Source organism: Metopolophium dirhodum, chromosome 2, assembly GCF_019925205.1.
Source record: "Metopolophium dirhodum isolate CAU chromosome 2, ASM1992520v1, whole genome shotgun sequence".
NCBI classification, from domain to species: domain Eukaryota; kingdom Metazoa; phylum Arthropoda; class Insecta; order Hemiptera; family Aphididae; genus Metopolophium; species Metopolophium dirhodum.
In genome coordinates this window covers 31,553,136-31,625,224 of record NC_083561.1, presented here as the reverse complement: position 1 = coordinate 31,625,224, position 72,089 = coordinate 31,553,136, and the positions used below count along the sequence as shown (strand labels likewise).

At 29.0% G+C, this 72,089-nt stretch overlaps 3 protein-coding genes across 3 annotated transcripts; 2 read left to right on the top strand and 1 right to left on the bottom strand.

Moving 5' to 3' along the window:
• Window positions 1-3,148: 3,148 nt before the first annotated feature.
• Window positions 3,149-6,792, top strand: LOC132938880 (uncharacterized). Its single transcript, XM_061005872.1, has 3 exons — window positions 3,149-3,467; window positions 3,538-3,912; window positions 6,650-6,792. The coding sequence occupies exons 1-3, from the start codon at window positions 3,149-3,151 to the stop codon at window positions 6,790-6,792; spliced, it is 837 nt and encodes a 278-aa protein (XP_060861855.1).
• Window positions 6,793-10,039: 3,247 nt separating this feature from the next.
• On the bottom strand, window positions 10,040-12,215 carry LOC132939717 (uncharacterized). The gene is made up of 2 exons (XM_061007046.1): window positions 11,927-12,215; window positions 10,040-11,487 (listed from the first exon to the last, which is right to left on the bottom strand). Exons 1-2 carry the CDS (start codon window positions 11,984-11,986, stop codon window positions 10,153-10,155), a joined length of 1,395 nt encoding a protein of 464 aa, XP_060863029.1. The 5' UTR covers window positions 11,987-12,215; the 3' UTR covers window positions 10,040-10,152.
• Window positions 12,216-34,741: 22,526 nt separating this feature from the next.
• On the top strand, window positions 34,742-66,143 carry LOC132939000 (uncharacterized). The gene is made up of 13 exons (XM_061005990.1): window positions 34,742-35,233; window positions 45,398-45,546; window positions 47,024-47,080; window positions 58,038-58,234; window positions 58,304-58,427; window positions 58,918-59,168; window positions 59,350-59,463; window positions 60,642-60,802; window positions 61,473-61,678; window positions 61,766-62,003; window positions 62,271-62,404; window positions 63,181-63,439; window positions 65,666-66,143. Exons 2-13 carry the CDS (start codon window positions 45,410-45,412, stop codon window positions 65,768-65,770), a joined length of 1,983 nt encoding a protein of 660 aa, XP_060861973.1. The 5' UTR covers window positions 34,742-35,233; window positions 45,398-45,409; the 3' UTR covers window positions 65,771-66,143.
• The last annotated feature ends 5,946 nt before the right edge of the window (window positions 66,144-72,089 follow it).

Below are 72,089 nucleotides of genomic sequence, written 5' to 3'. Positions count from 1 at the left end.
TTACACTGACCCACTTGTAACCTACAGTACAGCAGAGCGACATCAACTTACCCACCTTTTTTTATTTTTTTTTATTTTTGTGTCTGTCATCATGTTATAAGACAATAAAAGTTCTTAGATTTTCTTCAACAGTATCTTTTCTGATAGGAAAGTGAATCTAGTTGGTACTTTGGGGGAGTTAAAAGTAAGAATCTCCAGTAGTGTTAAAAAGCGCCGTGACAAAGAAAAGACAAATTAAGGAAAAACGGGAATTTTTACGCAAAATTGGTTTTCGAGAAAATCGATTTTTTTTTTGGTGTAAATCTAAAACAGATCAACGTAAAAACATAAAATTTTCACTGAATGTTTATATTAGCATTTTCGATACACCATTATATGTTAAATATAATTTGACACTTTTTGAGCTGTTTACAGATATTGTCAGTTTTCAATTTTTTTAGTTTTTTTTCTATAAATATCAATAAAAATGTATTTGTTTGGTAAAAAAGCGTGAAAATTTAATGCGAGGCTCCAGATATATTGCTTAAATAGCAGTTGAAAATATTAAAAATACATAGAAAATTTTTTTTATAAGCATTCAATTTTCACGCAAAATTGGTTTTCGAGAAAATCGATTTTGGTTTTTGGTGTAACTCTAAAACAAATCAACGTAAAAAGATTAGATTATTATACTGAATGCGATATAATATTATACATGCATGTATTGTACATATATTCCAATATAATAATTTACATAATTTAATGTCATGTTTGGAAAAAATAATGATAAAGTAATTTTTGGCACATAGTGTCAAAATAATTGTCCACCTCTGGTCTATAACTACCATATCTATAAGGAATATAAAAATAAATCGCAAAATTTGTTGGTAAGCGTATAACTCAACAACGCTTGGACCAATTTGGCCAATTTTTTTTTTTAATGTTTGTTGACGTTCAAGGATGGTTTTTACAGCGAGAAAAATTCGAATAATTGCTGGGAAGACCCTAAAAACAGCCCTTTTCTTTTTAAAACAGCCCTTACTATAATATGGATAATATAATATTGATCGTCTCCATGGCTATGTAATCACTGATCAAGAACATCATCTATGGTGGTCGATAATTTGTGAGCTCTCTGTTAATGAACGATTAAAACTATAATGATTTGGTAGATGAACAATTTACAATGCGAATTAAATTAAATTAAATTCGTATATCGTGTTTTGTGCAGAGTGTTAAGTAACCTATGATCACTTATTATTGCATTTGCATGTGACACAATAATTTATATTTGATATGCCTCCGTTACGACGAAGAAATTTAGGTAGAAAAACCTGAAATGCTACAAACCAAAGTAATTACCGATCTAATTAAAGTGCACAAGAACGTGATGATCGAAATGAACGTGAAATAATTCTGATATCACCAACGCGTGAAGCGCAAGCGCGACATTCAACTAATAATCGCGCAAGTTTGAATCGAGCTGCTTTCAGTTACGATGTGTCAATTGACTACAGTAACTACCACTGTGTTGTTATTAGTTCTATGAACTCGGTTTGCTCATATTGTAAGGCTTTGAAATACAAAAACGAAGCCAATGGATTGTGTTGCGCAAATGGTAAAGTGAAATTGATACCATTGGTATCAAGTACATGGAGCATTTACATCCAATTCATTCCTTCGTCTATCATTCGAGTATGGGCCCGATATTAAATATTACGCTCATTCGAAAGTAGAGATTGGTGCTATGGACAAGGAATTTCCGCATTGTAATTCGCTTGAGTTCAAAAATGAGCCAGCTGGTATGTGTTGCGCGTCAGGAAAAGTGCAACTACCGGAAATTGAAACACCACCTGAAACAACTGAAACACCAGGTTTCAAAATTACATAAATATCAGCTACTGTCTATTTTTCATACCCCTAAGTGATAAGGGTTGTCTAGAAAAAAATAAAAATAAAAATAATAATAGTGTATTATATATTGGTTGCTATTAGTTAATAGGGCATGTTTGTTGATTTGTATTATTATTTTTTGTCAAAATATATAATATGTTAAGGTGTATGACCGCAGTAGGCGAATGTTGACAGTCACCGGTGTAAGTTGACATTTTACCAAAAACCGTAGTGAATGTTGACGAAATTGTCTTGATGCGTTCATACACCGGTGATTGTTGACATTTACAGTCAGTGTTTGGTAAATATTGACCACACTTGAAGTACAATGTATGTAAAAGGTATTATTTTGTAAAATTATTAAGATGTTATCGCCCAGCCACAATATGCGTTGGAGACGTTTGGACGTTAGTAATGTTATCGCATGAGACAATCCGATTGTCAATCGTTTGCTAGATAATATAATATAAATATACCCTCGTCAGTATCGATGCGTATTCTAAACCGAGCGCAACAGTTTAGTGTAATATTTTATTAATATTATATTCGAATTAAGACTAATAATGGATAAAAGTATAAAAGATATTTTTATGAAAAGTTTAGTGCACTTTTATTAAAAAAAATGGAAGATAATTGTTTTTATTTAAGCACTGAAAAATATAATAAATATATAAGTGAAGTTATAAATGCTAAAGCAAAAAAAAATAAACAACGAAATGATTACAGACGATTAAATCGATTTGATGTTATGGATATTATGGATAATCATAAACTAATCGTCCCGTTAAAAGCAGGTGAAACTAAAATTATTTACTATGTAAAGAACGAAGAACTATACGACATTATGTACGAAGCTCATATAAAAATTGGTCATGGAGGGCGAACCAGAATGACGAACGTATTGCAAAAAAAATTCAAAAATATAACATATGAAGTTGTTATGTTATTTTTAAGTTTATGTGTTCAATGCCAAACCAAACAAAAAGTTCCGAAAAAAGGTATTGTAATCAAACATATTATAAGTCGTGAACTTAATTCCCGGTGTCAAGTAGACTTGGTAGATATGCAAACTTGCAAAGATGGTGAATTTAAATTTATATTAAATTATCAGGATCACCTAACCAAATTTATTCAATTAAGACCTCTAAAATCTAAAACTGCAGAAGAATTTGCACATCACTTATTAAATATATTTCTTATTTTCGGTGCGCTAAATATTTTACATTCCGACAATGGACGAGAATTCGTAAATAAAGTTATATCAGAGCTGTGTTCAATGTGGGATGGTGTGAAAATTGTGCATGGTAAACCACGCCACAGCCAAACACAAGGATCCATCGAAAGGGCAAACCAAGATTTCAAAAATATACTGAGAGCTATGATGGAAGATAATGACACTACAAAATGGTCAGAAGCATTACCATTTGTCCAATTTGTGAAAAATACGACGTATCATCAAGGTATTAAGCAAACGCCATACGAAGCTATGTTTGGCACTAAAGCACAAAGAGGTCTTTTAACATCTTCTCTTTCACGAGAACAAATAAAAAAACTAGCAATAGAAGAGAAGTTAGAACAAATACTTCAGTATATAAGTAAGTATGTAATTTAAAATAATAATACCTATTACAAAAATAATTCAAACAAATATTTTGTATTTAAAAGACATAAATGAAAGGAAGGAGAATACAATTAAGAATAGAGCTTTGGTACTAAATAGACTTCAAACACAAACAAGTGTAATGCTGCGATCGTCGAACCAAAAATTTCCGCCTGCTCAAGTAGGTGATACTGTTCGAGTGCGTATTCCAGATATCGATCGAGGACGTATGGATTACCAAAATATCTTGGCTGTTGTAATAGTCGTTGATAATGACTTCTACAAATTAGGAACAAAATATGGGATTATCAGTCAGCTGTACACTCGAAATCAATTTGCAGTGTGCAAAGAAAAATTGATATCGTTAAACGACGTTTTATCCGATAAGACAATGTTTTTGAGACAGGTATCGACAGCTGCTTCCAAAAGTGGTGGCCAAGGTTATGTAAGATGCAATTGTAAAAAAAAATGTAATACAAAAAAATGTAATTGTAAGAATAGGGGAATACTTTGTAACAGTAAATGCCACGATAGTTTACCGTGTTGTAATAAATAAAACTTAATAAAGCATATACTTATAGTACCTAAACTTAAATATTAAAAAATTAATTTGTTCAACTATATTTATTTATGAATTTATTAGCTATCTATTTGATTATATATTATTTTGTCGTTGTCACACATGTCAACATTCACTAAATAACTATTGCGCATGTCAACAAATACTGGTAAATGTCCGCATTGTGAGATATTTGAAATAATTGATAACATTCACCAAAATTATTAGTGAATGTCGACATACACCGGTGACTGTCAACATTTACTGCCATGCGGTCATACACCTTTAATATATACATAAAAAAGAATGGTTGTGTGTAAATTAGACCTCTGGGAAGAAAATAGGCTAATTTAAAAAGGATTAAATTTGGTTTTTTTTTATTCATCGGATTTTAGTACGGTTAGGTAAGGTTAGGATTTTGTATTAATTGATTATATTAATCCACTGTAGGTGGAATTAAGTAAAAACGACAAACTTGGTATAACTTTGATACTTTAGAGTTAAATCATACACTTATGTATAAACAGCACGGGATCCGCGATCTACCGCAGGTAGATTGCCTACCTGATAATATACTGCTGCGAATTAGAATTTTTATTCCGGGCAACAGAAAAGTTAAGATAAATCTAGAACATCACACACCGAATATTAAATAACGCATTGAACAAAGTTTGAGTCATATACAGTTTGTACATTTAACGGGTAACGAAGTGCATGGGATCAGATAGTTATTTATAAAATTAATTTAATTTCAATGTTTTCTTCGACTTATAAAGCGTTTATACTTTATGTATTTTTTTTACTGTGTTTAGAGAACCTATGTAAATATAAAATTGATTACTAAAAAATTAACAATGAATATTTAATTAAACCTAATTCAAATTATTTCAGTACCAATATGTAATAAAGTACACGGATATCAAGAAAATCATACATTTCAAATAGGTACATTTCACACGTAATATATATTATATTATAATACATAGCTAAGCTCAAAAACTACGAACCGGTACTAAATATGTTAATTCAACTAAAATAAAAAGAGTCGCTACTATTATGTTCTATGTTTATTAGCATTTTAAAATGTATATTTAGAGAATTTAATGATTATCCCATAACACTTTATCAATTTAATCAAAATACTCTCATGGACTAAGAAAATGACGTCTTTTTATAATAATATCACGAACTATGATAGATTCTATCTTAGTTTGTGAATACTACATATAAAAATATTTTATTATCTTAGTCCATGAGAGTATTTTTATTAAATTAATAAAGTGTTATGGGATAATCATTAAATTCTCTAAATATACATTTTAAAATGCTAATAGTCTCTTTGAATATCGAAAAATGTCTACCTGGGGGCTGAAGCTATAGACAATAATAAGCAATTATAAGGTAAATATACTTAGACATAATGTATACACTACACGTCCAAAGTTCGAATATTGATCTATATATACACAATTGTATTTTTTACTATCATAAAAGTATTTTATAAATCACTCAAGTGCCCATCTGTTTTATTGGTTTGAGTTTTACCGTTATGACTATTAGAGGACAGTCACAACATTCTATATTTTAACAATTTAATTATTAAGCGATTTTTTTTTAAATTTTTTGTAATTTATAATTTACAAAATCTTAAAAATATTGGTTTTATACTAAGATAGAAAATCAGTTTCAATATAGATAATTATTTATAAAACTAAACAATGTAAGAACTAAGATTATGCAATAAATACAGATTTACATAGTAAATATAATTTTTTTCAAAAACATTCACTTTTTGCAATAAAGGGGTTAGGTTCATGATATAAGGTATACTCCATGTATTTACCCATGTCATTTCTCAAAATACAAGAATTTTAACAGATTTTCGTTACTGACTTATGTTTATAATAACTGCCTAAGGTTACTGAGTAATAATTCATAACTACATTTGTCTTTTAGATTGACTATTTTGGATAGATTTTCTATCCATTACGGACAATTATGTGTTATAGTCATACTTCATTGCATTAGGCTAAAATAATAATTTAAATATTTGTATTTATTATCATATTGTATTTCTTTACACAATTATGTTCCAAGTTTGAATAACTAAAATCTAAAATCAGTATATAACTGAGGTTTAAGAATAATTAAATGTATCTTTTTATAGAACCCAAATATATTTTTGACGATTTATGTAAGTATACATTTCTAGTTATTTCTAGAGTTATATTAAATTTTTTTATAATGCATGGGATAACCTTATTCCATAACAGTCATGAATATTTCCATTACCTCGGTAACCGAAGTAATGGTGTAGCCTGAAAGTCTGTAAACACCTCTGGTAAGCAAGTAATCCAGTGACTGAAGTACCTTAAAAAAAAAGTTGGTCCATCAATCATGAGAGTTTTCGATGGGCGAACACCCCATAGCTATAAAACACTCTTTTTTTAAGATACTTCAAATAAGCCTCGGACATTGTACATAAAGAATTCTTAAACCGGAAATGGAAACAGGAAAATAACTAGGAATTTACGAATTTGCACATATCGTTTTTAAATGAGGGTCAATGATAGTGGTTATTAATGAGATAAGAAATCATAATTTAAAATATATCGTAGTTCCATATGATGATAGACGGCCAGGAAATGGTAGTATTGAACAAAAAGAGACTACAATCGTCTATAATGGATGTAATGATAATATACATGCATTTGGAGTCGGATTTTTTGATGAAATTGTTAGAGAACAAAAAAAGATTTGACCCATAAATAAGCGAATATGTTTCATTTACCTGAGAATCGATGGGAAATGTATTAAAATATTCAGTTGTCACGCACCGACTGATGAAAAAAACAGAAGTTTAAGAAATTTTTTTTTATGATGAATTTGAACAGGTTTATGATATACAAAACTGACACTATATTATAATAACAATGGGGACATGGACACAAAAGTAGGACGAAACCTGTTATAAATGGACTTACAGGTACAGATGATAAACTTGAACGGGTTTATAGTACACAACCGACACTCTTTTAAAATTTAAAATAATAATGGGGACACGCAAAAATAGGACGAGAAAATATATTAGACCTATTATTGGTAAGGAAAGCTATCATAGTGTATAAAATGATAATAAAGATCAAATTACAAATGGAAATATGAAAAATTGAAATTCTAGCTTCGTATCAAAACGGACAAATATAATGAACGCTATTTAGTCTGAAAAGAATGTCAAATGTAATTTTTTCGTTAATATTAAGCAGTCCTCTAACCATTTGTTCTAACCCAATGTTAAAAAGCATAATAAATACTACGTATCCCTTTCTTAAACCCCATTTTCACATAAAATACTTAATATCAATGTCATCTCTTACCACCCATAGCTCCTATATTATTATGGAACCAGACACTGTATTTTTAATTGATGTATAACATGTAGAGATTCTGATTATATTTATAACTCTTTCTTCAATAATTTTTAATTATTGTGGATCTGGTCTAATGTATTTTAAGTATTTTATACTAAGTAATGGGATTTTGACATTTATATTGTTAGTAGCTTAACCACATACCCATATAATAATTTGACAAGAACCAAAATCTTTCCACATCTCTTACTATTGTTTTATTATATACCCTTTTATAATAATATGTCTTATTATAAGCCTAGTTCGCAGTTCATTATATCTTATATTATACTGTTTAATAGTAGCTAAAATAAATACTATAAGAAAATGTAATAATACCCTAGTTAGTTATTTTTATCTATATCTTTCACATAATTTATAATATTGTTTTTCCGTATATTTTTTCTTTAAATTGTATAGCATTTATAGAACATGTATATTTTTTACTGTGTCTAGTGAATCTATAGAAAAATAAATGTATGAGTTATAAAGTAACAATCAATAATTAATTTAACCTAATTTTAATTATTTCAGTATCAACATGCGGATTTCTAAGCAATTATCTAGAAAATAAAACGACAGATAATAAAGGTAATCACCTAGATATTAAACTGTTTACCGAATATACATCTTACACTTTATATAGGTATCTTCTAAAACCATAAAACAATACTATAGCTGTTGTATTCAACTAAAATAAAATATATAAAGGTCAACTAAATTACTTTTCCGTGACCAATGGTATTTCAATAACTGTCATTTCTATCGTGTTCTATGATATAACCAATAACGTTTTGATATAATATTACCACGAACTAAGATAGATTTTATCTTAGTTCGTGATTAGTACGTAGTTACAATAATATAATATCATTATTTTAGTCCATGACGATATTTGATTAAATTAATAAAGTGATATTAGATAATCATTATATTTTAAAAATACTCGTTATCTCTTCAAATATCCAAAACTGCCTACCACAGGGCTGGGGCTCTAGATAACTATAAGCAATTATAACATTATTTTTTTCGATACACATATTATTGTATCCTTTATAATCTATGGAAATATTACATAAATAGATTTTCCATTTAAAATAAGGGAGTACAAGATCAAATAAGGATTTTATTTAATTATTATTTAATACACTCACGTACATCAAAATCTCTATTAAAAATGCCTGTACAACTTTGGTATTATGAGCTGTTATTTTTTTCATATTATCAAAATAAAATAATAAATTAATGGTTCTTAAATAACTTTTCCTGTAGAATCCAATAACGCTAATATATAAACAGTAAGATACCTCTTAACACCTCAAAACGCATATACGTACTTTTAGCTTAGTGGTGTCAGACTAATATTATTGTTTACAGAAGGAAAATGCAGTATGAGCACATTTATTAATAGCATAACCATGAAATAATATAAAATAATATAATATGATCATGGTTGATGGGCCAAACTACAATCACAGAATATTAATAAAAACCAGAATGTTAACGGTCTTCTAAGACCGTGGTTAATATGATATTAACCACGTGTAATACGGATAGAAATTTATCATCAATACTAAACGAAAATACCGTATTTGAGCCAATACTAAGCAACATTACCGTATACCATGGTCAGTTACTGCCTTTTTGTTAAGCATATGTTTGATACTGCTTTTTTGCCTAGTATCATTTATATATTTGTAAATACGTATATGTTTAACCACGTTTATTCTACAATCTATTGCATTATTTAAAATAAAAGTTATAGACAATTTGCATTATTTTATATAGATATTATATTGTATTTATGCACAATAAATTCATTTAATTATATAAGTATTTTTGTAATATGATTGAGTTCAAAATATTTTATATAATATTTATATTGTTATTATTATTACGGTAGCCGATGAGTTGAATTAATATTATTTGCATATTATCATATTTCAATATTTGTAAATAATAATATACATGAGAAATTTCAAGTACCCTCGAATAATATTTTTGAATTACAACAAAATAATATCTAAAATTGTTATTCTTTGTTACTTAATAATATGTAATTTCGTCCAAATTTGACCATAAAATAATTTAAATAAAAATGGGTTATAACAAATTTTCTATTCATTATGGAAAATTAAGTGTTGTATCATTAAAACACTGAGATATGTGAATAATATAATATATCTTTTTATAGAATATCAACATATTCTCGACAATTTATGTAAGTATACATAACTATACTCCGCGCCACGAGAGAATGCATACGGCACGCGCATCCAAATGACTGCGCTCCGCTGTCTCGAGGCCAAATGTCCCCACCATGCGGCAACTGGTCTCTGCATACAGCGGTTCAAGTAACACAATAGAAACACGAGCCGTGTCGCGTATTTACGTATAAATATTATTATTATTATTATTATTTACTTATATTCGTATAATTTTTATTATTATTTACTTATATTCGTATAATTTTTATTATTATTTACCTGTAGTATTATTTACCTGGTACCATTCAATTTATGTTTGTATACCAAAAATCAAGACCTATTTTTTTGGTATTTTCTTTTATCAAAATCGCAAATAATTAAACATAACAAAATTACAAATTAATCATTTATTGTCAGTGCATATAAATACATAATACAAATAAAAATATATAATATATACAAATACATAATACAAAAATACAAAATTAAAAATATTATATTAATTTAATCGGAATCGGAATATGAATCAGACGTGTCACCCGTAATTGTTAGAACGTGTGGTGTTACTTCAGCATCTAACAATTCGTTGGATATAAAATCTACCTCCCAGAATTTATCTTCTACCTTAATGATATGGCCAACAAAGTTCTTCCACATATCGGGCGTAACCCGTTCGACTCCTTCTTCTAATAATTTCTTAACGTCATTAATTTTATAAGTACGATTGTTCATTCTAACATAATTTTTCACCGACGCCCACGCAAGTTCTATTGGATTTAATTCACAGTGATACGGGGGTAGGCGTAACACAGTTTTATTTGCAGATTTCGCCAATTCGTCTATCACATATTCATTATACTGTGATTTTAAAATTTGCGCTCGATCCAACAGTTGTTCCTTGACCATTGGTTTATCTATTACCTCGCCTTTATCTGTCAACCAATCAATGATGTCTTGTTTTTTCCAAGATCTTACTGGAAACGTGTGCTTCTTCACAGAATGATACGACGCGTTGTCCATGACTATAACGGCATTTTCACGAAGTAGCGGTAAAATGTTGGCGAACCAGTCATAAAAGGTATCACCGTTCATCTCATCGTGGTAATCGTCTGTATTTTTTTTCGATTCAAAACATAATAATCCACCAACAACAAAGCCGTCAGATGAACCTATGTGTACCACGATGAGACGTTTTCCTTTACCGGACGGTTCCTTTTGTCCAGTCGTTAATCCTCTTAGGAATGCGTCTCGTGGTGACTTCACAGTTTTATCGACCCATGTTTTCGATGTGGTTTCACCAGCATTCACCCATGTCTCGTCCAGATAATAGATGGGTCTACCTAACTGACGGTATTCTTTTATGGACTCCAAGTACCTTCGACGCCAACACACAATATCAATTCGTTCAATAAGAGCGCTATTACGAGATTTTCGAACATACTCAAAATTGAGATGTTTTAAAAGTCTACGTAATGTTGTTTCGGAAAAATTTGGTAATGTTGTATCTTCGTTGACCGTAGTTAAAATTTTCTTTAAAGTTGGAATTTCTCGCCTGTGCCAAAACTCGTGTACTTTTTTCCTAATGGCATTTTGGTCAAAATCATCAACTTTTTCCGTAACAGTTGGTCGGATTTTGGTTTTGTTAGGTGATGATACACTGCCTTTATTTCGGTATTCCGATAGAGTAACACTCACTGTCCTTTGCCCTATACCACTCTCTTCGGATATTTGCTTAATAATCTCCTTCGCTTTTAATTTTGGGCCGTCTGCATTGTCTTGCTTAGCCATTTTAGTCTTGTAAAGGTTTACGATCATCAATTTCTGTCGAGAACCAACAAACTAAAAAATAAAAATTTATTGAACATTAAAAAAACATATTGAAAAAAAAATGAAAAGTAAATATTTTCATATAATATATTCGAATAACTAATTCTAATGATTATTTGTATTATAATTATTACATTTTCGAGATTTTTTTAGTATGACATATCATTTTTATATTTCATTGTTATTTTACTTTGTATACGACTTCAAAAAAAAAGTACATGTAAATAATGTTTAAATTGATTTAAAACTATATTAAGGTAAATCGATGTGTCATACCCTCAAAAATATTATTCTATATCGTTTTTGTAATAGGTGATTTACTCTAAAATTACACAAAAACATTAAAAAAAATGATTCTGCGTAAATATGTTTTGCCTATGTTGCGCATGGGCCAGAGACAAAAAAAACAGTGCGCTGACATCCTATTAAATAAATGTTTTAAAAATCTTACTTTTCCACGAGGATTTCTTTTCATCGGTGAAATGTTGATGGATCCACAGTCTTCGTCCATTGTATTGACAGAGTTAAAAATGTAAAATTGGCAAGTAAAAAACAAAAAAACGGGCGCAAAATAGGAAACGTTGATAAACGAAAATCGGTAAACGACTAACGACGTGATGAAAAAATGTTTGTTGTTGTAATCGCAGTGTACACACCTGCCGACAAAATCGATGTGCTCCGTAGAGCTCCGACGGGTGGCGATCGTGCTGGTAAAGTGGTGGGGATGCGCGAAAAAGAACGTGTTTTGGTGGGCCGCCGTATGCATTCTCTCGTGGCGCGGAGTATAGTTATTTTTAGTGTTATATTTAAATATTTTATAACGCATGGAATACCGTTATTGGGTAACAGTTGTAACAGTCCAGCCGATCTTAGTCACCGAGTTAAAGATGTAGCCTTAATGTCTAGAAACACCCCAGGCAAGTAAGTGATCCAGTTACTGAAGTACCTTCACTAAAAAGCTGGGCCTTCATAAACGAGGATTTTCGATGGGCCAACACACCAGTCCCTCAGGGATCCTGTCTTTCCCCCCACCTGTTCTCTGAATATGTAAACGACATGCCAACTATACCAAAGGCAAAAATTACATTATTCGCAGACGCTACAATTTTCTACGCAGCAATCAAGAATAACTGGGGCGCAATTAAAATCTTGCAGTCTCAAATTGACATTGCAATTCAGTGGTTCCATCAGTTGAAAATGTCCATCAATCCAACTAAGACCACAGCAATTATGTTTAGCAACAAACAAGTCCAAGTTGATGAAATTAGGGGAAAACAAAATGGGAAAACAAAATCAAATACCTGGGAATCACCATCGACAAAAATTTAAATTTCTCTTCCCATGTACAAAATATTGTTACAAAAACAAAAGGGGCGAAATTCTCTTTATTCCTTCTATTACATTTACGCAGCCCTTTATCTATAAATTTAAAATTATTCATCTTCAAAACCTACATCAGACCAATCATCACCTACGTGGGACCTGCATGGACAGCCAACATATCTAGAACCAGCTGGTCAAAACTTGATGCACTACAATCAATAACCTACGCCAAATCACAGGATTAGACTGGTACGTGTCAAATGATACTATCAGATCATCCAAAAAAATCCTGACACTTGAAGACTTCATGAAACAAAACAAATCCTCTCTCACTCAAAAAATTAAAAATTCAAGTTTCAATCACATTTCTGTAATTAGTACAAAGGCTTCTTCGAAAAAACACTTTCTTAGAAAACCACTGACATAGTAATTGCCTCATACCAACCCAAACTCATCACTCACATTTTTCACTTCCATCTCTCTGAAAGAAGCATTAAGCTTGATATAGAGTTCTCTAACAAAGCAAACCAAACCATCATAAGTTCTCCTTCATTCTTCATCGTACACACAACTACAACGGAGATTTGAAGATTTGTAGAACAGACGACTACCAAAGCAAATCTAAGGAGCTTAACCTAGCAGAACCGATCATAGAAGAGATCGAACGACGTAGCGTAAATCACAGCCACACCAGTGCCGATACCGAAACCATCCAACCAGCTGATGGACAACGACGCCTACGATTCCAGCCAACAACGGACGGAACTCCGGCCAAACGGCGAGAAGCATCGTAGTTAAGCCACACGAGTATTGGCGTAACTAGACGCCGCACGTCTACCAGTGTATACCATGTATGTCTGATTGTTGACACCTAGTGCTCCGGACGGATGATCGCCGCCCGCAGCGCTGTAATCAGTGGCGTGGAGTACTGGATGCGAGTATAATCACTTCATTGACAGCATTACCACACTATCTCCCACATTCCCCCCCCCTGGCCACTTCTGAAAGTAACGCCACTTCGAGTATAGCCCACCGGGCAGTAAGTTAGGGGCTGCTGGTGGTTAACTCCATCCGATACCTCTGTATTTACCCGGACAAATCAACACTCCCGTATTGTAACTAGGACTGTACCATTGGTCAGTCGTGCACAATCCTCTCGTCTGCTTGGCTTCGCTTTATTAAGTCCGGCCAACGCACCCACGACGCTTGCGGACCCACTATTATGTAAATATATTATTAATATGCAATATAGAACAGACGTGATACCATAACTGTGCGATAGGACTGCACACCGAGCCAGTGGACGAGTGTGAGTGTGCGTGTGTGTGTGCACGTGCCCGAACGGCAACCAACCCGCAACGTCGTGCTACCTCTGTTGATAACCCTGTAGGAGGGAAAGAGTGGACTGTATATAATAGGATAGGTTTAAAAATCTTTAGGGTTAAGTATAAATGATGAGTACGAGGTCACTAACAAACGACAATGTTTTGTGGTATGATAATGTACAGAACAATTTTATTATAATGTTCTGCAATCCAAAATGTCTTATGGTCAAGGGTTAGTACAAGTATAATAATTGCCCGAACACAAACCGATCGGCTAAATAAATCAATTAATTTAATAATTCGACAACAAAATAGTATAACGAGTCGCGTAATGCGAACAAAAAAGGGTAAATAATAACAACGTGTGTACGACCTGATACCGGATTTGATTGGAGATGATAACACGGAGACGATGAGGTTGTCCCGGAACGAAAATCAGCAGGTGGCGGTAACCGGATAGCGACAACACATCAAACGTCGCCTAGGACTAAATCAGCCGATGGGTCAGCGACCCTGTGGGCTTAATGCACAATGAAGGCAGAGTTGAGCAACGATCGAAACTGGACGACGTGGGCTCGTCGAGCGACTACGGCCGCGAAATATTGCGGGCCGTCGCATATGGGTGTCTAGTGCCGCGGCGTAGAACAAACGGTGGACACGTGGTTTTGATTATCTTCTACGGCGGCTAGGCGGGCTGACCAGAGACGATAGCGATGCGCTGATCACAGTATCGCACATAATACTTCGGTGGCAAATGCGACGCACACAACGAAGAAGCCGACGGATCCACTTCGTGAAAACGGCGGACGAACGGCAAGGGCACACGAACACGTGGGAAGTACGGTGGTTCGCGCTCCCCGCGATAACGACAAACGAATCGTAATGTTGCAAACGGCGGCCGAAACTCGAATTGCGCAAACGAGATTGCGAGCAGCGAGGCTCTGGTGCATGGAAACGCAATTGATATTTGGCGGTAGTAGTGGCGACGGTGCACTGGTTCGATGCATAGGACGGTTCAGAAGACGGATGGTACACGACCAAAAGCCAAGACAGCTAGAAAACACGATGGTTTTCCAAGACGGCAGCGGAATGACGACAAAAAGGCGGCGGCGTGAACTGGCGACCGACGTCTAGGCCACGATGGTATCGTCTCCCGTTCAAACGTACGAAGTTCATTGCGTGGTGTAGCGTTCGGTGAACCACGGTGACAACTTCTGCGGCACAGGACGTGGCAATCACGGCGCGTGAAATTGAAAACGACGATTCTGTATCCAATAATAACATTATGAGTTGTTTATTCACGGAACAGACAGTTAACTAAAAACTTCACTGTTTCAAGATATAGTTATATTAAATTTGTAAATATCCTTATATAAATTGTTAAAAATCTGCATCTTGGAAGAGAGAACTAATTATTCACTATGAAATAATGCATAATAACTTGTATTCTTGTTGTATTTCTTAAAAGGTAGTTTATACACTTTGGGAAATCTGATGGTTGTAAAAAGTTGCGATTACCAGAATTGCGTGAACCGTTTAAAAACGTTCCATAATTATAAAACCATAATCTACGTGTACATGCAAAAGCGTTTCTTGTCCTGTATGTTCAAGTGCGCCGATCGATGATAATTCCTGCCTGTACGGCGAATGAATTCATGCTCCTTTCTCTTGACTCCATGGTCTTGGCAACACTCCACTGATACAATGAATTGGAACGTCAACCGATTAATTTAAAAATCTCCACAACATTAAATCGTTTTACATTAAAAATGTTCTCTCTCTTCCTCTTACTCTCACTGTCTCCGTCACCCGTCTTCGATTTCGTGCGTTTGCTTCCGATTAAGGCGGAGGCCGATGACACTTATTTTATATACGGTATTGATATTTGATATAGCATGAAGAAGTAGAGCCCCGTTTTTGGAGGCATGGCATCGAGTCGTAGGAGTCGGTGGGATGTACACTTTTTTATATATTTATATTATGTATCTATTGGTTTATTTATTATATTTGTTTTTTCTCTTTTGTTTGAGTTTTATACCTGTTCGGCTTTCTTGGCACTATATTAAATTAATGCACTTCTTTCTCTACTTAAAAGTGTGTTATGAGTATTTTTATTATTATTATATTTAATTGTTCATCGTTTTCCAAACATCGAACTGTATAAGATGAAATCCACGTCACTCCAGTCTTACCAGGCGCAGGTCGTAGTTGGCGACCTTGCCAAGTGTAATAGGATAGGCGTATTGCCACAAACTTCAAATCCAAAATATTTTATACAATTTAATGTGATTTAGAAACATATTATTAGAAGATTATTATTATTACATACCCTTGTAATAATATTACAAGCACCACAATCCTTTCACATTCCTTCCTGTTGTTTAATTATATACTCGTTTAAAATAATATGTGTTATAATAAGCCTTTGTCACAGTATATTATATATTATATCATACGGTATATTAGAAACTAAAACAAAAAATTAATGAAAATGGAATAATATCCTAGTAAGTTATTATTGTCTAACTCCCCCCCATCATACTATCATATTACTTATAAGTTATAATTTGGTTTTTTGATTAATTTTCTTTTTTAATTATATGTAGATATAAAATGTATCAATAATAAAGTAACAATGACTACTTAATTGAAACAAATTCAAATAATTTCAGTACCAACATGCACTGTTCTATACAACTTTAATGAAAATATAGTAACAAATAAAAAAGGTAATTACTAATTAGATATTAAACTATATACAAAACATAAATCTTATATATAATATAGAACATATTATGATATATAATAATGTAATATATAATAATACTCTTAAACTGTGAAACGATACTATAGCTATTGTATATAAGTGACTTATATAGGGCTCGGAACTTTATGCATTTGCATCATTCTCAAGAAGCTGCATATTTCAAACCTGATTCGATACAAATTCGTTTCATAAACCATACTATTGAAATACAACAATTTATGTTGCATATTTTACTAAATTTATATGATTTTACATATTTAAAGATTTTGAGTATCTGAATGCATTTTATGTTAAAGCGTTTTAGAAATCAACAAAAATAAACAAGTTTTCAATAACTGAATATTGTAAATTAAATGATTTACAAATAAATAGTACCGTATATGATAAAGTGTGGGAAATCTATTTGAACGCATTCTACTCTAAAATGGTACATGTGCTGCTCATGGCCTCTATAGAGTTTCGGAGGAAGTACGAAATCAGTTTGATACTGTTCATAAAATCGTAGCCAACGTAAAAAAAATATTTAAAAAGCACCATCACGTGAACAAATTTTCAAAAATTACGCACCGGTGATCCCTTTACGTCCAGAACCAATCATAACCCGTTGGGGTACCTGCATCAATGCAGTACTTTATTATTGTAAATACTATAAACAAATTTGTGATGTTGTAAATATGTTGGATGAATACTTATTATAACTAACATTATTTAATAATCGCTGTATTCGATAAATTCTATTTTTTTTAAATTTAGGAATCTGGGAATAGATTTAGTATAACAGCTCCAAATTATCAACAAAACAAATATAAATAAAATATTTATGATTCAAAAAAATTTTTTTTTATAAGTATACCTTAAAATACATATTTTTTATAAAATAATATATTATGCATATTATACTGCACATTTGCATTTATTTAGTGCATACTTATGCACATATTTCATTGTTTTTTAGCGCATAAAGTTCCGAGCCCTGAATTATTATATATAAAATAAAAGAATAAATGTCAACTGAAATATTTTTTAGTGGACAATGGTATTTTGATAGCTGTTACTTCAATTATGTTCTATAATATTATACCTATGACATCTAGTTCAGGGATGGCGTGAGGGGTGGGGGACAATTGGGGCAGTTTCCCCAGGCCCCACGATTATAAAATTTTAATTGAGGCCCCGCAGTTCTGAAATGATCTCTACTGTTCAGAGTTTACTAAATTTCCAAAATTGTATTTATTGAAATTCGTGATAAATTATTGTTGTGTAAAACAGTTTTTATTGTTGAAAATAATTCTTTATACCATAAATCGGATGCGGGCTGGTTATTTTTAGACGTAATGTGCGACGGACTTATCGGTGGTGATAAGTGATGGTGGCCGGGAAGTCTGTCCGATGGTATGGGGTTCATTGTGTTCTTACTTATAAGGTACTATTTTCAATACTTTTATATACGTTTCGGTTTTTTACGATAATCAATATTATACTGTATATTACACCACCAAACACAGAGTAGAGACAAGTACGACCACTATAGTGATACTATATAGTGTGCTGCGTGTGTCTGTGTGTGCTTTTGTCTTTCAAGCATTTGAGTCGGTCGTTGGTGATGTGTTTTTTTCTTATAGTGTTATTAATGTGTAATTGAAAAATTATTCACGATTATTATTATTTATTCACAAATAATTTTTAGTATACATATTGGTTTTGCCATTATAATTTTACTGACAATGCCAGTAAATTCGGCATGTGACGAGAGAAGTTTTTCGATATTGAAATTAGTCAAAACATATTTGAGAAACAAATTAAGTCAAGAAAACATAAGAATTTTTATTGTCCTAAAACATGATGACAGACACAAAAATAAAAAAAAAAATAAAAATAAGCAGGTAAGCGGATGTCACTCTGCTGTACAGTAGGTTACAAGTGGGTCACTGTAATGGATGGTGTTAAATTTGAATTCAATGATATAATATCATTGTATAAGAAAAACGATTCTGAGCGAAACCGGTCAGTCAGCCTATGATATTACCAAGTATATTTGATGATATTATTGTGAATGAAGTAATTTATATATAACCTATTTACGTGGAGCCTTGTTTTAAATTTTCAATCCTTAGCTATAAAAGTTTGACATTTTATAAATTTTGTCAAAATTTGAACTTTAAATGCTTATAAAAAAAAATTGTGCCTATGTATTTTTCAACTGCTATTGTAACAATATATCAGGAGCCTTGCATTAAATTTTTACGCTTTTTTACACAACAAAGAAATTAATATTTATAGAAAAAAATGATGGATAAGTGGATATCGCTCTGCTGTACAGTAGGTTACAAGTGGGTCACTGTAATGGATGGTGTTAAATTTGAATTCAATGATATAATATCATTGTATAAGAAAAACGATTCTGAGCGAAACCGGTCAGTCAGCCTATGATATTACCAAGTACCTATAGTTGATGATATTATTGTGAATAAAGTAATATATATATTACCTATTTACGTGGAGCCTTGTTTTAAATTGTCAATCCTTAGCCATAAAAGTTAAACATTTTATACATTTTTAACTACAAAATAATTAATAAATTTAATAAATGTTGTCAAAAATGCTTATAATCAAAAATTGTGCCTATGTATTTTTATTATTTATCAACTGCTATTAGAACGATATATCAGGAGCCTTATATTAAATTTTCACGCATTTTTAACCAACAAAAAAATTTTTATTGATATTTATAGAAAAAAATACTAAAAAAATTGAAAACTGACAATGTCCGTAAACCGCTCAAAAAGAGTCAAAATATTTTCAAAATTTTATGGTGTATAGAAATTGTAATATAAACATTCAGTGAAATTTTCAAATATCTACAGTCATTCGTTTTTCAATTACAATAAAATTAAAAAAGGTGGATAAGTGGATGTCGCTCTGCTGTACGGTAGGTTACAAGTGGGTCACTGTAATGGATGGTGTTAAATTTGAATTCAATGATATAATATCATTGTATAAGAAAAACGATTCTGAGCGAAAACGGTCAGTCAGCCTATGATTTTACCAAGTATATTTGATGATATTATTGAGAATAAAGTAATTTATATATAACCTATTTACGTGGAGCCTTGTTTTAAATTTTCAATCCTTAGCCATAAAAGTTAAAAATTTATAACCACAAAATAATTAATAAATTATAAATTTGATAAATGTAAAAAAATTGAAAACTGACAATGGCCGTAAACAGCTCAAAAAGAGTCAAAATATTTTCAACATTTCATGGTGTATAGTAAATGCTAATATAAATATTCAGTGAAATTTTCATGTCCCTACGGTCATTTGTTTTAGAGTTACACCAAAAACCAAAATCGATTTTCTCGAAAACAGATTTTACGTAAAAATTCCCGTTTTTCCTTAATTTTTCTTTTGTTTTTCACGTCGTTTGTGAAAACTACTGGGAAATTTTTACTTTTGACCCCCCAAAGTACCAACTAGATTCACTTTCCTATCAGAAAAGTTACTATTGAAGAAAATCCAAGCACTTTTACTGTCCTAAAAGGTGATGACAGACACAAAAATAAAAAAAAAAATTTAAAAAAAAATTAAAAATTAAAAAAAATATAAAAAAATAAAAAAAAAACACACATCATTGTAGAATCAATACATTCATCGCTTCGCTCAGAATCTAATATATTAATATTGAGAAAATTATTTATAATTTTTAATATTTTAGTTTATATAATATACACTAAAATAAATAGTAGGTATTATATTTTGTTTATTTGTATATATTCAGTTGCATTTACCAGTAGGTTGGGTTACTTTTGGTGTGACTTTGAAATGTGATGTTTGAGTATAAATATAATTACCTTCATCAGTACTTCATGGAACCAGGGGCGTATCCAGGTAGGGGCTATGGGTCCTGTTGCCCAGAGCGGCAAATTTTTAAAGATTTAGGGGGGCGGCAAATTTTTATTTCGTACTTTAAACACTGACGTCAATTAATTAATATTTTTCCAGTAAATGTGTACCCATCTCCCTCCCCGCTCCAGTCATATTATTTATAATTGTAATATCAGTAAAACTTGCCTATTTCATATTTGGCTATTTACAGTTTTACCACGGCGCGGCGTCACCGCCCACCCATGATAAAAGAACAATATTATTATTGATAACGGTTATTGATGATAACGTAACTGAACGGCGCGACGCCCCTACGTCACACGAATGCGTATCACATAAATGTCATCATACCATGTTCTTTTATCATGCGCCCACCGGTAACCAAGGTTATTCATTATTGTTACATACGACGATAAATATTAAAAATAGATGTTAATAATAATAACTCAATATTATAATATGCATTTATTATATGCCGATAGTTGCTAATAGCGAAGTTATTGATATCAAGCTTCAACCGACACAGTTGAGAGCTGTAAACAATAAACAGTTGTTGTATACTTGTATCGGCATATACGACACAGTATAAACAGGATAGTATCGTGTAGTCGTGTCTCTCAGTGCTTTTGTCTCGTAAAGATCATATGTGCAAAGTGACTGGCTACTGTAAGATTTCATTTTAGTCATGGGTCCTAGGTCAAGGCTTAGCAGATCAGGGTACAGAAAAAAGGCCGCAGCAAAAGCTTTAGAGTATGCCTCTGTAATGAAAAAAACAGGCAAAATAAACAAGTTTTTTTCACAAGCTTCACAGAGTCCAATTACGCAATCAAACGCTATCCTCGGTTAGTACTTACTACTTAGTATTTAGTACTTCGTTAAACCAGTAGGTAAGAGGTAACTAGTAATTAGGTAATAACTATAAATATTTTTAATACCAAACTGGCTGCCAAATATTTTTAATTAATTTTTGATTTTGTTTGCCTAATATTCTTGCATGCAATATTCATTTTCAAAAGTTATCCTTTAAAAAAAAAAAAAAAAATGTTTTTAAGCTATCCAAATAGCAAATTGAATTATTAGTTATCAAATGACAAATATGAATACAAATTATTATTTAAATTTTAAACACATAATAATAAATTGTCTTATTATCTATACTCTTTAGCTAGGTAGGTACACTGTATATTTTAATAATAATTAAACTATTGTTAATATTGCTAGATACCTATATTATATATTATATTATATTATACCTATATTATATATTTATTATTTATATATCGGTCTTTTAATGTATTTGAGTAAATGTATTTAAACGCTTTTATAGTATTTAGTATACTTTTAAGTACTTTTTGAATTAAGTATTTGAAATACAGTCTTTGATATATTTTGAATTTGTGTTTGAAAATCAAATAAGTACTTTTATGCAAATTATTTTTCTTCAAAATTCAAACAAATTATCCGTCCGTCGTCACACATTTATTTTGAAAGATTTACTATTTTATTTACTATATTTTTTCACTCGTAAGTCATGTTGAATGTAATATTACAGTTTTAAATAAGTAATTTTGGCCAACCGACTAGTAAAAAGTAGGTAATTGAAAATTACCTATCTATTTAAATACATGTAAATACAATCATCATTATGAGTTATTATATTTTATTCACATAATAATTATACTTATAAGTTAACCTATGGTCTGAATATTATGTAAATTAAAATACTAGTAAATATAAATATACCTATAGGAAGAAAAAGTTTTAAATTTTGTATTTATATTGTATACCTAGCAGTTAAAAGAGGTTTTAATAAATAATAACAATTAGTAACAATATTTTTTTTTTACTGGGGGGGGGGGGGGGCGGCAAATATGTGTTGCCCCTATCCTGAAATTCCTAAATACGCCACTGCATGGAACACTGTATTCTATAAATATTCAAATTAACATTAATAATTTAAGTCAAAATATTAAGACTATTATGAAAATGTATATTATATAATAATATAATAGGTAACTAATTGTTGTTTACTATTGGTTATTTTTAAACAGTAATACATCTATTACTATAATATGTGCTATAATACCTAAATTTATAAGAAGCACAAAACTCGTAATATAATAATTATTTATAGTATATACCTAACGTAGTACTACAACGTTTAGTTGCATTATCTGCATTTTCACTCGATCTCTTATACATAGATGTAGTGGTTTCATTTAACTTGCGGTTGTTTTTTATGTTTGATGCCCCTATTTATATACAAATAATCAAAATTATAATAAGGTGTAGTACTCATTAAAACATTAATTAATATTATCTTGAATATTTAGGTAAGATTTCAATGAAAAATACACATAGATCCATAAAATGGTTATCAAGAATAACTTACTAGTCTGAAATTCTTCCATTTGCTGTGAGTGAGAAACATCATTGTTTGTTACTTTGAAAGGGGATGACAGTGTATGAATCACGGACTACTACAGTTAGTAGTAGTCCGCGGTATGAATATACCTAACTTCACTCGTCTTACTTCTTGGGATACTGTATTCTAAATATTAAAATAAACATTATACAATTTAGGCTGAACTATCAACATTGAAATTATTATTAAAATTAAATTAATAGCATATAATAAAACCAAGTAATAATGATTGTAATAATATTTTCTTTTGTGTTACCAATAGAATTCTGCCAGTCTTAACCGACACTTAAACAGACATTGTAAGAACAGCCCTTACGGCTTACACTAATAGTATATAGCACTAAATACTTTATAGTATAATACATATTAATATGAGGTGAATAGAAATACTTATTACTTTTATACTTAACATACCACTATAAAAAACTTTTGGGCTACATAGTTAATCAAATAGCAAATTTTAGAATATATATTCAAATTGCTTATATTTTTTACAAATTATTTCATATATTTTTTTAAGTGCTATGTTTTAATTGCCCGAAAGAAAGTGTAAATAGAAATATTTATGGTTTTTTGTTGTATTTTTCTATTTTACCAACTGAAGGGTAAATAGATAATTATTGAGATATCTATGAAATAAGCAGACATAATTATCAATTGAATACTTTTTTTCTATAATTTTAACTTATTTATTTCAATTAAAAACAAATTAGCAAGCAATGAAAATATAAATTTGCAAAATAATAATTAATAGCTTAAAGCCTTATTGGTTTTAAAAATAAATATTATTATAGTTATAATTATTAATTTATAGTAAGTAATTAGTATAGTTATAGACTTTATGTTATAATTAGGGCTCGGAAGTTGAGGCATTTTGCATTTTTTTTTTTGGAACTCTTTAGACGATGCTCTCCTGGCTACAAATGTGTTTTATTAGCATGTGAAACTGAAAAACTAAATTTTATTTTGCATTTTTATGCATTTTTTGGCTTTCTTTACTTTTAAGTCATTTTTTGACATTTTTAGGTCATTTTTCGACAATTTTAGCTCATTTTTCGACATTTGTAGTCATTTTTACTGATTTCACACTAGTATTCACTTCTTATCGTTTCTTGTCTATGCCGATAACTTAAAACTTGGAATTACCACGGACTAAGATTAGTACCTATTCGATTTTATCTCGCCGATTACATTTTGTCGTTGTCGTATTGTAGTGAATAATATTATACCTACATTTTATTATTTTTTCCTAATATTCGATTAGTATCCGATTTTATCTCGCCGATTACAGTCGTCGCGTCGTTGTCGTGTAAAAGTGAATAATACCTATTATACCTACATTTTATTATTTTTCGTAATATTTTCGAAATGCCGAAAATTAAAACGTCGGTTAGTGCTCGTCTGCGTGCATTTGTGTCGGAATTCGGCGACGATATTTTTTCTTCCGATGGCACAGTTCTTTATTGTAAAGTATGTGAAGTAAAGGTGGCCTCAGAAAAAAAATTTACTATTGAACAACACATTTCCCGTATAAAACATAAAAATGGTATAGAGCGCAAACATTTAAAAGAAAGTCAAAGTTTTATTACTAAGTCGTCAAAAAAATCTACTTTTAATTACGATTTATGTCAAGCTCTTTTATCAGCCAATATTCCCCTACACAAAATATCAAATGAATTATTCCGTGCATTTTTGGAAAAATACACGCACAAAAGTATTCCTGACGAATCAACGCTAAGGAAAACCTATGTTGTTCAATGTTACGAAGACTGTATTAACAAAATAAGAAGTTATTGCGAAAACCAAAAGCTATGGGTTTCTATAGACGAAACCACGGATTCAGTAGGACGGTATGTGGCTAACGTGATTGTCGGTACATTGGAAGTCGGAGGCCCGGGGAAAATATTTTTGCTCAATTCAGAAATTTTAGAAAGAGCTAACCATACCTCCATCACCCAATTATTAGATACATCTCTACATATTTTATGGCCCTAAAAAAATGTATTTTTATTAATATAAAACTGATATATGTAATTTTTTTAGGTCATTTTTTTAGGACATTTTTTGCTATTTTTATGGTCATTTTTATGGTCATTTTTTATTGTTTTTAAGGTCATCAACTTCCGAGCCCTAGTTATAATGTTCTATCATTTTCTTATACATCCGTCTTCGTAATATATATATATATTTATAAATATAATCAAAACAACTATTTGGGTATTTAATTTTAATTTAACTCATATTTCTATATTACCTACCTATGTTAAATTACTTAAAAATAAATGATTAACACTTCACATCCTCAATTTTGTCAACATTGATTAATTATTTGAATTAATAACACTTATTAATAAATATTTAATTTTTTTGCACCATTTATTTATATTTAATAGGTTTCACAATGAACTTTCATAATATAAAAAACACGTTAATGAACATGCATAAACTATAATACAAAATATTAAACAAGATATTGACAAGAAATTAATTTTTGGAAAAGTTAATTGTGTAACCAGATTGAATCGATGAATCTAGGGGTAAATATTCAATATTTTAAAGATCAAAAGTTAAATATCAAAACGATTGGAATGACAGAACTTTTTAACCGTCATACATCAGAATATTTAAAAGAAGTAGTAAGTCCAATATTTATAAATTTCTCACAGTATATAAAAAGGTTTTCTGTTTAGAAAAAATAATAATATTATTAGTATATTGGCATTAATTTAATATTTTTACACTATGCATCAAAATCCACAAATTAGTAATTTATCTATTTTTTTTTAGTTCATAAATATTTTGAGAAAATTTAATATTGATAGCCGTCAAGTTTTTTCCATAACTTGCGATAATGGTGCTAATATAGTAAAAACGGTAAGTAATACAGATGAAGTAATACAGATGAAGTAAATGAAAATCAATATGAAATTGAAGAATCAGGTGCCAGCGACAAACAGCCAATTAATTAGTATTGTATCAGAAGAATTCAATAGTGATTTTAGTCCTGATGATTTAGTTAATTAAACAATATAAGATACATAGGTGCAATATATTGTTATAACCAAATTGTATCACAAATCCATTACATCGTCATGCAATCAAACACTAATTTTGTAGTTATTAAGGGGTTTTTTTTGTAATGTAATATGTAACTGATCAGCCGCCAAAAAAAAAATTCCTGGATTCGTCACTGACTAGGCAATTGCATAAACTATTTAAGAAGTTAGAGTTAAGTTCAAAAGTACATTTTTTTTAACTTTTCAACTGAACTAGGTACTTGGTAAATTATCAGAAAAAAACTTAATAACTTAAATAGTTAAAAAATCAATAATAATAATTTAGCTTTTTCAGTTAATTTGAAAAACAATACTTTAAGTTGAACCTTAAAATCATGTTTATACATAAAACTATAAAAGGTGTCAATAACTGTTGAAAAAAATAATTAGTACAATTTGTTAAATGTGTTATTAGATTTAATTTAGTAGAATGCATTTTAATAAATAATTTAAGTAAGTAGTTATTATTTTCAAAAAAATATTGAATCATTTCTATAACACTGTTCCACCCAAATGGTAGGTAATTAAAAAGAAATTAATTAACTTCTAAAAATAAGTTTTAACTGAGTTAAGTTAGTATTTTTTTTTACTTTTAGTTTTAACTTATATGTTTAAACTTTTAGAGTTAAATGTAATCTCTGTTAACAATTAACTTATAGCTTAACTTTCTTAACAAACTAAAGTTAACTTTTGATATTAACTTGCCTACCATTGTTTTTATTGCAGCTATCGGTATTCAGTAATATTATAATATTTGTCAATAAATGTTTACCTAGTTGCCTAATATACTCTTAGGTTTCAAATGTTTTATAATTCATATATTATTTAAGAAATTTAATAATTTTTAAATGTAAATTATTTAACTACCTATTTTAGATCAAAAATACTCCGTACCCAGTCATATGTTGCACTTTTAAAAAAAGATAATTTAAAACAGGCTGTTCAGGATAAATCAACCCGGTGGGATACTACATTTCAATGTTAGTTCGTTTTGTTTTTATAACGTAAAAGTTTTGTGACGATCACTATCAAATTAATTATGATTTAAAAATAAGTGATACTAATTGGCAACGGTCTAAGAATTTGGTAAAAATTTTATTTTATACCATACATTATTATGATGAAATTATAAAATATTAACCTATTGAGATGTGTATAGATTGGAACCCTTCAACCAGCCTATATGGTTTCTAAAAAATGTCAAATGAGTAACTTAACTCTTGGTGATTTTTAAGGTATATAGATTCAAACAAAACATAAACTTAACCAAATTGGTTCAGCATTATCTATTGCAAATTTTAATAATATGGAAACTCTCAAATCTAAATAATTAGAAAATTATATTTTTATTGCTGGTAATATTTTAAAATTTTTCTATTTTCTTATTGATTTTATTTATAGCAATTTATTTGGATCCACAGTACATATTGTGTTTATTAAGTACCTATTGAAAATAGAAGAAAAGCTGTAAATTCCCTACTTAAAGCATGGGATTTAAAAGAGTCGTTAATTTCTGTTGAGGTAGTGTAATATGTTATATTATTTTATCATTATTTAGTTTAGGCAATTTTTTATTTGATGGTTATGTTTTCATAGAACACAGAGACAGAATCAAAATTATTAGAGTAGATTATTATTGAAACAAACAACGAAGTAGATGATTTTGAGGGTTTTCTTAGAACTTATAAAATCAATTCTTCTCAAAATTCACTGTAAAATAAACTCTTCTCAAGAATCTACATTAATTTAAAAATGCAGTGCCTATGTGTGGAGGTGTGCGCATAAAATTTCAAACGCTCATAAAAATTAAATTTGACTTTCTTGTAGATATTTTAGATTCTGAGTGAAGCGATGAATGAATTGATTTTACAATGATGTGTGTTTTTTTTATTTTTTTTATTTTTGCGTCTGTTATCACCTTTTAGGACAGTAAAAGTGCTTGGATTTTCTTCAACAGTAACTTTTCTAATAGGAAAGTGAATCTAGTTGGTACTTAGGTTTTACGCAAAATCTGTTTTCGAGAAAATCGATTTTGGTTTTTGGTGTAACTCTTAAACAAATGACCGTAGGGACATGACATTTTGACTGAATGTTTATATTAGCATTTTCTATACACCATAAAATTAACAAAATATTTTAACTCTTTTTGAGCCGTTTACGGCCATTGTCAGTTTTCAATTTTTTTAGTTTTTTTTTCTATAAATATCAATAAAATTTTATCTGTTGAGTAAAAAAGCTTGAAAATTTAATAGAAAGCTCCTAGGTTATTGTTTCAAAGGCAGATGAAAAAAATTTAAAATCCTTAGTCACAGTTTTTAATTATAAGCATTTAAAGTTCAAATTTTGACAAAATACGGACAAATCACGAAAATTAGCAAATTATTTTGATGAGAATTCATAAAAATTTTTCTTTTTAAATCTAAGATTTGAAAATGTAATATAAGATTACTCATAAGTTTGTCTACCTTTATCAAAAAAAAAATGTCTACAAGAAACTTAAATAAATTTTTATGAGCGTCTGAAATTTATGTTTTTACAACATTTGATATTCACTTGATTTCTCATGTAACAATTTTCTTATTTTATTGTATTTGAAAAACAAATGACTGTAGACATTTGAAAATTTCACTGAATGTTTATATTAGCATTTTCTATACACCATAATATTTTGAAAATACTTTGACATTTTTTGAGCTGTTTACGGACATTGTCAGTTTTTAATTTTTTTAATTTTTTTTTTCTATAAATATCAATAAAATTTTATTTGTTGAGTAAAAATGCGTGAAAATTTAATATAAGGCTCCTGATATATCGTTCTAATAGCAGTTGAAAAATATTAAAAATACATAGGCACAATTTTTTTTTATAATCATTTAAAGTTCAAACTTTGACAACATTTATCAAATTTATAATTTATTAATTATTTTGTAGTTAAAAATGTATAAAATGTTTAACTTTTATGGATAAGGATTGAAAATTTAAAACAAGGCTCCACGTAAATAGGTTATATTATATAAATTACTTTATTTACAATAATATCATCAAATATAACTTGGTAATATCATAGGCTGACTGACCGTTTTCGCTCAGAATCGTTTTTCTTATACAATGATAATATTATATCATTGAATTCAAATTTAACACCATCCATTACTGTTACCCACTATTATAACCTACTGTTCAGCAGAGCGACATCAAAAGAAAAATTGTTATGAATTCTCAACTCAAAATAAATTGTTAATTTTCGTGATTTTTCCGTATTTTGTCAAAATTTGAACTTTAAATGCTTATAAAAAAAAATTGTGCTTAGTATTTTTAATATTTTCAACTGCTATTAGAACAATATATCAGGGGCCTTATATAAAATTTTCACGCTTTTTTACCCAACAAAAAAATTTTTATTGATATTTATAGAAAAAAAAACTAAAAAATTTGAAAACTGACAATGTCCGTAAACAGCTCAAAAAGAGTCAAAATATTTTCAACATTTTATGGTGTATAGAAAATGCTAATATAAACTTTCAGTGAAATTTTCAAATGTCTACAGTCATTTGTTTTTCAATTACAATAAAATAAGAAAATAAGAAACGGTCATTTGTTTTAGAGTTACACCAAAAACCAAAATCGATTTTCTCGAAAACAGATTTTGCGTGAAAATTCCTGTTTTTCCTTAATTTCTCTTTTGTTTTTCACGTCGCGTTTGAAAACTACTGTGAAATTTTTACTTTTGACCCCCAAAGTACCAACTAGATTCACTTTCCTATCAGAAAAGTTACTGTTGAAAAAAATCCAAACACTTTTACTGTCCTAAAAGGTGATGACCAGTGTTGGGATTATCTAGATAATTTTATCTAGATAATTTATCTTGGATAAATAACAATTTATCTTTATCTTATCTAGATAAATATAAATAAACTATTGACAACTATCTTAAGAATTTATCTTAGATAAACGATTTATTTATCTAGATATTTAGATAAATTATTCGAGTAAATACTTTTTTAAATTAAAATTGTATTATTTTAATTATTTTTCATTATTATTTAATATTTTCTATGGGAGTTGTTTTCATTGCTAAATAGTAAATGCTAATGGTAGGTACAAAAATATTTCTATCGGCCAATTCAACAATAATAATGGGATTATTTGTGTTTATTACTTTATTTCAGTATTATTATCTGAGTATTATTTATAGATATTATAAATAGGTACACACACTAACACAGTAACGCACATTACGCGGGTTAAACTGATTGGTGACTGGGCTCTTTCCCCCTCACCCATCATGTAATTCCAAATAAACAGAATGATCCATCGAGGAAAAATAATAATATGATGTTATATTATAATAAATATTTTTGTTCATACTACTAACACTGGTCACTGATGCAAGACCAAATTTCTAACATTCACGAATGTTGTGTCAGCTTGAAGTTTGAAGGTACTTTAAGTTGGTAGTACTCCATACAATATAAATTTTAATTTCTATTATTATGAAATGGCTAGATTTATAATTATTTTAGGTTATTTCCTATTATTATTTGTTGCCATTAGTAATGATTAATGACTGGTGTAAATTACTATTTAAGTCTGTGATTGTTTTTTGAATGATTGTTTCTCACTTTCTCTCAGTTTAAAATTTATTTACAAAATGGATAAATATCTAATAATTTCGAAGAAGGCAAGTTCAAGTAAACGAACAATTCAAGAAGTAGATGATGACACTGCAGATGACATTGGTTCCAATCAAAATATAGAAACACCAGAACATACATCACTTGAAACCTTACAAAAATCATATTTGTTTAATGGACAGTTCTTTACTATTATACATTGCGACGGACTTAAGTTAATAGCACAATGCAAAAACTGTTCAAAAGTAATTCATGGTCAAAAAATGTCAACTGGAAATTTCCTAAGCCACTTAAAAGTAATTATTAATACCTTGATTAATACACATAGGTATATAGTATAGAAAGATTTAATAATTTAAAAAAAAAAATTATTATTTATGCCCTACATAAATGTATACATTATTTATAGCATAAACATAAAGTATTATTACATCAAGTAGAAGAGGCTCGAAGCAATGCTAAACTTTCAAATAAAACAAATGTATTTACCCGACCAACCAAAAAACTTACAAAACAACAGGTATCTATACATTTTTCATTTTTAATTTAAGTCAGGGATTTAAAAGTTATTTAACTTATCAACTCATAATTAAAAGACCTACAAATTGTATTTGAAACAATAATCTTATAAGAAACAGAAGTAAACCATTTCAATATTGTGTATTGTACCCAATCATTAATTACGTAGGTACAATACTGTAAATTGACAAATACATAACTAAAAGTAAATATATTATTTGGTAAATATTCTTTGGTGTAAGTTATTATTTTACATTTAATATGAGACCTTAAGCCTTTATTTACTTTATATTTTACTATTTTATTATATAGGTACCTTACAATAATTTATATTTGATGGATCAGATATTATATTATACCTAGACTATAATATGATTTATACAATTATGTTTGCATTTTCTTGATATCAATATTGAAATGCAAACTATAAAAGTGCATATCAATTTAAAAACTTATCATAAATAAAGACTGTAAAAAGAATATTAAAATGATTTTAAGTATGTACTCACTGCAAAAGTATAAAGTATTTGAATATCTGTATTCAAAAACTTTTTCTTTCTTGTACTTTAGTAGTATTTAAATAATTTTATCTGGTATTGAATATTAATGTATTTTAAATACTTTCATAATTTATACTGTTTATAATTATTATTATGGTTTATTCATAGATCAATTATTTTCTATTGTTTGTATAGTGTAAATATGAACATTATTATGTTCAATAGACATAATATACAATTTCTATTTCATTTTAAACAAATTATTGCTTTTAAAATATAACTTCCATAAGGCATATCAAAAATAATTAATTAAAAAAAAAAACTTACTCAAATACTTTTTAAAAGTATTCTTTTTTTCTATTGAAGTGTTCAAATTAAAATGTAGTATGAAACATAAATATTCTATTACCTATGTCTTTAAATCTATTCCCAACACTGGTGATGACAGACACAAAAATAAAAATAATAAAAAATAAAAAAAAAAACACACATCATTCACACCGGCTTCGCTCAGAATCTAAAATGGAAACTGAAAATGTCTGTAAACAGCTCAAAAAAAGTCAAAATATTTTGAAAATGTTATGGTGTATAGAAAATGCAAATATAAACATTCAGTCAACATTTAATGTACCTACAGTCATTTGTTTAAGAGTTGCACTAAAAACCAAAATCTATTTTTCAAAAAAAGATTTTGTGTAAAAATTCCCGTTTTTCCATAATTTTTCTTTTTTTTTTTTGGCACTTTTGAAAACTACTGCAAACATTGTACTTAATTATATTTTAAATATAAAATCGATATATCATTCCCTCAAAAATATTATTCTCTATCTTTTTTGTAATGGGTGATTTTACTCTAAGATTATTTAAGAACATAGAAAAAATTATTTTACGTTAATGCGTTTTGTCTATGTTGTGCGTGGACCAGAAAGAGAAAAAAAAATAGTGCGCTGACATCTTCTTATAGTTGTAACTTTAGTTTTTGCATTACCGGATATATAATATTCCGTTAAAATATTTTATCACATAACCAATATTAACCATTGATATATAAACAGGTATATGACTTAACTTTTTTGATATCAACATTTTAGATTCGGAAAAAGCGGGATCCCAAAGACCGGTGATTACCGTTAAACTTGGACAAAATCACAGACTAGATAATATAACCGATTGGTGAGATATAACCGATAATAACCAGCAATACGGTGCCCGTTAAAATAACCGATTACGATAATCCAATAACCGTACCGATATTTGGTGCGCATGCGCAAAGGCTTGTTTTGGTAAATAATGTTAACGGGTTCATACGTTATTTTTAACCATCATTGTGTAAAAACTCTCAATTCTGTTGACGATATATACCGTAAGTACCTACATGTGTTCGTGTTATCGTCGTTCAGTGGCGGCTCCAAGGGGGGGCAATGTGGGGCTAGTACCCTACCCAAATTTGGTTTAGCCCCACCTTTGCCCTACCTGTTTGAGACCAAATGAAAATTTATAATATATTTATATTACCCATCACAATATTGTGTGAAATTTCTCTTCCCCGATTAGCAGTTAAACACCACATCGAGTATTAAATATGGTTATAATTTATCAATTATGGGACAACTGCTAATCACAATGTTGGAGTAATATAATTTCGGAGAAGTTGCTATTCGTGGTAGTATTGTTATTACACTGTTTAAACCACGGTCATGGCACAGATAACATTTTCATCCGGACAACTTTCTATCATGGTTCGGTATTTTTATAACAATACAATTAATGAACGATTTTTAGGATTTGTACCTTGTTCTTTATTAAATGCTAAAGCACTTTTTAATCACATCGAATGTACATTGCGGCTAATTGTTCAATCGATATTAATAATTGTATAGCACACACCTATGACGGGGCTGCGGTAATGAGTGGCAATGTTAATGGTGTTCAAGCAATTTTCCAACGTCAAGTACCTCAAGCTATTTATACTCATTGTTATAATCACAGATTAAATTTAGTTGTCGTTGATATTTGTAAGAATATTCCAGAAGTAAAAATGTTTTTTATATTGCTTCAACAAATATATAATTTTATGAGTAGATCAACGGTGCACACTCAATTTATTGAACTTCAAAAAAAACATTGTCCAAAATCTAAATGTGTGAAACTAAAAAGTATTTCAGAAACAAGATGGATCTGCCAAATAGCTGCTTGTATAGCTGTTAAAAGAACACTACCAATCATATTGCTTTTACTTAATAGAGTTAGTTTAGAAGCTAGTTCACTTTTAGACCATATTAATTTTGAATTTCTATTTTGTTTACACTTATTTTGTGAAAGTTTACATGAGTTACAAATTGTTTCAGATTACTTACAGAAATCTGATTCTATTGATTTACCTACTCCTCTCTTTTACATTAGTGTCTGATTTATATGATTACAAAAAATGTCTTTAATAGCTGGATATACCAAAATATCAATCCCATTAATAAAAGTATTATGGAAAATCCAAATATAGAGCAATAATATACAAATTACAAATATATATTTGCCCCACCGAAAATTTTTTTGCCCGGATCCTGCCCCCCCAGAAATAAATGTCTAGTGCCGCCCCTGTCGTCGTTGTATATTATACGTGATATAATAGAAGCATTAAAGTGTATATTGTATCAGCTACGCCGGGGTGGCAGTTCGATCTGTAACCCCTCTCTGTAGGCGGTGGTTCCGGGGTCGTGGCCGTTATCAGCAGTATTTTCAGCTGAGCTGCGGCTGCGGCGCCGGTGGCGTTGTCATTGGACACGCCCGGCGGTAGTGAGTATTATTCATAGAATATAGTGATAAGACGTCGCGCGCGCGTTGGCAGTCGGTCCGCGGTCGTCCCTCAGTTCGCCTCACCGTCGGTCCTCGGTTATAATATCGTCCTTATTATTAAACCGTATAAATACTATAAATGTTATATTTTTACTCTTCTCGTTTTCCTCCCATTGCCGGGTACAATATCTTGGTCTCGTTTCGTTTCACAACCACTATAGGTAGATAACTACTATAATATCCGTCGGAAAAAAGGACAGTAATAATAATTATATTATTATTATCAACACCGGGGACGTGCGCGCGCGCGCACGCCGCCAGCCACCCGATCGTTGGACGCAGAGCCCCTCGCCGAGGATAGCGTAGAAGGAAGTACGAGCGAGGGAGAAGAGCGTGCGAGGGTTACAACCACCGTCATCCACGCGATCTCGCCGGGAGCTGCGCTGTAGCCGCACGCCCTGTGCTGCCAAACGTATGACGACGCTCGGCGATTGATCGCTATAATATACACCGCAGTCCGCAATATTATATGTATGGAAATAAAATTATCAAATACGTAGATGGTAGATTGTAGTAAAATATATAACGTATAGTAATTAATTTTAGTAATTATTATTGTATTATTTATTAATCGATTATTTAAAATGTATAAGTTATAACGTATATGGTGGTATTATAGCGTGTATACACCAGCTGTACTCGGCGTATCGCTTACACAGAACACTAAGAAATCGATCGAATATTTTACGATAGGTAGCTGATATTGCATTAAAAATCTATACAATGCGTGTTTTATAGCAGAGGTTGTTCTATATAATATAATATTATATTATAGGTAGAACGGGCGTAAAGAGGGGTGACTTTTTGTTCCTATTGTTTCCCGACGGTTAGTATATAGGTGATATAGGTAGGTACCTATTATACTACGGTTATTGTACGGGGGTAGACGTTCGGTATAAAAGTTCACGTTCCTACTTATAGGGTTTCATGATAATAATATGTCCTACCACTGTTATGCTGAACAGCAGTCGTGATTTGATATCGACAGCGTATATACTAGGTAGGTACCAATAAAATAGGTATAGGTTGCTGTGGCGATTTTCCAACACTGTCCGACCATCCCACCGAAAAAATGGTATTCAATTTTTTTCCTTCGACTTTTGGCCTTTGAGTTTTACTAGGTAGTACGTTTTTAACTGCACCACCCTGTGTGTCAGGATTAAAAGGACTAATCTAATTAATACATTAAGTTTAGTGTATTTATATATATTATACAATTCATACAATACATCTAGGTATAATTTTAAAAAACGATTCGATCGATATTTAACAATAAATATATTGAACAGGATTTCAATACTTTGTGCTTCTTCTATATATCGGCAAACATGAAACATTAGGTGATTTGCAGTGACGTAGCATAGGACTTCGTTGCCCTTGGGCCTACAGGAGGTGGAAGGTCCCTAATTGCAGAAATTAAATTATTAAATAATGATGCTAGAAACAGTCAAATACTAAATGTTGATAAAAAAAATAATTATAATAATAGGTACCTAATATTATTTTTTTATTACTTATACAAACGTATTTAAAACAATAAATTTGTATACTTAAAAATTAACTTGTGCTGTACTATATTATACTTATATTCCATAATTTTGGAAGACATTTTACATTTTCATATACTTACATTCCTATTTGTGCAATTAACTAATAAATAATCAGTACCTATTAGAATTTATATAATAATCTTGTATAAAAAATTAAAAAATCTGATGATTTTCCAGATAACTATATCAACATTTTAAATCATAATGTTTTAACTTGAAATAATTTTAAATTGTTCATATGACAATGTAAATAATATAATAATTACTAATAAGTAATAACTCAAATAATAAAAGCCACATATAGCTGCAGGTAATACATAATATTTTTCTGTTCAACATAGGTTCTATACAAATTATAATAACTACTAAATAGTCCTTTAAAAAAAATCTAAGTCATATAATATATTATTAGAAATGTGAACTGTGAAGATTTTATACATCCTAAATAAAATGAAAAATAAATTTTCTTTGGTTTTTAGTTGTTTCACAATATTTTGATCATAATATTGCAGGTAATTTGGCGGAAACAGGCATTTTAAATTTTTGCGGAACTAGTAATTGTCTCACAGTCATTCGTGCATAATATTATTATCACAGTAGAGTAACCTAAAAATATGGTAAAAAACACATCACTCATGGTGGGCTGGCTAGATTAAAATATTTTCTATATTTTCAAAACGTAAATTATTATAATGATGATATACATTTATAACCTAACACCTAACCTATAACAAGTAAATAACAAACCAATTGCTCCACATGCATGAGCTTTTTTGCTCATTCATGTTGCATAACATAGGTAGTTGTTTTGATCAGCATCGTTGTGTTTTCATATTTCTCGTCACACTACAAGGCTGAACATGATTGCGCCCGTTTTACCTTTTTACATGAAAAAATCGCAACACAATTGGGCACCATGAAATGTAGATGTTGTCCATTTTACAATAATTATTAAATTACTGTTTTATACGTTATTAATTGGAAATTTGGTGTAGTTTTATTTTAAACAATTTATTAGGAAAATACATTTATTAAAACAAAAAAATATAAAAATGACAATATAGTTTCATACGTTTATTTTTAACTTGTTTATAACTATATAAATTTGGCAATCGTAAGTCTTATGACGTTTTTTTCCGTTATTTTTAATGAAACTATTTTATTTTTTTTGAGGGAATTACAATGTTTTTTCGAATTTATTTATTTTTATTATTTTATTGTAGATTAATGTTATGGACAACTCCACAACTCTGATTTAAGATTATTCGTTGATAAATTAATGCGTGGTTCTCTACTATACTTTATTCACTATACTTTATTAAAATAATCAAATCAAAAGAACCAACTTAAGTTGAACATAATATTTATTATACTTAAATAACATAGGTTCAGCACGATGCTCAGATAGTACAACACTACTGTATTACACAGACAGTGGGACACAGTAGGGGCTCGCTCGGGCTCAAAACTGTCAACACAGCGAATTCCTTTCACAATACTGTCTGTTCACAAAACAAAATACTTACTACTATACTATACTAAAACTATTACTTTATCTAAATATGAACATAACATACAGACAGGGGTTCACAACAAGATGTATTAATAATTAAATATTAATGATATTAGGGAGATAAAAATATATTTACTATAATTTTTTTTTTATTTAAAAATATTGAAATATTTAAGATTTTTTTATTTTTTATCCAATGAAAATTACTTAATTTTACCCAAATTATTTTATGTACCACATAGAATAAAGAAAGTCCCCAGGATTTTTAAAATATAATATATCTAAATATTCAATTAAAATGTATTCAGCTAAAATATGCTTATTTATGAATACATTAATATTTTTAAATAATTAAATAATGATTATCTGTGATAAAAATAATGAATAACTAAATTCATGTTTTTTAGCGATAAACCTTACAGAAATAATTTCTGTAACTAATAATTCCCTGGGTAATTCCCTATGGACGCAAATAAAAAAAATTTCAAAATCCTGGGAACTATTTTAATTTTATCTACACATGCATTTGGGTAAATTGACTAATTTTCATTTACACGCTAAAAATAAAAATACCAAAGAAATCTTAAATATTTATATATTTCTGAATAACTTCAGATGGTTGAAAACAAATAATAATAATAAATATATTCTGATCTACCTAATATCATTAATGCATCTACAATGAAATAATAATAAAAAAAATTCCAAATTAGATATCTAAGTTAATAAATTACCTACTAAATTTATGTTTTGTTGCTAATATTGTGATAAAACTTACAGAAATAATTTCTGTACTCAATAATTTCCCATATAATAAAATAACATAAATAAATCCTGTGACTTCTTTTATTTTATGTACAGTGTACACAAAAGAATTTGGGTAAAATTGAGTAATTTTCATTGTCATACTAAATAATAAAAGACATCTTAAATATTTTCCAATAATTTTTTATGGTTAGTGGTTACCTAAAAAAAAATTGTAATAAATATTTTTTTATCTCCCTAATATCATTAATACATCTACAATAAAAAAAATGGGGACGGAGTGGCTGACCCGAGTTCGATACCTTGGCCGCGGGCGGCATTTTTCTTCGGATCAGGTATAGGGCTGAGCCAGCAGGCTGGGGTTCCAGAACTCTCTTTTTTATCCTACTTACGGGTGCCCCATTAGAAATTCTGCCAAAACAGAACACACACGTGTACCAACCTACCCAATTTAAAAACCTACAGTGCCCTCCCCCACACCCAATGGCCTATGATGCCGCGGGTTACCCAATAAAAAAAAAAAAATAAAAATAATAATAATAAAACAAATTAATAGGAATAATTTTTTTGTGACAATCGTAATTTATAATCATCGTCTCTCAGTCACCGATCCATGGGTTTGAGGGTAATACATATAATACATATAAAGTATAATGGGTATAAGACGTCAGATAGGTAACCTGCAGGTGGTACCTCAAATAAAGTCCTTAGCGGCAAATGTCCCTTTTGCATTTTTTTTTTTCGAATTTCTTTATGTTATTTTTCAAATGTCCAAGTTTCCAAATAACTGTAATAAAAATAAAAATAATCGTTTTAGTATTGAAATTATTATAAATTATTACCATTTTAAATGCAATTCTGATTTATATACTGCTCGCATACTGGGTGGTTTTCGTTGCATGTAAATCACTTGAGGTGACTATAATATAATATCTATATAGCTAGACGATCGAATGCATGACTTTCTACTTTAACACCTCAAAAACTACCGGACAAGTGATTGTCACATTGGATCCAAGCCGCCGTAGGTTGTATTAAGTAAAAACTTGTCGTTTCTTAGTACAACTTTGAAACTATAATTAGAGGTAGAAATTATAAACTCATGTACTAACCTCGCGGGGTTCGCAATCCACTGTGGGTGGATTATCTAAAATTTTTATTATGATTCTGTTTATGCTTGATTAATACTATCATGAATAAATAAATATGGTCAACCTAAACAGTGGCATACACATAGTGGCGCACCCAAGGGGGGAGGGGGGGGGCTTTGGGGCTTAAGCCCCCCCCCCCCCAAAATGAAATTATACATTATTATAGCAAATATAATTTATTTATTCCATGGGTCGATTCATTTCTTAATTGTCTTTCTGATCGATTTTTGAAACATAAAAATCTCCTTACAAGTTTTAAATGTCTTTTACCAACCGGACAAATTCTAACAGATGAACAAATTTCAAGTTTTAAAAATCTTTTTGACTTTTATGAAAAAGATATGCAACAAATTAGTTTTTCTGTCGCTAAGGCCGAATTTGAATTGTGGTATCAAAAATTCAAAAACTGTGGCTATACTTTACCACTAAACGCAACTGATGGTTTAAATTTATGTGATGTTAAAATATTTGAATCAGTATTTATACATTTGAAAATATTTGCAACGTTACCAGTAAATACAAGTATACGGCCGAGAGATCGTTTTCCACACTACGGCGAATTAAAACCTATCTCCGAAACACAATGGGACAGTCACGTTTAAATGGTCTGGCAAATCTTCACATACATCGAGAAATACAAACTAAAGAATCCGAAGTATTAAAAGTTCTTTCTGAAAAGGAACCCTGCAGGAAACTTAAATTTTAAATTGATTTAGTTATAAATGTAATTATAAATATTAAATACATAATAATATAACATTATATGGTGATAATAAATAAAAGTGATTATTTAAAAATTAGTTTCAATTGTTTACTTGTGTGTAATTATTAAGCCCCCCCCCCCCCCCAAACAAAAATTCTGGGTGCGCGCCTGAATACACAGAAATTTTCAACTAGTGGTAGTGGGAGTAATATTCAGTATTCACCCCCCACCAACAGAGTATGTTATTGCTAACACAAATAATTCAAATATAAATTCGTAACTTCTCGATTAGTTTGTAAGTATAGGTAATTATTACGTTTTACTTTTTGTTTGATGATGTGACGTTGTTTCAAATATTTCATTAATCTATTATAACTATATTTCATTAATCTTTTATAGCTTCTAAGGCATAAATGCAAGAGGTAATTTACTACGCGTAACCTAGGTACTTATTGTATATTTACGAGTCATACATTATGAGTACTCATAAATATAATATTAAACAGGTAAGCAAATAAGACAAAGCATAGGTAAACGTTCACTAAAAGCTGGGTAGCAATAAAATAATCATAGGTACCTATTATAGGTTTCCTGTCTTTATAGTTTTTTAATTTTTATTTGTTCAGGAAAATAATCAATAAAACTACGCTATTCATTTTTATTCCATATACTACTTTAAGTCTTAGTTTGAATTTTTACGATGTTCTTAATACTATATTTATATATGTAATAACTAGTAAAGATCTATGTTAAATTACATTTGAATTTAATACAAATTTTATATTTATAATTTAGCGTAGGTACCTAATTATTTTATAAAAAAATATATTGAATAAATTTAAACATTTTAACAATTAAATACTTATATTTTATAGTTATTGATAAGCAATAAATTAATATAAAGTAGGTTTAAGTTGTGGGGGGGGGGGGGTCAAATAAAAGTATCTCATACAATAAATTTAATTCCTCTAATCACATAAAATAATATGAACTGATTTTGAATATAATTACTCTTTAATAAATAACTATGACAACTATAACAGAATATTTTGAATACAGCAACTCTATAGTCTATACAAGGTGATTCACAGAAGTATACACGTCCCCATTTTTTCATTTAACAATTAATTTATTGAAATTCAAATTTTTGGTATATTTAAATTTACTTAAATACCATATTTTAAAATTCTTGAGATTTTTCGTGCTACTTATAAGAGGTGTCCTGTGGTGATACAAAATTATGTTTATCAAACGAAAAGATTAGCTGATTAGATTGTAGATTACTTAGTAGATATATTTTTTCAAACATGTTGTTGTAACTTCTTAATTCAAAATCTAAATGTGTAGTTTTTCAGGTATTGAAATGTTTATGGATAATAAACCTTAGAAATTATTTTACTAAATCGTAAAATAGATGTAATATTGAATCTATTATTTATTATACTTGGACTATTTTTATAAATTATAAATATTAATAGATTTATATAAATTAATAATTATCAAATAATTTTCAAACCAACACGAAAGAGCTCTCATATCTTCCAAACCCATTATCATAGACCTAATATTCTTAGGACACAAAGGTAATAAAAAACTCAATAATAACTCGTTTGAATTTTGATTTTGATACGACAATATTTCAGAAAAATTATCCGCTAAATAATTCACTGTACAAAAGCGGATTGTCATTTGAAAAACAGAGGTTTATGTATCTCCATAGAAAACTTTTTAAGTGGCACAAAAAATCTCGAAGATATGAAAATATGGTTTAAAAATTCCAAAAATCAGTTTTTTGAATAATTTCATTAAAAATAAAAGAGAAAAAATAGGTTGAGCAATGAGCATGCATTGTGAATCACTCTGTAGATATGAGCAATTAATTATAATAAATATTATAACTTATAACGCCCCGAAACCGACTATTTGAGATAAACAATTATCTGGTGGTGCAGTTTATCAAATACAAATATTCTACGTCACAGTTTTATCTGAAACGATAGTATTATAATCAGTTGACACTTTGAGTAATCTATAACATTCATAGTTTGACACCAGGTACACCAAAAAAACGTGCATTTATTGGTAATCACTAATCATACTAAGTCATATCAGCAATCATATTACCAAAAATGTTAATAATTTAAAAGTTTAGATTCTGAGCAAATTAATGATGTATGTTTTTTTTTTTTTTTTAAATTTTTTTTTGTGTCTGTCATCACCTTTTAAGACAGTAAAAATGCTTGGTTTTTCTTCGACAGTAACTTTTCTAATAGGGAGGTGAATCTAGTTGGTACTTTGCGAGGTCAAAAGTAAAAATTTCGCAGTAGTTTTAAAAAGCGACGTGAAAAACAAAAGAAAAATTACGGAAAAATGGCAATTTTTACACAAAATCTGTTTTCGAGAAATTCGATTTTAGTTTTTGGTGCAACTCTAAAACAAATGACCGTATAGGTACATGACATTTTGACTAAATGTTTTTATATTACCTAGCATTTTCTATACACCATAACATTTTCCAAATGTTTTGACTTATTTTAAGCTGTTCACGGACATTTTCAGTTTCCATTTTTTTTATTTTTTTTTATTTAAATATTAATAACATTTTATTTGTTTGTTAAAAAGCTTAAAAAATTAATAGAAGGCTCCTAGTATATTATTTCAAAGGCAAATGAAAAAAATGGAAAATCCTTAATCACAGTTTTTAATCCAGGGTTGGTAATATACGCGTATAAAATGTTTTATACGTTACACGCATAATACTCTACGTATAAAACGTATGAAATGACTAAAACGTATATGTTTTGTTTTTTAAATTAACTCTTAAACAATTAAAAGTAACCTTACTCTTCCTATTTTAGATATTAAGTTAGGCTTTTAATTCTTATAATTTGTAAAAAATATAAAATATATAAGGTAGGTAAAAATGGTAATATAAAAATAAAAATTATAAAATAATTAATAAATATTATAATATATTATTACATTCACATTACAAAATAGTAGAATACAAAGTAAACTTTGAAATTTAAATGTTGCCAATATAGCATATTTGTATTTTGTATTTTGTATACATATAAAATAAAAGTTTTTTTATTTACTTTGATATTTCTATTCTTTATTAAATAAAACATATTAAGTAAAAACAAAATTAACTGTGTACAATGACTTAAAACTTAAACTGAAATATTAATATTATGAACTATTGTTCCACTATTGAACCACTGTGTGTTGGACGACCAGTCATTTTTGTTTGTTAAGTTAAAAATTAAAATTGTTCGTAACAAATTAAATTTTGAAATATTGTGTCTGTGTATTTCGTACGAACGCGATGAGAACAAGACACACACTAATCAACTATACCAATACTTAATGTCTTATTGTGATAAATTTAAACAATTAATGGTACACAAGTAATAAATATTAAGTGTTATAAATATCACAGGTACAAGGAATTTAATATTTATTAATTGTATTATAAATATTAAATATTACTTAAATACGTTCTCGATAAGATAATGTTAATCGTTAATAAATAATAATAGATTGAATAAATTAATATTTAATAGTACCAAAATTGTCTATTTATAATTTATATTTCCTTATTTTATTGTTAGTTTAAATTTAAACTTTAAACTTTAAATTACAAATGTATATTAAATTATTAAATATTAATTATTTATTACTTGTTTATTAGGGATTTTATTTTTATACGGTATAAAACGTTTATAATTATGTGTATTATACTACACAATTTATACGTTTTATACATACGTATAATACGTGTTTTATACTATACCGTATTATACGTTTCAACCCTAGTTTTTATTTATAAGCATTTCAAGTTCAAATTTTGACAAAATACTGAAAAATCACGAAAATTAGCAAATTATTTTGAGTTGAGAATTCATAACAATTTTTCTTTTTAAATCTAAGACTTGAAAATGTAATACAAAATTATCCATAAGTTTGAATACCTTTATCAAAAAAAAAAAATATCAACAAGAAAGTCAAATTAAATTTTTATGAGCGTTTGAAATTCATATTTTTACAACATTTGATATTCACTCGATTTCTCATGTAACGATTTTGCTATTTTGTTGTTATTCAAAAACGAATAACTAAAGATACATGAAAATTTTACTGAATGTTTATATTAGCATTTTCTATACACCATGCAATTTTGAAAATATTTTAACTCTTTTTGAGCTGTTTACAGACATTGTCAGTTTTCAATTTTTTTAGTTTTTTTTTCTATAAATATCAATAAATTTTATTTGTTGGTTAAAAAAGCGTGAAAATTTAATGCAAGGCTCCTGATATATTGTTACAATAGCAGTTGAAAAATATTAAAAATACATAGGCACAATTTTTGTTTATAAGCATTTAAAGTTCAAATTTTGACAAAATTTATCAAATTTAATTTCAATAGTTATTTTGTGTATAAAATGTTCAACTTTTATGGCTAAGGATTGAAAATTGAAAACAAGGCTTCTCGTAAATAGTTTATATATAAATTACTTTATTCACAATAATATCATCAATTAATATACTTGGTAATATCATAGGCTGACGGACCGTTTTCGCTTAGAATCGTTTTTCTTATACAATGATATTATATCATTGAATTCAAATTCAACACCATCCATTACAGTGACCCACTTGTAACCTACTGTACAGCAGAGCGACATCCACTTACCCATCTTTTTAAAATGTATTAATCGTTTAAAACATTTTATGCAATATTATGTAGCATATTATATAAGTTAGTTGAACAATAATTTTAAGTATATATAAAATATGGTGAATTGATTAATCTAAAATCTGAAGTTAAAAAATGTATTATGACGTAAAATGTCGTAAACTTCAATAATTGTTATACGGAATAAAAAATCTAAAGATTTAAATAATTTAAAATTGTGAATTTTATCAATTTTAAATCTTTTTTGTTCACAGTAACTGTAGAAGATGGTCACTGTACGGGCACCGTCATTTCTAGTTCGGAGAATATGTGTCTTCATCTTTTTAGGAATCATGGGCTATTCGATTTTTCAAATGACCCGCAGCAATTCCTATTACGATATGACAGATCGAAACATTATGCGGTACGTTCAACTAAAATAGCTTTTTTTTTAATTCAAAAAGGTAGCTACCTATAATTTCATACCTATATGCATTTATACGTTTAAAATTCAGTAATACCTACCTCTTTTTATCAGAATCACTCGATACCAACTGATTTTTACGTTTTACTGGAGTTTTTGTTGTAGCAAGACTAAAATATACGATATTATACGTGACTGTTTATTCTTTTCCGTAGTGAGGAGATTTCCGTCTTATATTAGGTATATTCGGTTTGTTATAAGGAGGTTTTACTATACATATTTTAAGGGCCCTCAACCGGGTCGTAAATGATAATAATAATGGGAGTGCGGTGGTAAACGGATACAGGGGTTGGAGGCGAATACATGACGTCAATGGCACCACTGACCAAAAATAAAAACAGTCATTTTTTGCTCAAAATACGTTTTACAGGAAAATTTCTTACACCACTTCGTAGAAATATCTGATATCATTATTTATTATTTTTTTTTTAGAAAGAGGAGATTTTGTGCAAGACGCATTGGTTTTTGATTCTTGATTTTGTTGCTTAAAACAAAAATAATAAAAAACAAAAAATTGTGAAAATTGGTCGTGAACAAAATCGTACAAAATTTAAATATCGAAATCAAATTTACCCCGTGATGAATTTTTAATCGTCGCCCCCTCAAAAATAAAAATATCGAAAGAGGGGCGAGGCGTGATAATTTTTCCTGTAATGCATATATTGTGTTGTAGCAAAAATGAATGTAGGTCACGTGCATAGATATTTAAAACTATAGTTATTTACCCCCATGCCGCCTGGTACACGGGTCTCCGTTTTGTACAACATTTCGACAGACGACAATCGACATACGAATATAATATTTAGGGGTCGTACGCAATATTCATTAATTTTTATTTAATTCAATTTCTATTTCATTCAATGTAAACGCTGGATGGCTTTTTACCAATAACATAGATACCACTTATTGTATAAAAAAAAAAAACAATAAAGTATAACAACAATTATTACAAAAATATATTATACTTACTTAGATTATTTTAATTTTTAATTTCCCAAAAATTCAGTTTTTTTTTAATTTTCCGAAAACTTGTTTTTTCGGAAATGTATTATTTTAATATTCTCCAATTTTTCTACATTTTCCAAGGCTCTGGGAAAAAAACCGAATTTTTCACGGCATTTTGATCCTTACACACGGAATTTATGTAAAATATTTTGATTCCAATGAAAATTAAATATTCATTCGAGTAAGTATACCCTTCTGTCGTTTGTTCTGGCACACGCGTATTTTTAAAATAAAAAGTTGTAAATAATATTAATTGTATGCTATATACAAATTAGAGCTTCAGTTTGCGTAGAATATCAGTATTAAAATAATATCCCGTTCATCTGTTATCCTTTCTAAAATATAATATTTCTATAAATCATAATAAATAATATCAACAAGTAATAAATTATGATTTGGTTTGTCTGTTTAGAAAACAAATAGAACTTGATATTAGCAAATCATCAAATAATGAAGCTCCAGTTAAAAAGTAATGTATAATTATGTGATATTATTACATTAGAACATTAGATATAGGTACCTAAATAATAGTATTTATTAAGGGCTCTGATCATAAGGTATTTTACTCGGATTTTATAGATGTCACAATTTTAAAAATTATTTATATTAAGTAGTAAAAATAAAAACTTATTCACGAGAACCTTGTATTACATTTTCAAGTTTTTTAATCTAGTGAAAAATTTTTTATTGACATATTTAAAAAAGATGGGTAAATGGATGTCGCTCTGTTGTACAGTAGGTTACAAGTGGGTCACTGCAATGTATGGTGTTATATTTGAATTCAATGATATAATATCATTGTATAAGAAAAACGATTCTGAGCGAAAACGGTCCGTCAGCCTATGATATTACCAAGTATATTTGATGATATTATTGTGAATAAAGTAATTTATATATCACCTATTTACGTGGAACCTTGTTTTAAATTTTCAAACATTAGCTATAAAAGTTGAACATTTTATAAATTTTCAGGTACAAAATAATTATTATATTTTAAATTTGATAAATTTTGTCAAAATTCGAACTTTAAATGCTTATAAAAAAAAATTGTGCCTATGTATTTTTAATATTTTTCAACTGCTATTGTAAAATTATATCAGGAGCCTTGCATTAAATTTTCACGTTTTTTACACAAAAAATATCAAGTAAATATCAAATGTTGTAAGAATATGAATTTCAAACGCTCATAAAAATTTAATTTGACTTTCTTGTAGACATTTTTTTCTTGATAAAGGTAGACAAACTTATGGAGAATCTTGTATTACATTTTAAATTCTTAGTTTTAAAAAGGAAAATTTTTATGATTTCTCAACTCAAAATAATTTGCTAATTTTCGTGATTTTTCTGTATTTTGTCAATATTTAAACTTTAAATGCTTATAAATAAAAACTGTGACTAAGGATTTTTAATTTTTTTTATCTGCCTTTGAAACGATAACTTAGGAGCTTTCTATTAAATTTTCAAGCTTTTTTACCCAACAGGTAAAATTTTATTGATATTTATATAAAAAAAAAACTAAAAAAAATGGAAACTGAAAATGTCCGTAAACAGCTCAAAATAAGTCAAAATATTCGGAAAATGTTATGGTCTATTGAAAATGCTTACATAAACATTCAGTCAACATTTTATGTACCTACGATCACTTGTTTTAGAGTTGCACCAAAAACCAAAATCGATTTTCTCAAAAACAGATTTTGCTTAAAAATTCCCAATTTTCCTTAACTTTTCTTTTCTTTTGATTTTCTTATTTTGTTGCAACTCTAAAACTAATAACTGTAGATACATGAAAATTTCTCTGAATGTTTATATTTTCTTTTACTATATAAAGCATAACATTTTGAAAATATTTGTATTCGTTATGAGCTGTTTACGAACATTTTCAGTTTTCAATTTTTGATTCTGAGTGGAGTGATGAATGTACTGATTTTACGATGAAGTGTTTTTTTTAATTTTTGTGTCAGTCATCAGGGCCGGATTGGTTAGGCGAGCTACCGAGAAAATCTGTGTGAGTGTGAGTGAAAATAAATTTATATTTAAAATACGATTGGGCCCACCTATAAGCTCGTAATATTTATAGACGTAATTTTGGGCCACTGAATATGTAAAATTTCCATATAAATTTACATTGTAAATGGACCGCTTATAGAAGTGAAAATCTCGATGGGCCGATACATACCAATCCGGCCCTGTCTGTCATCACGGTTTGGGGCAGTAAAACTGCTTCGATTTTCTTTAACAGTATCTTGTTCGATGGGAAAGCGAATCTAGTTGGTGTATTTTCGGGAGTTCAAATTTATCAATAGTTTTCAAAAGCACCGAGAAAAACGGGAATTTAATCGATTTTGGTTTTTGGTATACCTCTTAAATAAATGAACGTAGATACATGCAATTTTCACTTGTTGTTTATATTTGCATTTTCTATACACGATAAAATTTTAAAAATATTTTGATTTGTTTTGAACTATTTAGGAACATTTTCAGTTTTCAATTTTATTTGTATATTTTCCATGGATGTCTATAAAACTTTATTTGTTGGGTAAAAAAGCTTGAAAATATAATACAAGGATCCTACTATATTGTTACAATGACATCTAATATTAAAAATCCTTAGTCACAGTTTTTTTTATTAGCATTTAAAGTTCAAATCTTGACAAAATACGGAAGAATCACGAAAATTCGCAAATTGTTTTGACTTGAGAATTCACAAAATATTTTCTTTTTAAATTTAAGATTTGAAAATGTAATACAAGATTATTCATATAAGTTTGTATACCTAAATCGAAAAAAAAGTAGGTGAGTGGATGTCGCTCTGCTGAACAGTAGGTTACAATAGTGGGTAACTGTAATGGATGGTGTTAAATTTGAATTCAATGATATAATATCATTGTATAAGAAAAACGATTATGAGCGAAAACGGTCAGTCAGCCTATGATATTACCAAGTTATATTTGATGATATTATTGTAAATAAAGTAATTTATATAATATAACCTATTTACGTGGAGCCTTGTTTTAAATTGTCAATCCTTATATTTCCTTATATCCAATTCTTATATTTTTAATACAATAAATAATATATATTATATAGAAATTTTGTTTAAATATTTTTGAAGGGGTTGTTATGGATATTTTATATAAAATTAGAGGACTCGATTTTCGATAATTCATATCAAAATCCATAAAATCGTTTTGCATTTTTTGTTTTTTGTTTTCACTTTTTTGATTTATAAATGATTGGTATAATCAATTAAAATATCAAAAATCTAGTGCTATGTGTTAACAGATTCAACTCTTCTCTTCAACTTTTATAAGAGGTTTTTTGCTCTAAAACCAGTCAGTCAGCCGTGTTTTTGGAACTAAAAATATAAATTTTTACTCACAGCTGTGGCTGTCACGGCAATACGGTATAATGCAAGGACGGTCGCGGGCATTTTAGTATCGAACATAATTTTAGTGATTTGATTTTATTTAATTTCGCGTAAATAATAATATGAACATAATAGGTATTGAGTTTAAATTTAATTTAAAATTATTTTTAAACATATTATTACAAATATATTAATTATTAATACACAATACAATAAGAATTATTTTGAAATAATTAATTACCACCAACTAACCTACGGCATTTAAAACAAAATATCACCGAAGCATGCACAAGACTGACCAAGGAACAAATAACGGCAGCTCCTCAAGACGAAGTCAAGCGCCGCTTACAATCATGTTTACTTAACAACGGGGAAAATTTTAAACAATTTATAAGGTGATTTGTATTATTTGTAATAATATGTTTAAAAATAATTTAAATTAAATTTAAACTTATTTATAAAAATAAAATGTTTAACTTTATTCAAATAACCTATAAACGCATGCCCTTCCATTTATCTTGCTTTCAACCAAAAATAATAATAAAACGACAAAATACAGAACATTGAAAATTTAACAACAATTTTTTTTGTTTCAACTTGGGATGGCTGTAATTCAGTCAATTTTTGAGATAGGAAAAAAGTTTGTTTATCAAAGTTGCTTAAAAAAAATAGTTCTATCGAACTGGTGTTGAAAATAAGTGTTTCCGTTTAAAAAATATAAGTTTTATTGCGCATGCACACAATAAAATAATTAAAAATTCGAAAATGATCAAAAAACGAGCCTGGATGTCGGAGTTAGGAGGGAACAAACGCGGCCGCTAGAAACGAAAGCAGCACATGACGGCCGTAATTAAATTTTTTACTGTTAAACATGCCAATTTGGTTCCTATAATACGGCTTACAGAATGGTTTTAGAGAAAAATACCTTTATTAAAAGTTGTAGAGAAGAGTTATATCGGGTAACGTATAAGACTCGATTTTCGATATTTCATTCTCAAAATCGATAAAATCGTTTTGCGTTTTCGCTTTTTTCACTTTTTTACTTGTGAATAATTGGTATAAAAAATTGAAATATCAAAATCGAGTCTTATACGTCACCTGATATAACTCTCCTCTACAACTTTTAATCAAGGTATTTTGCTCTAAAACTATTCAGTAAACCGTATTATTGGAACGAAATTGGCATGTTTTTGTACGGTATTTTCGCCCGTGTGGCGTCCTCTTAATCTCAACCATAATGAAAATTAATAACGTCTACCTTCTTTAGCACTAATTATTATGAAACAATTATAAAAATAGGTGGGTAAGTGGGTGTCGCTCTGCTGTAGGTTACAAGTGGGTCACTATTATGGATGGTGTTAAATTTGAATTCAATGATATAATCTCATTTTATAAAAAAAACTATTCTTCGCGAAGACGGTCATTCCAAGATGAGATACAATAATATTTTATGTTCAGTTTTATCATATTTGTTTGATGAATTTTACCACCAACCTTATGCTAGTACATTCAGTTATTAAAACATGGACAATTTAATTAATAATGAATTAACTGATCCCCATATTGTTCAAGTATTTTATACGTTCCCGAAATATATGTTTTATAAAAGAGATTTCAATTTTACGTTCTAATTCTATAAAAATTGGCTTATTTAATCTACATAATATATATTTACAATTCAATGTTTGTCCAATATATTGGAGTGTATTTTTGGCAAAATAACATTTTATTTATAAATTATGTACTTATAACGTATATATGAGTATTTTATGGTATAAACATATATTCACTTTAATTGCTTTCGAATAATTCTTTGTTATATATTTTAGGCATAAGTTCAAACATTTTTATTGATTTTTGGCGAAGCACGGGAGCCCGTATTATGTAGTAAATACAATGCTCAATGATGTTGGTTTTTGAGGGATAAAATCGTTTTTTACTGTACGTCTAGATTTTAATCTACTTTAAAAATGTAACCAAATATGTAAAGGTTTTTTTTAACTTATCAGTGATAACTAATGATGTCGAGTGCATCGTGAAAAACAAATTTTGAAGAAATGAAAGCAGGCGCCAATAATTATTAACAGCGTTTTGAACGTTTTTGGGCTTTTAATAGTAGTTTTTCAAATGCAGTTATATCGTTACGAACCATTGATTATTTGAAACCGTCAAAAAGATAGTGTCAGGAGTTGTGAGCTGTCTGTCGTTGGGAAATCAGGGATACGTTGATAATCATTTTTTTTTTTTTGCTTATACAATATCGGGTGTAGTCGATTCGACTATAAATAACCACGTCAAGTCCACAAAATTGTATTTTTAGGTTGTGTAATCGTTAGTTCAACCACCGTTAGGGAAATAACAAATTTCATATAGTATATGAAATTAACTTAGTCATTTAAAATTGTATACTTTTAAATCATTGTTAAGTAAGGTATACGTATATATGAACTAAACACATACATTGGTGTTGTATATTCATAGTATAGCGTGTTACTAGCTGAAAAACCCCGCTTCGCTCGTTGACAAAAAATAAACTCGTGAATTTTTTTCCGGTTAGGTTAAGTTAGGTTAGGTTACAATTTTTCGGAGACCTCAAGTATTTAAACATTTACTATATTATATAAAACAAATAATGTGATGACGTGATACAATAAAATTACGTAGTGAATATCAATTACTATATAATATTTCTGTTTTTAATATTACAATACGTCATCTGTGTCATCCGCTTCTCTCTTCTAACCAAAAATGGGACTATAGTGATGCCATGAAATTTTGGAAGGAGAAAGGTTGGAACAACTGTGTAAAAAAAAGGTACTGCAAGGGATGGATATTTGGAATAACTTTGCAAAATAAAAATTTAATAATTTCATCAGAAACTTGGTACAAAAAAGGGCCTATTATTTAATATTATATATACGATATAATGTATAAATATAAGGAATAACAATAATTGAAATTGTAGGATATAATATTTTAATTATTTTGTATTGGCAGGATGGAGGAATTATCATATTATGCTAAGTACCTTAATTTGTTGTTCGTACGTTTAATTAAATTGTAGACTTGTAGTGTTTTGAAAACATAATAATATTAGATTCAGCATAGACTATAGTGACTTATAAGCAAGGCTGGGCAAGTTAATGATTTTTTTTAACTCAGTTAAGTTAAGTTAATATGAACCAATAACAAAAAGTTAAAAGTTAAGAGTTAATTTAACTCTAGGTTAACTCAGTTAAGTCAAAAGTTAATACACACTTTTTGTAAACTTTTTATTAAGTTAAAAAAAAGTTAATTTGTTTACACAACGCTAGCGTACTTAATTTTTTTCCAACCCAAAACTAAATTATAGGATATATTGTTAATACTTCATAAAGTATTTCCATATAAGTTAGATTCCAATGATATACATTTTTAACTTTAAACAATTTACGATACATATTTTTTGACATGAAAACAAAATAGACTGAAATAGTGAAATATTATAAAATTAAAAACTAAATAAATTAACTTAACTTACTTCTTAAAAAGAAAAATTAACTCGTAATTTCACGTTAATTAAGTAAGAAATTTAGTAAGTTAACAGTTAAGTTAAAAAGTTAAAGTTAAATTAACTTTTTAACTTAACTTTAACTTTGTATAACTCGTTAATGCCTTGCTTATAAGTGATCATAATAATAAGAAAAATTATATGCTTAAATGTATTCATAATTATATAATTTCAATAGAATAAAATACCCACCTAATAGGTACCCATGAATAGGTATAATACACGTCATGACAGTAAGTGCAATGGATTTGGTTTTTTAAAAAACAATAATTGAGATAAAAATACATGCACATTGTCATCAAAGTAATTTTTTTTTTTTGTAAAAGGCTTCAGCTATAAAGGATTTTAGCCTATATGAACTTAGTTATTATAAATAAATACTAAAATATATTATGTCTGTATTTATATTTTGATAACATATTTGGAAAAAATTATAATTTATGGTTTAGATTTAATTCGTTGTTTGTATAAACATATAAAATCTAATAACAGTTTACAAATCTCCACCACATTTTCATTTCAATACAACCACTATAACGGTTAACAAAAACATATTGTATTTATGTACCTATTGATTCAATTTACAGACACACAGACACACACACACACACACACACACATGGGATGTCTGTTTTATATCTATTACGAATTAAATTAATCGTAATAATGGTTTATCTATTGTTTTCCCAGATGTTTTATTCTCACAAGAGTATGCTACGTAACGTATACAAATAGTTATGGTTTACTACGAGTAGGAATAGTATTTTTACTTATATTTATCAAGTTGTGAATATAATAGTAGGTCAAATAGATTTGAGATAAGATGAGATTTTTTTAATTTTTATAGTTATAATTTTTTATTTTTTTTTTATTGAAAAAATTATCCCAATATTTCATAATATGTAACCCTATACTATATCAACTGAAAATGTTTTATGTAAATTGTTATTTGAGTTGAAATTGTGGAGAGGTAATTGTTATTGTTTGTATTTATTACTGCAATCCTTGACCCTGCACAGATAAGGTTAGGCGGTGCATACCTCTTGCATCTCAGAATTTATTTAATAGGTAAGTTGCGTCTGGATAAAAAAAAGGTCAAAAATAGGTCACAGCCTACTTTTCATTAGTAGGTATACCTTTTTTATATAACGCAGTTGTGTCTCGAAAATATATACTAACAAATCTATTATTTTAATGCACTCCGTTAATATGGGAATATTCAATATACCATAGATATATTAAATTAATTTAAATTCGTATATATGCCTCTTGTACCTTTCGTGAGATGGTATTTTGCGCCAACAATAGGTACATTTAAAACGCGTATGTAATTTGTGCCAAAATATAAAAATTAAACATGTAATTTACACCACACTTTCAACTTTAATTGTTGGAATTTACCAGCAGATAAATGTGCTAATATCACATCGGAAATACGATAATACCAACGCTTGTCGGATATAATATTATTGTATTCTACTAAACTCGGGCCACCGAGAGACAGCTACTGGGCGGCGACCAAAACTCGTCCGATCTGGCGATCTCGCGCATTCTCACCACTAAATCTGCCCGTACGCTGGCCGCCGTCACCGTCGGCGCGTAGCGAGTTGGGGAATTTACGGCGGCGACTAGGTGGTAGAGTGGGAGAAATTTGGGTACGAGAACGAGGAGGTCCGTCATTTGGATGCGCCAACGAGTAGCGCTCTCTCAGTGGCTCGAGTATAATAATAAGTAGAGATGAGATCGATTACGTCTAGTTTAATAAAATTATCAATTGTCAAAATATCGAACAATATTGAACAGCAGTAACATGATATTTACAGTTAGTCCGATATTAATCGCAAGAATATTAATAATATATTTATTTAATATACATAGATACATAGCTATACTTATATACACTTATTTATAGTTATAATATTATTGATTTTCTATTAAAATGAACTTGATTATTTAGTTATTTTAAAGTGACGCAAATTAAAATTGTTGTAGGTACACGATGGCGCAGATTACTTAATGCCCTTTTATTAAGTTTTGTGTGGCGCAAACTACAACCTTAAAAAATGGCGTAAATTACCAAAATTAACTTTTATATGTGGCGCAAATTTCATATATATATTTTTTGGAGGGTTTTGTTGTTGGCGCAAATTACATACGTCCGTACTTACCTAATCTAACCTGTACCTCTTTCTACTTATCCGCTAATTCTATGTTGTGAAGTCGACTCATACCTATCGTATTAATGTGTTTATTATTCGATGTCTGTTTTTTAAGTATCATAACGAGATCTGAGAGTTGAGTGATGTACACGCGGGGCACGTGTCATAATAATAATATGATAATATTCCGAACTATCATCGGCGTGATGTGTGCGGTATAATAATTACAGTACTGTCATAATAAAATAGTGTTTAACGGAAACGTAAGTGGCGTGTGTAAGACCAATATAACCATACCTAACCATACGTAGGCGCGTGCTTTCTCGTGGTAAGTAATAACTAAGTAGTATAAGTATAGGTACATCGGCATTTAAGGAAAACGCGTTCGTGTGATTGGACTATTAAGATTAAGAGTTGGGCCGATAAAAATTATTGTACTTTGCATAACGTAGGTACCATGATAGCCCACTGCCAATCAATTTGAGTTTCTGCGACTAAATGGTTTGAAAATTGTCTGTTGAGACGACTATACATTTTATTATTCCTGTCCTCGTTGACGACACGTATTTTATGACATTTTTGAAAAAATCTGTTTATATTTGGAGTTGCCCTAGTCATACCAACAATTTATCAATTAATCGAGTTTAAATAACACCTTTAACTTCGATAGCTCGATAAGTTATTTTATTTAATATCATTGTATAATAAAATCTGATTAGATATATTTGTGCATTATTATTTTTTCAAAATTTATATTGACATACTATAAAGAAATTGATCGTGGAAACTGGAGTAATTTGTTGAGTTAAATGTGTGTGCGATTGTTTTCTAAACACGATATTAAAAACTGATCTATTTATTTTCAACTGTTAGTTATGTGAATTCTGATATGTTTTTTGTACGAGATTGTTTATTTGTGTTCGTAATGACGTTTTAAGTTACATGATTCAATAACAAATAATCGGTTAATACTCCCAGCACCAAACATTTCATACAATCTTTAATTTAAATTTTCTTAGAAAAAATTGTAAATATCCATTATATTATTAAACAAACATGAAAACTCCTTTCAACTTGTTTTCATATTGTTAATTGATATTTATAATTCATCATACTATTTTCCCACCTTAACGGCGTGCTTTTATAAGGTATGTATGTATTGTAAGTGGCTGTTTTCGGAATATTATGTTTTGGCTATATTGTTTAACTATAATATGACGGCGGCTTAATGTCTTATCGCACGCACTCGTTTATGTCAACAGAATTTCGTTTTCCAAACATCGTTTAAAAATAACAATATGCATACATACTACATAGATACCCACCCAATAATCGCTATTAAAATGTTATATATTGATATGAATAAATTGATCCATTTAATATGACTTCACTGATATTGAAATTAAAATCAGAATAGTTTGTCACGCAACATTTTATTTTAAATTTAAAGTTTAGATAGGAGTTGTGAAGGTCATGTCTGCAAATTTGTGATGCATTGCTCAGGCCATCTAAACTTAAAATGCTTAAATATTAAATATCAACTTAACCTAAATACCAAATTACTACCAATAATTTTGATTTTGGACTTTATTTTCTGCACTTATATAACCTATCATGAAGAATATTCTGTTTGAAAAAATTAAAAATCATTACGGTAAATATGGAAATAAATGAGATTTTTCACTGTAATCATGCTAAGGTGGATGCTACGTAACTTCAAGCTAGGTAATGAAAAAAAAAACAGTTTTTTCCTACAAAAGTTTTTCGATATATCTATGCTATTATATAATATAATAAGTAATATTATGTAGTGCGAGTTAAATGCATCTGCGTATCGGCCTGTACCTACAAAAAAAATAAACATAATATCAATATAAAGTGACAATCATGATTTATTATGATAATAATTATTATTGTGGTATTCTACAGTGTTGTGTGAAGTATTTGAGTACAAGTATTAAAATACGTTTTTAATTACTTTCAGCATAAAGTATTTTCGATGGTTTTTTCTATTATATAGGAACTTATTTGTATTGAATACTTTTGGATTTTTTTCGAAATATTATGAACCAATATGACTGACGACAATTTTGAAAACATTACCTATATATGTTTCTAAAATATTTATTTAATAAATTAACTTAATAAAAATGATTATACACTTAGTGTATCTACAGCTGTCTACCATTATATTATATGTGTAGTGTGCGTTAAAATAGGTAGGTAATCACTCTGTACCTATATTAAAAATAATAATATTATACGAGTGACAATCACAGGCGTGATTTATTATGATATGAAAGTATTAATACGTTGTGTATGTTTTTCTTTTTGTTTTTTTACACTCAAGTTTGAAAATCGAAAATTATATAGCATGTCCACACCCTTTTTTGGACCCCTTCGACCCGATCATGATGAAATTCGTCCAAAAGGAGCCACCTTTAGCCTGCGACCCGGAGGAGGATTGGGTTACTATCAAGGGGAATATCGCGCGTATCACCGACAAGGCTCTCAAGAAATACGGTGACATCCAGTGCAAATTTATGGGTAAAAAAAATGTCAAGAGACGGTTTTTCACATGCTTTCGTTTCATTCCCGGTTTTGTAAATTTTTCAGACGTTTTGAGGGCCAACGAGTTCTCCACGTCACTGGGCGTCGTGACCACCACTCACACGGAATACAATTTGGAGACATCGGATTTTTTCAGAGTTTACTGTGAGTCGGAAAACGGCCAATTCAGGTGAGGTGCAGCATTCAGTTTTTAAATATACCTATTTAAACATTTAACGTCAAAACACCACATGTTCCGATAATGCTGTACTATAATAAGTCGTAAATATAAAAACGCTCATTCGGTGTTGGTCGTTATCCAAAAATTAAAACACAACGATGGTATAGAAGTAAAACCACTATTTAGATAGGCAAATACGTAATTATTATTTAATGGGACATTATACGGTATTAGAAGCTCTAATAATAATAATTTCTTATTAGTAATATTATTATGCAGTATTACAACGGTATTAACAGTATTACAAATTTAAAAATTTGACAAACAGTCTTTGAAAATAATTATTAAGTCATTATACTACGAGTTTATTTCTATAATATGTGTACGACACTTATGTGTTTTTTTTTATGATTTTTGTTTACGTGATCTCTATAGTTTGTATTATAATGTATAATATACTAACTGATTTGAATTTGTTTTTTTTTTTGTTTCAATTCAGTTGGGAGAGCCGCATGGCCGGCATACGATTCGACGAGGATGTGATAAATAGAGCCGGATGGGACCAGGTGCCCAAAGACGGGTTGGGCCTCAACGTCCTAATGATTGGAATGGACTCTATGTCAAACATGATGGTGCAGAGAATACTGCCAAAGGTGTATACCAAACTCAAGTTTATGGGAGCACGCGTGCTCAATGGCTACAACATTGTCGGCGACGGGACTCCGCAGGCGTTGATACCGATTTTGACAGGCAATGTTTTTTCAATGAGCATTATAATATATTATTCAATATTTTTAATTGTGGCCTAGTTAAAATCAAAATTTAAATTGAATGCATTTTATTATAATATTATCCAATAATTGATTACGCCTATAATATAATTATATTATGTATAACATATTTTATCATCGTCGCGTTCTTATCATTACAGGACGCACTGAACTGGAGCTTCCGGACACTAGGAAACGCATGGGGAACAAAGCGTCATACGTAGACGTCTACCCGTTCATATGGAACGAGTTCAAGAAACACGGCTACGTCACTGGCAAGTATAATATTTAAGTGGCGTTTTAGGTTTTATATTTTGTCGTTAACCCGAACCTCGATCCGTATAGTTAGGAGGCCTTTCGAATTCCGACCTGTCATATTGGCACCGGCCAGGGCCTTACAGTTAACGTGTGCAGTAAGGTTTGGATTTGAAGGCAAATGCCTTTTTTTTTAATAATAATAGAGAAATAATTTTTATATAAAAATGCGTGTCATATAATATTATGTAAGATGATGAACGTATTTTTTTTTGCCTTTTCACTTATAAATGCCTTTATTGTGTTTAATTTTCAATTGATTTAATATTTTTATACACGACATACGTATTAACAAATCGATACGATTTTCTGAAGACTGTTCATTGTCGGCTGTTAATTCTTTTTAATGGGTTTTATTATCGGCGATATTCACCGATATCGCTAAATACTTTATCGATTATTTGATATGACCAGTTAATTTAACATTTATAAGAGTACCCATACTACCTATCTATAGATTCAAATATGTTCATAATGCGTATATAGGTACGCTATATACCTACTATAGATTCAAAATTGTTCGTTAGTCCGCCCCGATTACATTTTCTATGTACAAAAATATTTTAAGTCTTCAACGTTTATCTTAGTACATGATAGTGATTTTTTTTGAAGCACACTAGTTAATAGGTATACAATATAACAAACTATTAATTTTTTTTATAAATTTTTTTTGGAATTGCTTTTTTTTATAAATATTATACGCTTGTTTTGCCTTTTTTTACACTTTGAATGTTTTTTTTTACTGATTATATTGTTTTTAAATCTGAACCCTATAGGCTATAGGGTTATGACTATAGTGTGGAGTAATATACGATGAATGCGTTACATTATATTTATGGAAACTCATAAAAACTATAGTATTTTTAACTCCGATCGACAATTTTCCCTTAAAGATCAGTAGTGGCGACAACCGAAAAGTACCTTTTGTTTTATTCCGACCAGTGGGGTTTATTATTTTTTTTTTCACTTTTTGTGGTAAATTCTATGACTTGTGATACATAAATATTGTAAAAATATATTGTTGTTTGTGTTTATAATGTATTGTGTTCAGAAATACAAACGACCACTCTGGAGAGTTAAAATTGGAACAAATTGTATTGTCTTTCATTTTATTGAATATTTCTTCTGGGTTGTACAGGTTATGCTGAAGATGTTCCGGACGTTGGCATATTTACGTACAGGCTAAAAGGATTTGACCAACAGCCGACCGATCATTATATGCGATCATATTACGTAGACGCGTCGCCAATGTTCAAACAACAAAAACCTTTTTGTTACGGTTCTCTACCTAGGCACAAGGTAATAATTTTAGAACATTTAATTTTATTATCTTAAGTACGCATATTATTTAATACACGAAACGAACAAAGCCAAAAGACGAGTTAATTTTATAAAATGCATAGAAGTGTAATGTATGTGTTTTGGTTATGCATAAATAATCTATAACATTAATAAATGGTATAATTAAAGAAAAGTGGCATCAAAAAATAAAATAAGTCATAATACTATGATTAATTATTATGGTATAAGTAATTAGAGAAAGTTAATAAAATTATTACAAAATGTATCACGAAAACAAAAGCAATTATGAAAATTAATTATTATTTTTGTTATTAGACTAACCACTGGTGCACTGACAAATTGCTTGTAATATACATTTATCAGATGTTACCTTACAATAATTAACGTTAAAAAGACAAAATTGATAAATTGCTTTACAAAATAGTTGAAAATATTATGCAATGTTGAATTATATTATATTTTTACAAATAATGAATGTTTCAATCATTAATTATTCTTTTACCTGACTAGAACGATGTGTTTTATTAAAAAAAAGTATTCTGTTTTTGTCTATTTGGGAATTACATAATATTATTGCCTCTATTCTTGAGTATTGAATGAGGGTTGAAAACTTGAGTAGACTTTTGAAATTCTATTTAGTTTTTGATTAACATCAGTTCATTTACAGATAATGCTCAACTACATCAAAGACATGTTTCGGGTGTACGAGGACAAGCCAAAGTTCATGTTTGCATTCCAAGGTGAATTATCCCATGACTATGCGAGCAAGGTATCAGTCGCGGAAAACGACCTGGTTGAGTGGTTGGAATGGTTTGAGAAGTCTGGTTACCTGAACAACACCATGCTGGTGTTTATGAGCGATCACGGTCAGAGGTATAATGATACAATAATTCACTGTTTTACAGGATTTCGTCAGGTGATATATTCCCAAGGCTAATTATTATTGTTGTCCACCCACAGGTTTGCTTCCGTGCGCGACACACAACAAGGTAAACTCGAAGAGCGGATGCCATTTTTCTCATTCGTGCTACCTAAATGGTTCGACCGGAAATATCCGACAATGGCGTCTAACCTGGACAACAACACTAACCGTCTGACAACCCCTTTTGATATATACTCAACACTGATGAGTATCCTGCATCGAGAAGAGCCTAAAACCGACGACGTGAACAAGCGTTCAATATCGCTGTTCAACGAGGTATATTAGTGTAAACGGTTTTAATTGATTAATTATTAATTTATGTTATGTTTTAATTTTACTCAAAATTTAAAAAACTGTTGGTGGAATATTTATTATTACAATCACCTATTCGACTATCATACACATTCATGTGTCACAACTCGAAAGCGATTTTAAGTTTTGATAATAGTCTACACGATCATTCTGAAATGACCATCGTCGTACCAAATCATTGCAGAAAACTCGTAATAATCACACTAAATCAATCACCCACATCTCTTTCAGATACCGTTGGAGAGGACGTGCAGAGACGCATATATCGAACCTCATTGGTGCGCTTGTTTGAAGTGGCAGCCGATAAGCGTGGATAGTTCGTTGGCCATCGACGCAGCCGCAAACTTTGCACAGTTTCTCAACAGGTGAAAAAATACACACAGCATGCAGCTAAAATAAATAAATATTATGAAACGATTTATGTCTTTATCTACACGTTATCCATCTTGTCACCTGTAGGGCCTGTTTCCTAGAAATTTAGGCATAGGGTAAAACTTAAGGTTCCCTTTATCCCTATACATTTTTTCTTATTTAAATCCAATAATACTCTTTAAACTACTATATATATAAATACATCATTTGCACACGCGTATCATAATGTCGATGTGTGTATCAAGTCATAAAAAACATTGTACGAAGCTTTTTTTTATTCAACAACAAAGTATACAAAGTAGAAGTGGATCCAACTGTTTGAAGTTAAAAAAATCGAACCAAACTGAACTCGGCCAAAAAGTTCAAAATTCTATAACTATTTGGATTTATTTATTCCCAACTACAACAATGATATTTATTTATTTTGACAAAACTAAAAAGCTTAATTCTTGAATTAATTTAATAGCTCGGTTTAGGAATAGTTCAGCATTAAACGAAATATTTGGTATACGGTTTCGGTTCGATGTTGAACGAAATGTTCGGTTTGAGTTCAACATCACACTGAATGGTTCGGGTTGTGTTCGATTCGGTGAACTTGCCACGCTTTACATTATGTAAAATTAATTATTTGCGAATATTATTTTATTTTCGGATAACTAAACTGTGTTTGAATATATAATTAAAAATTGTTTTTTGCTGGGCAAGCTGTTCCGATTCCACTTTGCGATTCGTTTATCGTATTATTTTATTCAGAAGTCTTGTCACGCAGGTTTAACGCTGAGTACAGTGACCTGTGTGCGCCGGTGGAGATCGATCGGATTGAATGGGCCAACAGGATGGCACCCAACGAAGGGCTGTTGAAATTCCACCAGGCCGCCGACACGGATGGATTCGTACCCGACATGTCGGCGAACACAAAAATAACAGACATCTATCTACAGATAAAAGTGATCTCGCGAGGGCCTGCCAACGCCGTGTTCGAATTTTCGTGCCAATACAATAGTAACAACAGACGGTACACGGTTTACGTAAGTTTTGACCCAAGTTCATAGTATTTATTTCACTGCTTATGCTAATAAGTATTTTTCCGTTTTTAATTCGTTTTGATAGAATAAAAATATACCTAATATTTATTATATCTATTTTTAGATTCTGAGCGAAGCGATGAATGTATTGATTTTACAATAATGTGTGTTTTTTTTAAATTTTTTTTTATTTTTGTGTCTGTCATCACCATTTAGGACAGTAATAGTGCTTGGATATTCTTCAACAGTAACTTTTCTGATAGGAAAGTGAATCTAGTTGGTACTTTGCGAGGTCAAAAGTAAATATTTCCCAGTAGTTTTCAAAAGCGACGTGAAAAACAAAAGAAAAATTAAGGAAAAACGGGAATTTTTACGCAAAATCTGTTTTCGAGAAAATCGATTTTGGTTTTTGGTGTAACTCTAAAACAAATAACCGTAGGGACATGACATTTTGACTGAATGTTTATATTAGCATTTAAAATATTTTGACTCTTTTTGAGCGGTTTACGGACATTGTGAGTTTTCAATTTTTTTAGTTTTTTTTTCTATAAATATCAATAAAATTTTATCTGTTGAGTAAAAATGCTTGAAAATTTAATAAGATGCTCCTAAGTTATTGTTTCAAAGGTAGATGAAAAAAATTAAAAATCCTTAGTCACAGTTTTTATTTATAAGCATTTAAAGTTTAAATTTTGACAAAATACGGAAAAATCACGAAAATTAGCAAATTATTTTGAGTTGAGAATTCATAAACATTTTTCTTTTTAAATCTAAGATTTGAAAATGTAATATAAGATTCCTCATAAGTTTGTCTACCTTTATCAAAAAAAAAAATGTCTACAAGAAACTTAAAATAAATTTTTATGAGCGTCTGAAATGTATATTTTTACAACATTTGATATTCACTCGATTTCTCATGTAGCAATTATCTTATTTTATTGTAATTAAAAAACGAATGACTGTAGATACTTGAAAATTTCACTGAATGTTTATATTAGCATTATCTATACACCATGCAATTTTGAAAATATTTTGACTCTTTTTGAGCTGTTTACGGACATTGTCAGTTTTCAATTTTTTTAGTTTTTTTTTCTATAAATATTAATAAAATTTTATTTGTTGGGTAAAAAAGCGTGAAAATTGAATATAAGGCTCCTGATATATCGTTCTAATAGCAGTTGAAAATATTAAAAATACATATGCACAATTTTTTTTTATAAGCATTTAAAGTTCAAATGTTGACAACATTTATCAAATTTATAATTTATTAATTATTTTGTAGTTAAAAATGTATAAAATGTTTAACTTTTATGGCTAAGGATTGAAAATTTAAAACAAGGCTCCACGTAAATAGGTTATATTATATAAATTACTTTATTTACAATAATATCATCAAATATAACTTGGTAATATCATAGGCTGACTGACCGTTTTCGCTCAGAATCGTTTTTCTTATACAATGATATTATATCATTGAATTCAAATTTAACACCATCTATTACAGTGACCCACTTGTAACCTTCTGTACAGCAGAGTGACATCCACTTATCCACCTTTTTTTATTTTATTGTAATTGAAAAACGAATGACTGTAGATATTTGAAAATTTCACTGAATGTTTATATTAGCATTTTCTATACACCATAAAATATAAAAATATTAATATTTGAAAATATTTTGACTCTTTTTGAGCGGTTTACGGACATAGTCAGTTTTCAATTTTTTTATTTTTTTTTTCTATAAATATCAATAAAAATTTTTTTGTTTGGTAAAAAAGCGTGAATATTTAATAGAAGGCTCCTGATATATCGTTCTAATAGCAGTTGAAAAATATTAAAAATACATAGGCACAATTTTTGTTTATAAGCATTTTTGACAACATTTTTCAAATTTATAATTTATTAATTATTTTGTAGTTAAAAATGTATAAAATGTTTAACTTTTATGGCTAAGAATTGAAAATTTAAAACAAGGCTCCACGTAAATAGGTTATATTATATAAATTACTTTATTTACAATAATATCATCAAATATACTTGGTAATATCATAGGCTAACTGACCGTTTTCGCTCAGAATCGTTTTTCTTATACAATGATATTATATCATTGAATTCAAATTTAACACCATCCATTACAGTAACCCACTTGTAACCAACTGTACAGCAGAGCGACATCCACTTATCCATCTTTTTTTTTTGAGATATACATTTTGTTATTTTCAACGTTTTAGGAAAAACATATCAGCAGAATTAATCAGTACGGAAACCAAAGTTGGTGTGTCGCGAAAACCCAACCTCAACTTAACAAGTACTGTTTCTGCAAACAACCAAACTGAGAAAGTCTGACATCTGTATGGAAACGTGATCTGGACACGAATATTTTCCAAGTGGCACCGTTCAAACTCAGCTTCCCGTCACTCGGAATTATTGTTAACATTTTTAATTTTATGACGTTTTGTGTCATAAAAAATCTCTCAACTGTTATTTTTACTACCTATATGTATACATGTATTATTATTAGTTTAATAATAATATTAGTGTTACGTAGACTTTTAATCGTCAAGTTTAAACTATTAGTTCCTTTAAGTTCATAATTCCATATAATTTTATCTAAGTATTATATGTGTAATTTCAAACTATTATTCAAAACTAGTTTTTTATTTGTTAACTAGATTTTTTTCGTTTTGAATATTATAAGTTTGATTAAATTTTTAAAGTCTATTCATTTACTGCAAAATATTTTGTAGTCAATGAAATTTTGGCGTTGCTGAATCGGTGATAGAATTGGAAATATTATTGTATTTTCTCACAACTAACATAACACTAAGCCGATGATAGTTAACAAGAAAAAACACGATTTGGCGATATATAGGGGAACAGATGGTAGAAAGGAATACTTGACGTTCATACCCGAATTTAAATCAATCTAATTAATGAAGATTTTCAAATTTACAAAAAAAAAAAACAATGATAGAAATAATAATTCCTTTTAATACATTTTTAAAACGTTTTACTAAATTATCAAAAAAAAAAAAACATAATTTAAAAAATGATATTATATAATATATTATTTATAATGATAATAATTTCAAAAAAAATTTTCCTTTCGACATAACGTACGGATTATATATCTTTTAATAGATTATTCACCACATCATTATGAATACTTTATCACCGGAATATTATATTAATATTGACATATTTTCCAAAAATACTATCACCCAAAGGCATGAGACATTAGACGCCAACGTATTTTGTATTTGTTTTATTTTGATTTTAAAATGTAAAATGTCTGTATATTGATTATCCCAAATATTGCGAAGTGAATCTATTTCGTCTAGTCAGATTAATTGCTAGAGTTATAAACTACGCATAGACTTATATTTTTCTGGTCAATTTTAAAACGATTTATTTTAAATATATAACATTCGCTACTGAAAAATTATGTTTCATACTTAATGATGTTTACTTATAATATTCATAAATTGTATTTTTAATTTTATAATTACTTCTGTGACGTATAATATAATTTAATGTGAAAACTACGTTTTCCAAATGTTTGTTATAAACTGTGATGTTATAGTGAATATTTAGTGTTCATGACTCATCTATAAACGCATTTTTATTTTGAAATTGTAAGTATTTGTAATGTATTTTTTTTACGGGGTTCAACATTTTGAAGTACGCATGCCATATAATATAGTATTTTATTTGTATTTATTCAGAATATTATTTGTGTAACTTTTTTTCGTTTTTTAAATCCATTTTTAAAAATCCAGTTTAAGTTCTTATTTGGATTAAGTAGAGTTCGTAATTATCTAAGATAACATCTCTCTCTCTCTCCCTCTCTCTCTCTCTCTCTCAAAATTCAATTGTTGACATTTATTTTAACGAAATACGGGTTAGGCCACCATATGTACACGTTTGTATGTAAAGTTGACAACATAGAACTTTGGTGATCATAACAAATAATTAATAATTGTATCAATATATTGGGCTTTCTTAAATTCGGTATCATTGATAATGATATAATGATTTGTAATAATTATGAATTTCATAAACAAAACGGCAGGATTTGGAGTTCCCGAGCTTCGGCTGCTTCATTAAAAACTGAAATAATAAATATCATTATTTTTTTATTTCTTTGCGGTTCTTTGCTATTTTGATAATTAATAATATTTTTGATAATTCATTTAAGTGTGCCGTGAACGTACAATCAACACGAATAATTTTCCACGGGATTTTCCAAGCACATTCGATCTCGTTTAAAAAAATTGAACAGTTTCACTCGAGTTTCTTTTACACGAGTATTTGTAATAATCTGAAGTGGGTAGTGAACCGAATGTGGGTAAAAACACCCCGTTATAATATCGCGTATATTGTGTCAAATTATAATTACATCATATCTCCACAGCACGTTTAATTGGAGCGCACTTGAGGTGTTCTCAATGTATGCACTTAATGCACCGTCAGTGTAATGCAATTATTTTATACTGTATTGACTTTTTTTAAAGACAAACTAAAAACGTTGTGGAGTTGTGCCTTCGGTTCGGTTGAACTTATGGCCGATTAACGACAAACTGAATGGAATACCGAATAAGATAAACCAATATTGGAGGGTTTAGATTTTAATAAGACCTATAATAGGTGTCGCATGACTGTGTTCGACTGACTTCAATAATCATTAATTATACTATTATAGTATGGTTGCATGAAAGTGCAGTGCGGGTTTCAGACAAGCTATAAATCGATCAATCCTGACTGACTGACTGACTGACATAGAACTTAAATCCCTTAAAACTATGATAACTTGGGACTTATAATGTTGCCAGTACCTTCGTACCACTGTGCAGTGGTGCAGTAAGAAAGGATTGTCCAAAATTGGCAATTTATAGATGTGTTTCACACATGCATTTTAAGATTCATGCTCAATTTTTTTTCGTTTTAAATGGTTGACAGTTGTTACATACAATAAAATGCAACCTTAGACCTCAATACACACTACAATTACCGGACTCCGTATGACTACGATACAGTTACATAGTATAATATAACATAGTTGATATATTTGTGAGTATTAATATTTGTAAGTGTTTAGTAGACAATAAAACATAATTATAACTGAAAAGGAATTCTAGTAATTTAAATATATTTAAGATCCTGATATCTACATATCTGCCCCTGGCTACGGTATTTATATCTATAGGATCCTACGATTCTCCCTGGATATCTTATATTTAACTGGTCGTTCCCCCGACCACGTTAATATGATAATTAGTAGAAATATGACATATAATATATTTTATAGTTTTATACGCACAACTTAAGGACTCTTTATGCCTGTCAACAAAGATTAATTATTACTGGAAATAATTTGAATGCCATCCAAAAAATTAAAAGGGATCTGCTGAAACATTTAAAAAGCGACACGCACGCCGGGAATCTGACTGAATCAGATTCTCTACAATTATTTGTATTTTGTTTATTTAAATGGTTGACATTAGTTACACATTATATTACTATTATAATATTATATAGTAGAACTATTCAGCTATGGCATATACATTTAAAAAAAAAACAGATTTTAGCAAGGGCAGCGCCCGGCGGTACAGCTAGGTAGGTAGTATATAATAATAATAATAATAATAATAATAATAAGAGATATAATATTATAGAAAATAATGGGTGAAATAATAACCTATTCTGTGTTTCTGTCTGAACTTTTGGTATATTATATGCTGTTTAATATCTGTCTTACGGGCAGAAAGTTTATAATAATATTTTAATAGTCTGAATTGTATATAATTTGGACAATATTGGTTTAAAATTAATAACAATTTAATTTAATATAATATTTTAAAAGTTATATTTTCATTTTGCAATACATCGATCATTGAGATTTGAGTTTCATATAAATGATAAAATCGAATAATGCGAATTTAGTTAAGTACGTATACCTTGTATGCCGTAAATAAAACATATTTCTCTAAAATTTTCGTTATTTTTATCGTGCTTAAAAACAAATAATTCAAAATTCAAAATTTCAAAACATTATTAATTATCAACAACTTTTCTCAATGTGTTCCATTTAAATGTTAGAAATTAATTTGACACTATACATTTAATTTTTGTAGTGCCTACTTATCTAACATCTTCAACTCAAATATCTGATATAAAAATAAACTATAATTAACAAAAACATAATTTTAAAATCGATCCAATCCTTGGTTAGTAACCTTATGCTAAAACGTTACCAATTCCAATATTGTTTTCAGTACTACAAAAACAATGTTGGTGATAAAGATTACCACAATAATAATATTAATTATCATACAGTTTATTTTAATAGTGAATACAAAATACAAACTTGAAAAGAGTGAACATGTTGGAACATGTGAACGCATCCATTTAAGATTAGTATATTATGTGAGTGTACCTACGTCCTGCATGACTGTATTACTACCAAGGCTGGGCAAGTTAATATTTTTTTTAACTTAGTTAAGTTAAGTTAATATGCATCAATAACAAAAAGTTAAAAGTTAAAAGTTAATTTAACTATAGGTTAACTCAGTTAAGTTAAAAGTTAATACTAACTTTTTATTAAGTTAAAAAAAAATAATTTGTTTATACAACGCTAGCGTGCTTAATTTTTTTCCAACCTAAAACTAAATTATAGGATATAGTGTTTATACTTCATACAGTACTTCCATATAAGTTAGATTCAAATGATATACATTTTTAACTTTAAACAATTTTCGATACATATTTTTTGACATGAAAACAAAATAGACTCAAATAGTGAAATATTATAAAAATAAAAACAAAATAAATTAACTTAACTTACTTCTTAAAATGAAACATTAACTCGTTAATTTATTGTTAATTAAGAAAGAAATTTAGTAAGTTAACAGTATTAAGTTAATGAAAAGACAAAAGTAACTAATTAAGTTAAAAAGTTAAAATAAAATTAACTTTTTAACTTAACTTAAACTTTTTAACTCGTTAATGCCCAGCCTTGATTACTACTATACCTAAACCTATTGTTACCTATGTGATAACTTTTAGTTATATGAACATTTTAAACCGTTAGAATATATTATAATTTGAGTAAAGTTTGTCATCAACTATCTTACAGAATGCGAATTTTGCCATCGAAAACGATAAAATGTCGTTGATCTAAAATATTATTCATACTTTCATCGGATAACTAATATTATTATAATTATTGTTAAGTTATTTCCGCTTCTTATAATATTTGACAATAATAAAACTGTGAATTCATCATTATTATTTCCTATTAAAAATTTCGATAAAAATGTAAGAATAATATTATATAATGTTAATATATTATACACCGATGCTGCACGTACAGTTCTATTTTATTATACTCTTAATTATAAGATTATAAAGTTCGCAAATGTAATCGGTTAGATTCTAAGGTTTATCTAATTATAGATTTAAAAAAAAACAATAATATAAATATTATATTATTTTTCAGTAAGTACTATAATAATATACCTATACTGGTACTATTCGATAATACCAGCTAATCTGATTAATTTAACAACGATATTTTAATAACAAGTGTTAATTTTTAATTTTAGCAAATATTTATTTTATTTTAAAATTTAAAACTGACGACAATTAAGTTACACTGAAAAAAAAATTGAATTCACTATATTTTGTCCCACTGATTTTTAGATTTTATACAGATCATTTTTGTCTCGTGGCAATTTTAGTTTTAGATTCTGTGTGGTGAAAGTATTTTTTTTTCATATGACTGTTAATGCTCAAACGCATTTAAAGTTAACATTTTAACGAGAAACATACATTATTTTCTAGTTAAAATACAAAGCAATTTTAATTTGAATACCTTAAACCTTAAATTTGAATACCTTATTTTTCAAATATCATTGTAATAGTATAGTAGGAGCCTTGTATTAAATTGTCAAGCTTTTTTACCCAACAAATAAAGTTTTATAGACATCCATGGAAAAAATACTAATTAAATAGGAAACTGAAAATGTTCCTAAATAGTTCAAAACAAATCAAAATATTTTTAAAATTTTATCGTGTATAGAAAATGCAAATATAAACAACCAGTGAAAATTGTTCATTTGTTTAAGAGTTGCATCAAAAACCAAAATCGATTTTCTCGAAAAAAATTTTGCGTAAAAATTCCCCTTTTATCCTTAATTTTTCTTGTTTTTCATGGCACTTTTGAAAAATACTGGAAAATTTTTACTTTTGAATAAAAAAAAACACACATCATTGTAAAATTAATAAATTCATCGTTCCACTCAGAATCTAAAATTAGTTTACAAAATATATAAAATAAATGTAATATAGGATCTAGCATTTATTATGCTTGGACCATTTTTAGAAATTATTAATGTTGTTAATTGATTAGCAATCACTATAATGTTAAGATCCTGATGTATCCCAACAGGTACAGTAACTTTCAAATTTATCATCGTAAACCTATCATCATTTATGCAAAAAGTAAAAAGATAAATAACTCAATAAGTACTCGTACAAATTTTTAATTAGGTACCTACACAAACATTTTCAGAACTTAATAATTTACAGTAAAAATAAAGAGGGATCCTTCTTACCCTCGTAACCTCAAGGCTATGATTTGAAAATATGGTCTTT

Bases quoted from the DNA above. Each gene is read 5' to 3' on its own strand.
- LOC132939000 (XM_061005990.1), top strand. From the start codon at position 45,410: ATGGTCACTGTACGGGCACCGTCATTTCTAGTTCGGAGAATATGTGTC. The intron at 61,679-61,765 runs GTATAATGATAC...GTCCACCCACAG, and splicing joins ATGAGCGATCACGGTCAGAG to GTTTGCTTCCGTGCGCGACA. The intron at 62,004-62,270 runs GTATATTAGTGT...CATCTCTTTCAG, and splicing joins CAATATCGCTGTTCAACGAG to ATACCGTTGGAGAGGACGTG.
- LOC132939717 (XM_061007046.1), bottom strand. From the start codon at position 11,986: ATGGACGAAGACTGTGGATCCATCAACATTTCACCGATGAAAAGAAAT. The intron at 11,488-11,926 runs GTAAGATTTTTA...TTTATTTTTTAG, and splicing joins AAAGAAATCCTCGTGGAAAA to TTTGTTGGTTCTCGACAGAA.
- LOC132938880 (XM_061005872.1), top strand. From the start codon at position 3,149: ATGTGGGATGGTGTGAAAATTGTGCATGGTAAACCACGCCACAGCCAA. The intron at 3,468-3,537 runs GTAAGTATGTAA...TGTATTTAAAAG, and splicing joins ACAAATACTTCAGTATATAA to ACATAAATGAAAGGAAGGAG. The intron at 3,913-6,649 runs GTTATGTAAGAT...AATATATCGTAG, and splicing joins TTCCAAAAGTGGTGGCCAAG to TTCCATATGATGATAGACGG.